The following is a 66,820-nucleotide window of genomic DNA, read 5'->3' as shown; positions in this document are numbered from 1 at the left end:
TCACCATAAAAAAACTGAGCAGCTCATTGCAATTGTATCTTCTTGTTCACAGCCTGCCTTGCCAGCACGAAGGAAATGAGGTGTACTCACACTGAAAAGAAACAGGCCCCTTCTGCACAGCCAGGGTCCTTGGGCTTCTGCTGGTGAAGCTGCTGGTACTCATGGCTTGGGCTCTGGAGGAAAACCATCAGGACCTTCTTGCCTTACCTCCCTCCTGTGCAAGCACAGCTTCCTCCTCTCTGGGTGGTCTTTCCAGTGATGGAGGTCTTGTCCTTCTGCTCCTGGTGTGACCCAGGAGTGAACTAAGCTCATTAAATGTACTTGCCTTTCCTTTGAAAAAAAGAAAAAGGGTGGAAATTGGTAGATTCAGGTTATGATACTACATTTCTACTAAAAAAAAAAAAAAAAAGATGGTGTACTTGTTTGTAGAAATCAACAGCATTTCACCCATGTGATGCATTTTTCTTGAGAGACCAGAGCAACTGTCAGATCAAGCATTTCAAGACACGTCATTTCCAGAAAAGAGGAGTTAGACACACTCTTGATCGTGTGCTTCTGTTTATTCTGCGTAAGGGATCTAGGACACCTGTGTTAGTTTTAAAGCTACTACATGTACAGCACTTGACTGCTATATTTTGGCAAGTCCCAGCTGTTATTTCACATGTGTGAACTAAGAAAATACCCAAGGTAAACACAGACTTAGAAGAAGTACCAAAAACATTTACAATAAAGTGCAAGTATGGCCCAGTACGTTAACCTGCTAATATATACAGTGTGCTGGCCCTGGTCTATTTTCCTTTAGAGAGGCCAAAGGAAAGAGATGTAACAAAGCCTGTGTGAAACACCATGACCAGTTACCAGTTATTTCTCCTAAAGGAGCAGCACCAATATGAATTGATCTTCTAATACTTTTCTTTACTTACAGTTGGTACCAGCCAAGCTTACCCAAATGCGGGCAACATAGAACAGAAACATTTTTTTCTGTTGGTTTTGTGCATCTGACAGCATTTAATCTAAAAATCAGTTTAAAACCAGATTACTTACATGTGTGCACACGCTCACACTCCCCCTCTACACACACAATGTTAAAAGGACATTACTGATGATCATTTATTTTTCTCTGCTCTTGCTGCATTTCATAATATCCCTTTTCTCTTGAAATGCTGCCAGAGAAGATTGTCTTTAATACACTTCAGTGGTGTCAAAAGAACCTCAGGAAATGAGGACTGAGGTGAACCTAAGGTCCACTGTATGCCACCAGTACTCTGATTATACATCCTGCTTTGTACAGGAGGTAAAGATCTGCACTCCTGATGTCCTGCCTTCAAAAACCAATATTCTGTCCACTTTCTGTCTCCTTTAATTAAAGCCAATTACTTTGACCTGCTTGGTTTCTCCTCCAGAAGCGATGTTCTATTATAACCTACTCTTGCCCACAATCAGGTTTGAGTTATGCCTCAGAAACTCTTAGATTTCACTAGAAATAAGTTTTACTAGAAAAACAGAGTTTCTTTATCTCCATTATTTCCTGTATATAGGTCACATCCTTTTAAGTATGATCATCAGCTCTGTAAATACTACCCTTAGAGGTAAGCTTTCCAGCTGCCGCCTGACGTATCCTGACGTAACCACCCTGTAGTCTGTGAGCCGTATGTTCTACTGGGCAAAGAAATAAAAAACCTGACTTATCGATTCAAATTCAAGGGGCCAAATAAGTTATTTCTAGGCAGCAACCTGAGCGCAGAGTAATGTTTCCTGAGGTAGTTCAGAGAGGAGCCTAGCAGGTATGAGAAGCTGTAGGAAAAAAGGGTCACTTCTTGCTTAGTGACAAGACCAAAACTTTGTAATGGGATGGCAGGACTTTGTGTGACCAGGGTCAGCTCGAGCTCTGAAGAAACATTTCCCAATGTTTTAGTTCTCACTTGCCAAATTCAGCACACGCCATTTTGCGATTAACTAATTTCTCACTCAAAAGCTTTCAGTACTTAAAGACAAATATTGTATTTGTCCTATGTTTGACATGGCAATGTTCAGTTGAAGTATCATGTCCCTCTAATTACAGGCGCTTCAAACTCAGTAATGTTTTGCTTACATCAGTCACTGATCATTCACTACTCCCATTCATCATAATCCTGGATTGCTCTAGTTCACTCAGCAGTAATTCTAGCTGGCTTTCATCATTCCCACGGAAAACATATACCAACAATTAAATCTCTCAGCAGAAGGAATCAACCTCATTTGGAGGTTTATAAAAGCACTGAGGAAAAAAAAAATTATGCGAGCAATAGCAATGAATAAGTATGTAAATCTCTGATAAAAATATATCTCATTTTGTCAATGGTGAAACGTTAATTTGATGGATTCGGGCATTTTACCTTTCTGATGCCAGACAATGCAATGCATTTTAGAGTGACAGGTCTAAAGATTCTTGAGAGCTTCCTGGATAACTTGGAAAAGAAGAAGGGGGGGGGAGACAAAGAAAAGGCACATGCAGTTATCTACAGAAGTTCATAGAAAGCCACTGATGCAGTGCAATCTAGGAAACATTCCTTTACTATAGTGATATAACTACGAGATAGTTAAATGTAATCATTAGAAACAGTAAAGTACATCCCATTACTTTAAGGCCCAAGGCAGAGAAAATTTTGCCTCACTCGTTTCTTACCTTCACAGTTTGTGCATACTGAACTCTGGCCACTCTCTCCACTGTCCATCCAGCTCCACTGCCTCTGACAAATTGTTTGAAGTCCTGCAGAAAATCTGGGTGAGGGCTAGAAATGAAGCAAGCTCTTCTGACTTCTTGTTCCATGCTGTAATCATGAGACCACCCTCCTGCATAAGAGCCTGAAGGTATCACAATATCAGATGAAAGGCACTTCTATAGCTTTCCATATATTTCAGCCAAAATCGCTTTGCAATATTAGAGGATAAGCAGTGAGCATAATGGCTTGAGGGCTGATGTCTCTGTAAAAGAAATACATCAGGTTGATACTGGCTTAATATGGTCTTTACTAGCTCCCATTGTGATGATTTATATGCCCTTCCAAGTCTTGAACGAAAGAAATGAGGCTTAGCATTAGCTTTCTAAAGACTACAATTGTGTTTCTATAAAGAAAGAGCTGTCTATGTGTAGATAATGTTAGTAATGAAGAATTGTAAGTGGTGCTCATTTTGTGTATGCGTACACAATATGCAGTAAAAGGAGCAAGAGAAAAGAGGAGATGAGAACCTGCAGAAACAAATTGTTTTGGTTGCAAGACTTAAAAAACCACTCTGCAATAGGGAGCACGCATGATAAAATAGCAAAATAGGATTTGATGAAGCTAGTGCCCAGGCCACCATCCTATAGGCTGCTAAACAAAACCAATCCCTCATGTAGAATGTTTGTAACTTGGAAATTTTATAACTCACCAGTATTGCAAAATACACTACAGCATAAGAAGATCATACTTACAATCACAGAATTATTTAGTTGGGAAGGGACCTTCAGAGGCAGGGCTAATGTTAGGTCAGATTTAGTGTTCATGCCTGAAGTTCCTAAAACCAAGAAAGACAGGTTTTTTTAATTCTACCCTTAGGTTATCTGTCAGTGTTTTAGCTACAGCATAAACCTAGCCTGACCCAGACACATCTCATTTATTCTTGTAGGCTTGGTTTACACCTGCTGCATCCAAACCAGAGATGGTTTCAGAGATCAGTTTCTCTACTGACCTGACTTCAGTGCCTTCAAAAAAATCTCTTTTCTTCCAGCTTAATGGAGACCCGTACCTCAAAGAAACATCCCAAACCTCCACCAACTACCTATTACTTCCATCATGGACCAAAAGCACTGATTTGCTTTTGCCTTCCTAGCAAATGCAATGGTGCTGGAGAGAGCAACCCCTATTCTAAAGATCTTATGTGTGGACTTTTAGCAGGACCTTCTCCCAGAACTAGCTTTGGTAGCAGGAAGAGTTGTTTCCATCCACGTTTTCTGATGTTATGTCTGGTTTATATTTATTCTGTGTACTGCACTTCATTTCAAATGCAAACTTGCCTCTGTCCCAGTGCCTACAAAACAACTGAAAATGGATAAACAGCTTGGCCTTCTCTGGGCTTCCAGTGGTCCTTCTGTTGACTTCAAGGATTGTGTATCATTTGCTCCTTCTAACACTACAATGTTAATGCAGTTAATAATATATCATGCACGCCTTGGTCCTCCTAGCTCATGGATGTAATGGCTGAGAGTGCTAAGAAGAGAAACTGACTTTAATTTTTTGCTTTGCATGACATGATGAAAAAGATTTTTCCAAGAGCAAGTAGGTACTAAGAGAAAGCTGGTTTGGAGCTACAAAGCCTTATAAGGACCTTTTCAAGGAGTCAGACCCATGCAGAACTATCAGTGCTATGAGAGATTAGTACTATGAGTTAGGAAAAGAAAATGACTGCAGCATCTTAAAAGAAACAATCTATCTTTATTGCCTTTTAAACCAACTAGGGATCAGACCACCAGCATTTCTACATCCTGCTTTTGCTCATGGTACTCATGGATTATAAAAATGTTGACATTTCATTTCAACTTGATAAGAAAATTAAAAGAAGAAATGGATGTATTATTTTCTAGATGCATTATGTTTTATAAGTAGTGTTGTAGCTATGATGGTCTAAGGATATAACCAAGGTGAGGTGTGTAGAGAGAGGTATTGTCTTTTATTAGACTAAAATAGCTGCAAAAATAGACAAGATTTAGAGCATGCAATCACTCTTCAGGTAAAAAGAATAAAAAGTCCTTAATTGCATCAGGCTAAACTGTGGAAAGAGCTGAAGTACAAGGTTACAATCACTGACCTCCTTGTACAGGCTTACTGGGAGAAAGGGGCATGAAACCTGTCTGTCATCTGCACCATTCAAAAGGGCTCCCCATTTACAATTCCTGATTCTGAAGAAGTTTGGGGATTGCTGTCCCCAGAGACTGAAGGGGACAGGACTTTTTTTTCTCTTTTCTGAGTGTCATGTGTGACAGGCTGCTTTTGATAGGATTTTTATGCCAGCAGTGGGAAGTTAGGAGGCAGGCAGACATCTTGCTGGTCAATACATGTCTGTATGGCAAATTGCGTCCGTCTAATGCGTCTGTTGGCAAAGGATGGCAAACAGGGTCTTTTCACTGCAACTCCACTGCTTACCTCTTTGACTAGTAGGTAGCCCTGTTTAAGTCAATGGGACCAAACTCAAAGTGTAACCTTTAGGATGGATTTAAGTCTTTGAAGAAAGGAGACCTGAAAGAACAAAATCACTGTCTTTAGAAAGCCTGCAGATGGCATTGCTCAAGCAAGCATGTTTGAATTCTTCATGAAAAGAAAAACATATCTGAATAAAAACTATCCAAGCAAAAAAAGCTCCTAACAGTTGGCGCCTTCTACTTTCTAGTATATTTTTCCTTGGATTCAGCTGCATTTAGTAACTGTATATAAAACAAAGCTTTGGGTCCTGAAGCCTAACTTTGTATCCTTGCTCTGTAAAAGTAAATAAATAAATAGGAACACTAATGAAATGTTGTTAGAATTTAGATGAGGGGGCAGAGATTTAATAAATGCTATTAAGGTACAGTCTTCTAAAAATAAATGTACACCATTTGGAGACTATTCTGTTCCCATTGTAATGTAATTAATAGAGATGTGTTCTCAAGTATTTCACAAGGAATTCTTGCACACTAATCCAACCAGGCAATAGAAATAGTGCTCTCAGCAGGCCAACAATGAGTGAAAAAGAGGTAATAGCAAATGCTGTGCATTAGAAATCAATGCACAAATAGAAAGTTCTGCAAAATGACATTCCAACCGTGATCAGTCTGGAAATATGTGGACAAAAAGGGGCTAAAACTACAGATAAATTAATCATTTCAAATTTTCCTCATGAATTAATACAGTGCTAATTTTCTGGAATGCCTAAGTTCAGAAGAGATGGCATTTTACAGATGATGAAAATATTGATTATATTATGGCAGTAACTTTTAACGGTTTTTACTATTTGTCCCTTGATAGACTAGCATGTAGGCAGACAGTTGCAGAGTATCCAGCTTCAGGATGGGAGATGAGAACAGACACTCCCCTCTGGTTCTGGGACCCATCCCATGAGGGGCAGCCAGCCTCATCGATATGACAATATATGCTTGTGGTTTTTCCATATGATGGATGAGGAACACTGAACAGCCTTTGGGAGCTCTGGTAGGCTATTTATCAGATTTGTTTCACATACTGGCAAATGTCTTAATTCTCCTTTGGCTCATTGGATAGCTGCTCAGCAACAATTCAGCTGGTTAAAAAGTTCTTGAGAACTTTTTTACACACCATATCATCTCCACAAAGAAATGGACATCTACATTTGCTCCAGAGTGATGAAGAAGGCTCAGAAACAACAAACAACAAATTTTCTCAAGGATTACACTTAGGAAATTAAATTCTTTTTTTCTTTTTTTTTAAACATTTCTATATAGATATTAGCAAGATTCTTCTGTTTGTCTTCCTGTAAAATATATACACACACATCTATAGTGTGCATGTATGTGCGTATCCATATAGATATGAATATAACTTATAGAGATATAAGTAAAATTATAATACAATAATTATAATGTTTAATAATTATTATATTATAATATAATACTATTATAATACAATTTATAATACAATTTGTATGAAGATAATTTACACGGGATCTTTCCCTATACATCTAAAAATCCATCAAGAAATTATGGAATTGTATAAGTTATATCTACATACATGTTTGTCATATGCCATTGAAATTAGACCAGTATTTTTGGTGAGGCATCCTAAACAAACGAAGCTTCTGGGATGAGCTATCTGTCTGGTCGGACCTCCTTCTTCCCTCTATCCCATTAACCTCCAGGCCAATTTCAATCCAATTCAATATTTCACAGACTAGGGTGTTCCTATTAGTTTTATGAAATGCAGAGGATAGAAACCTAAGGCAGCAATGTGACGTGGTCTGCTTCACAGCTCATCAGTTGGCATGCCACTGCTGCACACCCAGTCAGCGTGGGCGTCCTTCAGACCTGCCACTTCACACCTCTCTCTTGCCCTGCTGGAGGTATCAGATGAGAGCCTCTAGGAACTTGGTAGTTCAATTCCTTGCTGAATAAGCCATGAAGCTTCACAGTATCTCAGAAGTTATTTTGATCATTAAGATGATTCAATCCTAGGTGTCTGTCAAAACCTCCCCGGTAAGCCCTCAGCATAACAAACTGCAGTTTACAAACCACATTTTAAATTCCACTATCATCCCAGGAAAAACATTGTGCAATAGCAGTGCTGATGGACACCTACCTGCAGAGAAAGGGATGGCATCTTTCCAAGCCACTTATGTTCCCATATCCTGTTTAGAGCCGCAGAAACACGGTGTACAGTTATATTATGTTAAATTATATCCAGCAATTACTTTTCATCTAAGAGAGAAAAAAAATGGACAAACAGCCAACATCAGACCTGTTGCTGTTGGTGGTACCTTGAGACCAATTTTGCTATTCCTGTAGCTGACGCCCCTTCCAGAAGCCAGCGGGAGACTCACACTGAGCCCACCAGGGCCTCCGGTACCCGCTGCGAAAGCACGTCTTCTGCCCCCCTCACTTCTCTGCAGCAGGGGCCCGCGGCCTCGCACGAAACCAGACAGCCCTGAAACGGGATGTGGAGCAACACAGTGTGTGATGGAGACAAGCTTTGGTCCTCACTGACTGCTATCTTTTCTATAGCATCCTTTTCCCTGGCTCATTTAGGTTAGCTTTACGTGAGGTACTATAATGCCAGTGTGTATAAATCACTACGGGATAAACCACAACTCTTTGGCATCCTGAACATAAGGACCAGGTTTAAACTCCACCCACCCACATGCCTGAAATTAATGTGGGCCTTTGCATTGCCCACAATGCAAGTTTTGTCTTCTCTGGGAGTTGCAAGAAACCCTTGCAGTGAAAATACAACTGCAAGCTAGGTCACGGTGTTGTTTTGGGGGAAAAGGAGAATCTGAAAACACAAATATCTTTTGCAAGCTAAGAATGATTCCATTGATCTATAAAATTATTTTGTTATTACTGCTGATTTGTCTTAGTGTGAGCTGTTTGTGTGTATATGGACACGATACGTTGGCATAATATTTACTGAGTCCAAGCAGCACATTTTTATCATGTGCTTAGCTGCTGAAGCAATATATCTGCTAGATGCCATGGAGTCGTTGACAGGTTAATGCTGGTGGTGGCCAAAAAAGGACTCATGATGTGCTCTCCTAATTGCCTCCTTCCTAAAACCTTCTCAAGTGTGGAGAAGTCACAGGAGTGCAAGGAGAAAGGTAAGCTTATATCCAGTGAGGCAAGGAACCTATGTCCACCCCCAGGGCAAAATTGTGCACATTCATCCTGTATCACGTGAGGCTGGTAGGGAATGCTGCCAGGCCCTTGAGTCATTCTGCAGTACAACAGGCAGATTACTCTAACACAAAAAATGTAAACCACGATAAATGGGAGCAGATTTTAGTTATGATAGCCCATGTAGCCTTCAATGCATGAATTAATTCTTTGATGGAAGCCTGAGCTATTTTCATTGTTGTCAGATGCATTTCTGTTCATATGGATGGTTTTATAAAAATTAGTGATATAAATAAAAAAGTATAGCTTAACTAGATTGTCTTTATTCTCTGATTCAGATTCCCCTAAATGAAACATTTTGACAGGTCAAAATATTGCGTTCTGCTTAAAAAACACTGCAATGTCCAGTTCCAGCTGAAAAAAGTAGCTCAGGTCTGAGATGTTTAAAATATCTGAGTTTTATTCTATTTACTTATTCTTTAAAGAGATATAAAGCAAAAGAAAACTCAAGTACCCTAAGTCAGAAAATCCCCAAAAGCTAGCCAAAAGAAATGTCCACTTTTTAGTGAATTAATGCATTGTCCAAAGAGCATGTGCTTTGTCCATACATAGATCTTTCTTGTGGTTGTTCCAGCTGTGCAGTGTAGGACCACCTGGAATAACAATGGAGCCACTAGAATTACTTTTTATGCATATACAGCAGCCAGGATTGGGTCCTATCTACATACAAGAAAGCTTTTGCTTTTGAAGATGTTCCCAGCCAGCAACACCTTTATGAATAGCACAAGTTGCAATTTAAATACTTGAGTTGTGTCTCACGTCTGTTCAGCGCAAGCGTACTGTAATTGACTGGTTCTCTTGATTAAATCTACTGCGTGACAGGGAAACCCTATAAAAGAAAGTCTGTCTTTAACATTCCAGCTAGATGGTAGAATTTTATACGTATTCCTTACTGTAGCCTCCAGTAGAAATCACATTCTTTGAGTTATGGATAGGTCCCAAGGCTGAAGGGAGCCAAATTTCTGTCTTCCATTACCCAATAGGAAATGGGAAAAAATAAATGTACGCTGAGTGGTGCAGTTAGCCAACATCACATCTGAACCCTTCCCAGTAATTCAACAGAAAGATTTAGGGAAGGCAATGGATACAGAAACAGTATGATACAAAGCATTTTGCAAGTGTTTTGCAAGAGCATAGTTCACTAAATGAGGAAAAGAAACTTGATTGGTAGCTGGCAGCAATATTAAGTGCATCTATTTAAATACCTATATACTTCTAAAAGATTCCCAACCCCTCTCCCGCTTTTTTTTTTCTTACACTCCTTATAGTAACAAAGCCACCTTTTTATAAAAAAAGCCCTTAAAATGTCCGTTTCATGCCTTCCAGAGTCAGGGTTTTTTTTTCTACTTTTTAATATGATTAATAACTCTAACAGGTATTCTCCAAGCCAAACAGCTGGGTTATTGCTCAAGAAACAGCTGTTTCATTGCTAAATATATCCTTATTTCACCAGCCATCAGCTTGCTGAAGCTTTGCTGGTTACTTGCCTTTAAACATTTGCTGATAGTGAGAAAGTCCTGGTACTTAATCATAGCTGGTGCTACAAAAGCCGGAGCTACTTTGAAAAAATAATACACAGAGAAAAATATTGGCAGAAGGCTTTTTTCTTTGAGGGTGGGGAGATTTTTTTTTGTTTCAATGCCACACATTAGGTTGCAACCAGATGTTCACATTATAGATCCTGCCTGGATTAAAAAAAAACAACAAAAAAACCCCTTTTTATTCAAAAATGTCAATATCGTTTAACAGCAAATGTAATATAATTACAGTATTCAATAAACATTTAACAAGACACAGACATTTTCTGCAGGAAAATATTACCAGAGTGAGCCTTTTAGCAGTTTAGCAGTTAAATTAGTAATTTCTTTTATAACATCTGGTGAGCAGTCTCTAATTTCTAAAGTTTTGGAACAAAAAGACATCGGGCAGATTTTGAGTTATGAATAATTTGCCAGTTGTTTACCTTTATGCCAATCTAATTCTCCCCTGCATAGATGCAATCGAATACATTACAAATGTGTTTTCCATAAAAATCCCTCAAATGCGGGAGGGGGAAGGTAGAGAATGAGTTCAAGCAACTCTGGCCCTTCACAGGCATTGCCATGCCTGTCACCGTCCCCTCACCTCTCCTGACACCTGATGGAGGCTCAGGACCCCACTCTGAACTCCCGGAATTCAAGAGTGCCTCCGTGCAGTGACTCAAACCAAAGCAGTTGACTGAGCAGGAATCTTTCCATAAACCGTGTGGATTTGGGATCAAGTCCAACGAGAAGCCCTCGTGGCAAGAGGAGTCTCGCTGGAAGTGGGAGAGCAGCGAGGGACCATCTGGGTGGAGGAGGACAGCCCCAGCCACCTGCTAACGCGCCTCTGGCCAGCCTGGGGACACGACCCTTGGGGTGGGGAGGCTCCTTCCACAGGGAGAGGTTGCCAAAACGCTAACCCCTTTCCCGCGCTGAGAGCTCTCCCCGGGTATGGTTGCTCCGTAAAATATCCCAATACTTCTTGCTCCGTGTTTTTCCTAACTTGGCTGAAGGTCCGTTTGCAGCGACCACCCTCCCCTTTGCAGTTCGACCTCTTGCCTGCACTGCAGGCAGGGCTGCAGCGGTTGTGATGACGGTCAGTCCGCCACATCCACTGTATCCACTCCTACCTGCTGCAGGGGTTAGATCCGTCCTGCATTACAGCCGCTGTAATCCTGCGTGTTGGGTGAAGACCGCCAGCAAGTAAGTGATGTACAACCAGTGCTCCACAAACCACAGGTTGGAAACGGAGGGATAAATCTTTCTATAACTTGTTGATTTCTGGAACATAGTGCATTTATTGCCCCTTGTCTTGAGTGGGTGATAACATTAAAGTTAATAAAAATCTCTGTTTGTCATCATGTCATCCATCGATATACAAGAGATACAAGATTCTTGTATCTTTTAGGTGAAAGGTTTAATTATTAACCTATTTCTACATGCCATAAGGTTTATTCTTTAATCTCCAACATTAAACTTGCAAGATTTTTTAACATATTCCTAACAGTATATGTTCCATACATGCTCATAAAACTTCTGCAAAAATTTTCTTCACTGTCCAAGAAAATGGGCTTTCAAAATATCCCTCCTGGTTTTTAAAGTATCAGTGTTGAAAGCCCTTTTTAATACCCAGTAAGGAATACTTGTTTAAAAATCATCATGGGCTCACTGCACAGAAGATGTCTTCTGTGGCTGCTTTTGTTGCACGCTATGGCAAAGCATGGCTGGATCTCATCCACCGTGTGTTCTCCATTCAAGGAAATTAGCCGAGACTGGTGCAAGTACAGGCCAGAATGTTAGCACAATGGGGCTGATGTAAAGCACAATAGTGAATTTTTAACACATCAGATCCTTCCCTTTCTTTGGCTGCCTTTTTTTTTTTCTCCCCCAAAAGTTCAAAGGAGACACAAATAAAACACACAGATATTTGGGAGGGGGGGTTGTGCCTTGCTAGATCAGCTAGTGCACTTCCAGTTCCCCTGCAGCTCATGCAAACATAAACAGTTCTGAAAGAGGAAAGAGAGAGAAAAGAAGAAACAGAAGCTTAAGCTAAGCTTTGTTTTGCTCTCAGTACCTCACTTCCACCTGTGGGAAGTAAGTTGGATAATTTCTTCTATAGCATGCAACTCCAGTACCAGTTACATAGCAGAATGAAATAACATGTTGGCAAACGCCAAGCAGCATCAGCAATCAGAGCCAGTATGAACCATTTTGTCTTCAGGGAACTCAAGCGCTTTGGATCAGTAGGGAAGGGCACCCAGAACCCAAAACGTACAAAGGCACACTGGGACTGAAGGGCATGCCACGCCTTGCGACGGTAAAGGATCAGTTGTTTGCCAATGATAAAAGTGCACAGTCTGTCCGACTTCTGTGCTGCCGTCACTGCTGATGTTTCTTGCTCTAATGACGGCGGACAGCCCTTTTGCACACTGCAGCTAGTAGGACTCAGCCTTCTCTCGCCTATAGGAATGTACCTCATTGCTACTTGCTAGACCAAGAAAAAGGGACGTAAATGGAAGGAGATAATGTTTAGGATAAGTAATTCAGTACAATGGGAGACGTTTTAACAGAGGAGGTGGGTTTTTTGTTTGGTGGTTTGAGGGGAGGGGTTGTGTGTGTGGTTTTGGTTTTGTTTTTTTCATTATTTGGCGTTTCTCTGCTGCCTCTTAAAGCAGAGCATATCTGGGATGTGACGCTCTGTGGTAAGTGCTCTATCCAGCTGCAATATAAACAGAGCTTTTCGCTGCACATTCTAAAGCTGTAACATTAAGGAGAATAATGGACGATGCCTTTTGATATCTTTGTGTAAACGAAGAATTTTATTACAGTGAATTACCATGTTAATTTATGAAAAGTAAACAAAACGAAGTGCAAAACTGATTCAACGTATAACCTAACTTTCCTGGTGCCTAATGAGGTGACAGTGATGGAATCAAAACAAATATCTTTATGTTTCATAAATGGAGGGAAAAATACTTCTGTGTTTAATCACTGCCTGAGTCACTGACAATGCTGGCACACCAACACCACAGGTTTTAAAGTAAATAAAAGTCACTTTGTCTAGTGGACGAGCATACAGGCAAACTCACTGTGGACCACCATGGGTTGTAGGTTAACAAGGATGCAGGGAAACAGCAGATAAGTCTCAGAAGCCTTCACACCAGTCTACACTTAAGTAATATACCTTCCGCTGTCATTATTCCCCCATTCATCTATAAACTGTTACAGAAACAAAACCGTGCAAAACACTTCATACTGAGTGTCTGTCTCGGGCCAAAAATTTCCTTTGGCTTCCAAGGGGGTTTATCTGGAAGAAGACATTGAAACCTGGGCCCATGGATGACAGAGTGCTATCACCACCCCAAACACATTATCCCTTTCAAGTTGGCAAGTTTCCTCCCATGATGGTATGAACTAGGTACACATCCCCTGATATGTAAGTCCTCCAGAAAACTATGTGATCACAGGAAAACTTCTAAGCCAGGGTGAATTTTTAATAAGAACATTGTCCAGACCTCTCTGGGACGATGTGGATGGATGTGTTGCTCTGTACATGTATTCTCCCAGACGCTCAAGAGGTGTATGCATATTCGCTCTTTACACAGATTCGGGGTTTAAGTGTCTGCGACAGGGTGATCAACAGGTTATCGCGTGGTGGCGTCTCCCCTCGTAAGAGGGCCAGAGGAGGAGCCTCCACCAGAGCTGCACGCTGCAGAGTGGCTCTGTGCACAGGCAGGAGCTGGCAAACTTGGCTCGCCACAGCCAGCTCCGGTCCAAGTCACACTGACCAACAGTCATGCAGCACAGTACCATACCAACTGGTAGACGACAGCTGGCTAAATTTATTTTGGGTCTGATTGACGTGACATGAAACTGGTTTAGTTTTTGTGCCTGTGGATTGGACCTTTAAGTTCTTAAAAACTGTCTAGAGAGCAGCCATTTTTGTCCCCTGCCTCTTATGAGCTCTTCCTGGGAAAAAGGAGAGAAGGCACAGCCTCCCTAGAAACTCACTCTTTTTTCCTCTCTTATTTCGCAATAGAAACATTTGCAGTGGAAGTATCTTTTTTTTATATGGAAACCTAACAGAGAAATTTGGGGATCCCTGGCAGGGTTGGGTATGGCAATTCCAATAGCCCTCTACATGCCCAAAGATAACTGACGTACCAAAACCTGTCAGTTGGCAGCTGTGAGCAATGACGAAAATAAAGCTGGGAGAGAGTCCACTTGTCACTGTCCATACGTTTCTTAAACTGATTAGGAATCCAGGGTGTTGGCTAGAAGCTAACTAACAGTCAGGGCCTTGGACTCAGCCTCTTCTGGTGCTGCCAAGACATAATCACTCTAACATCCTGGACAGCCTAACCCTGCCTCCTTTTTAATAAGCTCCCATTTAGGAAACCATTTATAGATAAAATAAAGGAAAATTATTGTGCTCACTTTATATTCCTGAAGAAGGAAAAAGCAAAGTAAATTAAGTCCAATTTGCATGGACTTTTGAACACGCACAGATTTGGATATCAGCTATGGAGCAGACATAGAATGTTGTAGCCTTTATAGTCAATATTTTATTAAATTTTTCCTTGTAAATTTTGCTGTGTCTTTATTGCATTCATTCAATAATAGGAGAGCTTTCCTGTAGCTAATTCTATGCCTTGAAATTTCCCTTCTTGTTAACCTGTGACTGCAGTCTAATGGATAGAGTGTCTGCCATACAATGCAATAAGGGTAGATTCAGGTACCAAGGTGACCATATTTTTTATTAAAATACCTTTTTATATGCTCAGTTTCAAACTGATGACTGCATTTGCAACACCTAATTGCCACCAGTATCCACAAATACTTTGCATTTAATGAAAATATCAAACCAAGTTCCTTATTTCAGTTGAAGCAGCAGGTTGTATTACTCGGTGTAAAATCCTATTTTATGAAATTTCATAGAAATACAGATATAACTTTGCACTCTCTGTTCTTGTTTGAACTTTATACTCTTTATATTGCAGGGCTTTATTAATTTTTTTCATTGTAAGTCTCAAAATATTTCTGTTGCATCAGGGAACTAGGCAGCCCCATTGTGGCTAATTTAACACCTGTAAATTGCCATGGCTACCAACCAAACACTTTCTAGCTTTATAAGGTAAGTATCTATTTCATGTTTTAAAATAGTGGTGGATTCAGTTCCAGTGGTTGTATCTTTTATTAAAAATTCTATTAACTTTATTCATCAACACCATCAGGGATCACTAGGAGCACACAACTTCTCACACTTTTTAAGGCCAGGAGGGAATCACCTCAGTCAGCCAAGGCTGACCTTCTTCATACTGTACCGCATAGATCCTCACCTAATAATGTCTGAATTGGATTTTTTTTAAAGATCCAAAACACTTTTCCTGCTTACAAGAGCGAACAAGAAAAAACAGTTGCGCTATTTGAAGACTTGGTTAAAAGAAAGAGCAGAGCGAACCATGTCTTCTTTGGTTCTGTCCTTCACTCCACGTTCCTCAGAGCACAGCTTCATCAGACATAATTTTTGGTAAAACCTAACAAGAACCTGAAGGTTATCTTACTTATGTGCAGCCACATCCTCTACTACTCAACTATACTGCTAATGTAGCTTTAGACTTGCTTAAGGTAAAGAGCCTTGTATGCATCAGGTATGAAATGGCATGGTGTTTACAGCCTACAGCCTAACGAAAGACACAGCTCATGGATTTTAGCTTACCGTATAAAGCCAAATCGAATCATAGCAGTACAAATCAAAGATTATAATTCTTCAAACTCAAAGGACAAGCAGACGCCACAAAACCAGAATTTTTAGTGCCCAAAGGTATCTTTTACATCTGTGCAATGTGAGTGTGATGTCCCATAAGTGATGTCCGAGATAAGAGCCTACCCACTTTACAGGGACAAAGCTGGAACCCACCAGCTGGGAGACCTGGCAGAGGTGAACCCAAAGGGTCTCAGCTTCATCCTTGTTCAGTACAGACTATACCACAAGAAGACAACGAAGCTCCATAACTTGCAGGAACTGAGAGTCTGCCTCCATCTCTTAAGCAACAACAACAACAACAAAAAAGTACAGCTGCCAATAAACAAGCTTTTCTAATTTAGTCATTGAAATAGTTTTGGGGAAAATTCTGGATTACATCTAGATAACACTACCGGTTCAGTTCATTACTGCAGAGGCAGTTGGTGTAAAGAGAACTGGTAAGAAGGCATGAAGAACGACTGAAAGGGCAGAACTGCATCAAAACACCCTAATTTCTGCTTGGTGTTTTGGCTGCTTTTCTTCGATAGTTCTACACCTCTGTGGGTACATATACACAGTCCTGCTTCTCCCCCTCTCAAAGGCTGGTAGCCTCACTCTAGAGTCAACTACATCGCTGTAACTGGTGGTGGTACTTGCAGGGTGTGTACAAAGCCTCCTAGAGCACCTTGGCCACGGAGTGGGAGAGCACACAAGAAGTGGGTAGCATTCCATACGGTAACATGTGCCAAATGCTTTAAGCTTTCCAATGGCATCAGCCAGAGGGTAGAAACCTAACTTGAGCTTACATGGGCTGAGAAAGTGTGGTTCTGGCTCAGAGTCTGCAGCTTGAAGCCATCACTGCTTTGCTTTAATGGCTTCTCTGTCAGACAGGCAACTGTGGCAGCATGGAAACTCAGTGCAGAAATCAAGTAACTTTGGTGCTGCGGTTCGAACACAATTAGAAGTTTCATATGAAAAATGCAGAGGTTTTGCAAATGGCCCACTAGGAGAAGGTTGTAACATAGCCAGATACATTCACTTCACCCTCCTGATCTAGTGGGAATTGGTCAGAAAGGTCTCATGAAAAATATACAACACTTTCAGACTGAAAAAAAAAGGAAAAGAGCTTGGAATACATTGAAAGGCGAATTAAGAATGTGGGAATACAACTGCACTGAACTCTTTGATCATGGATCCAGTAGGAATGTTACTTATCTTTATATTTGCGACAAGATTATGGGATTTCCTTTTCAGCAAGTCCCTTCAAAACTAGAGGGAGACTGCAACATAACAAACTGGCACTGCTAATTCAGATGAGGAAGGCTTCCTTACTACATGTACTGTATGTACCTTGGCAATCCTGAATGGAAATCGAAAAAAGAATGGGGAGATGCTTTTTGCAGGACACATAACATGCTGCTGTTGTGCTCACCAATGCAAATCCACAGTTATTCCACTGGCTTCAGTTTAGTTCTACAGATTTTCTGTATTAGAAAGAAAACTAAACAAAAGACCTAACTGTCCTTTCATTTATACACACATCATGTAAGTTATATGGCAAATCCACTGAAACTAGTGTACGCGAGACTAAAACCAAGCATTATACACATAAGTGTTCAGGTCCTGGGTACCAAAGCAGGACTGGGTCTGCAAGCACTTGTATGGTATCAGCACTATGTAACACCCAGGGTAATTCCATTCATTCCTGACTTAGGCAAAAAAAGACAGAATCAGATCCTTTCTTTAGGATTGCTCAGAATACACCCATAGAACAAGACTTAGTATCAAGGTGCATTAATCATCTCACTTCTTTCTACATTTCCTCTGGTTTTTTTTTTTTTTTATTTCTTCTTCCTTGCTTTAACTGTTGCTCTGCCTCCTTCTTTTCTGGGCACCAAGTGTCCTTCTGATTGAGGGAACTTGCGGTGGTTTGGATTTCTCAAAAATCAGTTTCTTTCTTTTGAAAAATTTCCACCGACAGGATTTCCTTTGTGTTCTTACAGAAACCAAACCCAATGCCTGTCGAAAACCTGAAAAGCTTTTGTTTTGGCGAGTCAATAAGGTTAGGTGCGCTGAAGAGCAACGAATGTCCGTTTTTGCTATGTTTTTGAAGAAAACCTGAAAGAAGGTGATGATAGAGTTTATGTAATAGGAAATCTAAAAAGCAGACGTGTAATTAGACTGCTACCTCCTCTGCGACACAGTTTAGAGACACTAATTTCTTTTAGATATTTTTTCCTTCGCGTATCTCAAAACTATTTGCAAAAAATTCTTAGCGCGTTAAAAAGCAAAACCCAAACAAACCCCAGCTCCTTCCACCAGGACAACAAAAACCTGCGCAAGGATTCAAAGTCGTCTGCCCCAGACCTAGGGCTGCTCAGGGTGAGGAGGAGGGAGAGAGAGAGAAAGCGGGCGGCGGGCCGCACCGCCGCTGCCCCGAGCGCCGCCACGGCGGGAGCGGGAGCGGGGGCAGAGGCCCGGGGCCGCGGCCCGGCGGCCGCCAGGGGTCAGGCGAGACCCGCCCGCCCGCCCGCCGCCGCTGCCGCCGGCCGGCCTCCGCGGCCGGCCTGCCTGTCTGCCTCCGCGGCCGGCCTGCCTCCCTCCGCGGCCGGCCTGCCTGCCTGCGCGGGCTGCCTGCCTCCCTCCGCGGCCGGCCTGCCTCCGCGGCCGGCCTGCCTCCCTCCGCGGCCTAAACCCGGTCCAGGTTTCTGGCGGGCGTTCCTCAGGCTGCGGCACGCAGGGAGGCACCGGGACGACCCACGCACGCATCCCTTTTATGCCCTTCTGCGTTTATGCAGCAATTAAGGAGCGGAGCGGATCCGCTCAGGAGGGCTTCAGGGCTTCGCCTGACCCAGCGAGCCCCGCGAGTTTCGCTTTTTGCCTTCAGACTCCCACGAGAGATTCGTCGCAGGCTGTTTCTTCGGGCTGAGCGGGGGCCCGAGCGAGCCCACCAGCCAGCAAATTTATTGCGTGGGGAAGGCGCCTCTCGGTCCAAAAATTTATCCAGAAATTACGGATACAGTGGTACCAGGCGACAAATCTTGAGCTTCTTTTAATTCAGTTCACATATAGCTCGCTTTATTTCAGATCAAATGCTTCACCGAACTAAAACTTAAAAAGAAACACAGCTAGCCAAACAGCCCGCGATCACAACCCTACAATAACAACCAGGACACGCTCACACAATAGAAAAGAAAAGCCTCTGCAGCAGCAAGGAAACAGACTTCAGCCTCAAGCTTCCAGGGGGGTTAAAACAATAGTGAGTAAAACGTGCAACTTTGCATAATAGGAAAATATCTGGGTCTTATATTCCCTGAGAAGTTGTAGAATCGGACTACAGAAACTGTGTATTGTAACTGAACCTGCGGTACGAACCTTGGGTTTCCTTGCATGTGGAGACAAGATTTTTTCCAACGGTAATTCAAGGAGAGGATCTGAAATTGGGAAGAATGCTTATGCACACACACTAGAACCCAGGAAAGTCCCCGAGACTGAAAAAACCAAACCCGCATGTATTTAAACACTTTCCTGAACCAGGGCCAGTGTTTGTGGTAATAATTAGAGCATTTTAATAATCAGGATATTTTAATTAATATTCAGCTGGTTTTCTTTTTCATGTAAAGAAAATACATGCTTATAAACATACCCCCATATATATTTTTTATGCCTTACATAAATAATTTTTCTGAGGAGGGATTTCTTTCCTAACAATTTTTTATCAGAAGAACAAATAAAATAACACAGTTAATACTTGTGATAGTCTAGCAAATTGAAAAAATAAATCAAATGCAACGAAAAAGAAGATTTTTCTAATTTTATGACCAGCTCTAGAATTGCTTGTGCTTGGAAAAAACAATTTACTTGCACGTTTTACTGTAATTTAGAACATTTATATATTCCCTCCTGCCATGATACAAACTGTTCTTATTATTAAAGACAACAGCACTGTAAATATATATGACATTTGCAATATAATGAACTTTTCCACATTCATCCTTTTTTCCTGCTCTCAGTTACAGCTGCTTGCTCCGAATGTAACATTGCTCGCCACACAGCTTGTTTGTACAGGATGAAGCAATATCATATCTATCTAAAACACAGTTATAGCGTTATTCTGTCTCAACTAGAAAACCAGTCATATAATTGTTGTAAAACTGTTTACTTCAGTGTTGGAGATAACAAAAGATGACCTCTGGATTATGAAGTTCTGTCTTTGTGAGCGCTCGTAAAATGGCTGTGATTCAGCAACATTTCTGCCTCTTCCCCAGGAGTGATGGTTGTGATCTAAGCTTGAGTCAGCCCATGCTATATCCAGAATTTCTCAACATGCAGAATATTGGAGAAAATTCACAGCCATAATTCCATCAATGTAACAATTGCCAACATAAATACAGGGTTAGTTGGATCAGGCACTGACCAGCTGAAATTGGGCATAAATTCAAAGCTAACGACACTAAGTAGCTGAAAGAGTGGGGCAACATCACTTGTAAAAGTTACATCCAGATCACTGTAATATCTGCATATTCAAACTTCCTCAACAGCCGTTCCCCAGTTGACATGTCTGTATATGTACGTGTGTGGATATTTATGTACTACATAGCTATAGAAGTAAAGGCAGTGAATACCTTCTTCTGAATTTCCAGAAGAACATGACCTTTAGGTTTCTTGACCCCCACAGAAAATATGGGCGTCTCATGCTCTAGCAGGCAAGACTTTGAAACACTGCTCCATTTCTCGAATATCCTTGGAGCACTGCTATAAATCTTTGATTCTAGGAGCAATGGTGAGGAACCAAGTTCTCGGCTGTATTTTCCTAGAAGAGGCTACGCCAGTTCAGAGGAGTTGTGCCGATTAATACTAGCACATGGGTTGGCTCAAATATGTTCCCAATCAGACTGGTATTTTTTTATACAGCCATAGTCTTTTTCCATCAAAGGCAAGGGACATGACCAGAATACTTTTAGAAGGATGTGTTTCATAGAAAGTTTCAAAACTTTATTGGGAATCATTGTTTGCATAAGAAATTGCTCAAAATTGAGGAACGTTTCAAATAAAATTAAGCAGACTTTGTATTTTGGAGGACTGGAGCCGGAGTAGAAACTTGTGTCAGAGCAAGATTTCAACAAGGCTGCTGCACACGGGGTTTGTAGCAGGGCTCAGAGGCGGCTGAACGGTTGAAGAAGAAAGTTTGTTTTTCTTATTTTAACTGCTTGGTCACAGGAGTCCTGCAAGGGTAGAGCACGTCCTATCTGCTGCCTGCCATGTGCTTCTATTTCCAAACACGGTACAAGACACGTCAGTCGTTACTGGCAAAAATGATGAGATTTTTCTTCTAGTGAAGAACTCTGTTGGCTCTTCTCCACACTGCTCTGCTTCCAACTCCCTTGCACCTTCCCTCTCAGACCTCAGCTCCCTTAACCCTTTCTTCCACACCCAGCACCGCTCCTGCTCTTTGTAATATTCCCCTCCCATTACAGCTTGTTGCAAACAGGAGGTGGTGAGGAAAGAGAAGCTGTGAATGCACCTCTGAAGCTTTCAAAGAAAAAAATCCAGTCAAGGTCTGAAGTGGAAAATTTCAGCTGATTCTACACTTTTTTGCTCAAGGCAACAGCACAGGTGACCCAAAGCCTTCTCAGGAGGCCAGAGAAGTGCAGTTAGCTGATAGCAATGCATACACACACAAATATAAATATACATACATATGTGTGTGTGTATTTTAAAAAAAGCTCCCGGCTTACTTCCCTCTCTTCCTTTGCTGCCATCAGTGCTCGTAGCTGCATTCCTCGGACAAGCCCTGTTCCGGGTTGACCTCTGCTTCCCAGCATCCCAACAAAGAGACTGTCCCTCTGTGGCTGCCCAGGGCTGGGGTAAGGAGCTGCGCCCTTATCCAGGCAATCCGGACTTTAGGAAAGGAAGGTGGCACTAGTGTTTGAAGAGCCCATCGGTAGGGCTGAGGCATGAGTCCCTACCAAAGAGGACACTACAGCATGGATGTGGTGACTGCTGGCGTGTTTCTTGCATTACAACTGCTGCCCAGGAATCCCAACGAGAGATCTGTGCTTCTACAGAGAACTAGAAAATGACCAAGAGCTAAGCTGTGAGGATCAAAGGCAAACAGCATCCATGTGAATGTGGTTGCTCAGACAGACCAAAAATAGCAAAGCCATGCTGCTACTGGAGCATGAAGCAACTCCAAGGGACTTAACAGCTGTCAGTGCAACAGGCTGGGAAGTTCTGCCAGGCAGCCAGATGTTGTTGTTGGGGGAACATATCCAGTACAGCTCGGCATCTGGGACCCAAGATTACCACTGAAATGGAGGAAAGTGCTGGGATATGGTGGACAAAAGGCTTTTGGGGCTGTACCCCACCCTTCTTTTCAATTAATTGAAAAACATTCTTGGAAAGCTGGGGTGCTAGAAAGGGCAAGTTTTAAAACACAACTGAAGAATAACTTAAGCATGTTATTTATATATTTACAAAAACATGTGTCTCTTATTAAGACTTTTTATTCTTATTTCTTACAAGACCGTTGTTTGAGAGCTGGGAAGTATATACTGAAATTAAACCACTCACTAATATTTCTATTTTATTTATAGTATGATGTATACGTGTGTGTGGGAATTTTCCTATAGGTGATAAGTCTGGGCCTGAGCCTGCTCCTGGTTAAATCCAGGCAAAACTCCCATTAACATTAATAGGAGGAGAACCTGACCTGGTAAGGGTCAGTAAGACTTCCCCTGAGCTCAGCAGGCCCTGAATCAAGTCCAAAGGATGACTGGGCTCATGGAGGCTCATTCAAATCCACTTTGCCTGAATATGGTGATAAATCACTTGCTATCCTAAGTCAGCTTCAAGGAAACTTGTATCCTCTCACGCTTGCTTGTGCCTGGCTGAAATCAGAGATGCTGTGTTGGTACATTAGGAGTGGAGTTTGCTAGATTTCTTTTTTTTCCAGTTTCTGTTTTATACATTAAAGGCAGAAGCTTTCAGAAATGCCAGCTCTTTTTTGCTGTTTTCTGGGAAAGATCTGATTTTTGAAAGCATTCTGCATTTGCTGTTCCTATTGAATGTTCCTGCAAGGAAGAGTGGTCAGCAGCTCTAAAAGGCTCTCAGGCTCAAACTGAACAGACAGAGTAGGAGGCACTTACGTGCTCCTTTTATTAAAAATTAAAAAAAAAAAAAAGGTACATAGAAAACGACAACCTGATTCAACAAAGTCCATAACCACACCTAAAATCTTAATAATCCTTCCTTGTTCATCCAAGTGCTTCAGCACATGCTGAAGGGCTTTGGTGGGAATTGGATGTGTCTAATGCTAAGTACATCTTACAGTGCTCTGGTGGTGGATGCTCAAGCTGAGCTCCTGGAAGGCGCAGCCTACCTCTCCAAGGTGGGCATGGTACCATGTCTAGCTTCCCAGCCTCAGTCCCTGAACGATGTTGCAAAGACCACTGAACTAGCAAAAGGACTTACTGGTTTTTCACCCTGAATTTATAAGGAACCATATGAACCCGTACAAACTTAAACCATACCAAAGTGCCCTCTTTTCCTCTGATTTGCACTTTGAATAGCTATCTGTGACAGTGCTAAATAGATGAAAAGCATTATTAACAGCAACAGGAGTGAATTCTGCTGTGCTGGCATTTCCAGTGCTTTCGTACATGTGGGACATTATGGCACAGCGTGCAACAGTTCTTATCAACAGTGACAACCACAAATTTGCTGGGGAGAAAGGAAGGGGCAGGAGGAAAGAGCCTCTGCCCTGTTCAGGTGGAGCCAGCCAGAGTAAAGTTCACACCGTATGATGCAGTTGCCTGCCCAGCCCCTGTTACGATGGGAAACCAGAGCTTGCAAGTGCCACTGCGAGGAGTTCTGCAGCACAAGAATGGGGGAGCAAGTTGTCTGCCCTGCAACAGTTTTATTTTTGTATTAACTTCCACAAAACAGGGTTCTATGTTAAATTAAATAAATAAATAAATAAAGACTATGTGAGGGTAGAAGAAAGTCAGGTTTTTATTTTAATTTTACCCAAGACAGTTTGTATTAATTCAAATATCCTGCATCTTTATCATTTGAGAGCTGAAATGAAACTGGGCATAAGCCCTGAGCATCATTTCAGAGGGTTAGTATCTTAAACAGGAAACAGGAAAATAGCACTAAAATATTGACTAAGATATTTGCCATGAATATCTAGACAGTCACCAGCTCATAGACCATGGACAGGTAGAAATTCTTGCTGGTAGAAACAGAGAACACTTAGACCTGCCATCCTTGAAATTTTGTGTTATACTCCCTGAACTGCTAGGTTTTTATGAAGCACCATGTGTTCTAAGAGGTACGTTAGCATAAAACATTGGTGTTAAGTGAAGAGATCCCTTTAATGCTAAGGTTAGACTAGAGACTACCACACAGGATGCATATTTCATCTGTACGGCCCTGAACGTGATTGAGATCTTGAATGCATCCTCCTTTGTAACTGCAACTAGAGAGGCATCCACTCTAATCATAATTATAAATAATAATAATTAAAAACCAAGAATAGATTCCATTCATTATTTCAACATTTTTCTCAAACTGGCACATTGAAAATTCTCTGTCTCATATCTTACTTAAGCTAGCAGCATGCTTTATGTGGCCATTCTTCCAGATCTTATGATTACATTTCCAGACTCTCCAAAATTACTCTTCTGGCACATATGAGTTTCAAGGAAAGCTTGAGTGGCAAGAAGAAGGAATTTAAAATAGTGCCCTTTGGAGACATTAAAATATTTTAGAATTATAAAAAAAGGGCAGTGAGTTTTTCCAAGTTGTGCCTCTAGACCTTGATACATTTTGGCCCCTCAGATGGTTTTTTACACAGTGTTTATCAAGGTTGCAAATTATTAGAATCTGAATTGAGAGCAACTTTAAAGTATGGTGTGTAATAGGCTCTATAAAGTAGGTTAGCTTTTTTTTAACCCAAAACTGTTTTGGCCTCCATAATTTGTGCTTGGAAAACATTTTGGGCAAGATGCAGTTGGCTCACTCCATAGCCACGTATCACATACAAGCAGACATCACACTCACAAGCCAGCCACGTATAACCAGAACTCATAATAGTGTTCAGCTTTCAAAACACTAACCTTGACCCAGGGAGCGAAAGGAGCGGCCCTGCTTGCATGGAGGGAACCTAACATAAACACTCAGGAGTAGTTTTGATACTTTCCAGTTTATGGACACTGACAGCACAGATTTAAAAAATGCATGGAACCTCTATTCACGATGGACTCCTGATTTTGGGATCCTTATTGATGAGGATAGAAGGTAGTATATGTACTTTTGCTTTACTTTTTTGGGGAAAGGACAATCCACACCGAAGTCTGATTCTGTTAAATGGGGGAATAGCACTCCTGCTATTCAGGAGTGACACTCACACTATAACCACATGTTATTTGAATTCCAACAGAGACTTATTTTTCGACCCACACTCATTCAGAGGAAACTCTGAGTATACATATTATCAATTGCGCAGCTGGCTTTGGTGGCCACCTATGCCCTCCATTGACTGGGGATATGTTTGAGGAAAACCCAAAGAAATATTGGTCTTGTTCCTATTTTCAAACACTTGCAAGAGGTCCAAATACACAACAACAGGACCATACAGGCACCAGGATGAATGCATGAGGGGATGGACTATAACAAACCATAAAATCAGGCAATGCTTTCAGGAAAAGCTTTGTTCACATGGGCAATCGTAATTATTCCAGAGGTTCTGTTTAAAAAACAACATAAGCAAAGCAATGGAGTTGGTACAGCACTTTCTGTTTTGAAGTATCACAGAACATCCCACAACATAAGCAGCCCTTAGACTGCTGACAGGCAACTCAACAGAGTATGACAGCCAGTTCTGACCAAAGGCAGAAAGGTTAGACCTATTACAGAAAACAGCTACTGCTTTAAGATCAGTCCATCAGAAACCCTCTCTGTTGACCTAATTCTGCTTCCACTGAAGCTGATGGGAGTCTTTGGTGGACTTCAGAGTCACCAGAATAAAGCTAAACATTATTTTACCCTCTGAAAATCCCCTTCATTGTGACCACATTTCACAAAAAGGATTTTGCTCTTTATGCCGAGGCATCTGCACAGAGCTTAGGGAATCCAATACTGGACAAGCTGAAACACATTTATTTTATTTATATTACATCTACTACATAACATCTGGGCTTAATGTAAAAGTACATCATAGCAGACTAAAACACTACAATCACAAAATGGCCTCTAATCTAACCTAGCACCTTCCCTACACATAAATAAATTTGCCATTTACAAAAAGGCCAGGTTAGAGAAATGAGTGCAAATGCCCTAGGTTGCATTTGTCAAGCTGAAACTTCTCAAGGCTTTGAAAATTTGTGGCCAGAAGGCAACACAATGATCAGCCACAGTGCCTTCCTGCAAAACACCAACTCTAGGATTTCACTCCACAGCTTTTGTAGGAAATGTAATAACTTGTGGTAGATATAGAGAGTTTAAGACATTGCAGTGAGTAATTGTGCTGTTAAAAAGACATTTGTTTGCCTTGAAATGAAGCTACAAAGCAAAGAACCTTTTGCATTACTGATTGCAAAGAGCCTTAATCATCTTTCTTTTCTCTTCTTTTTTCAACATATCACCTTTATGACATTTAGTATTGACCAGATCAAAAAGTAAATTGACAAAGAACACACCTACTGTGCCAGATAACATGGTAAGACCTTTTTGAAACATGTACAAACTGTTTCTACCTGCTCTTCTTTAATGTTCATATTGGAAAGGAAAAGACAAAATGAGAAATAGTTTGCCATTTTACTTCTCTTTTCAAAATTGCTCTCTCTCCAAGATATTTTGGAGAGAAATTGATTTTCCTGCACATTTTCTCTGACAGAAGAATAAAATCTTTCTGATTCATATATTCCACAGATGTTAAACTGTGATTGCTAATATTGTTCATTGTAAAATTACAAGCTGCTTTTAATTCTTAATGTGATTTAGCAGTCTTGACCTAAGCATGTCCCTTTATGTGAGACATTAGCATTGAACTGATTTAGAATAAAAAAAAAAAAAATCTTGTTGTGCTTTTTTGAACTGATGTGTTTGAGTTTTTTGAAACAAAAGTTAATAGAAATAAATAAATTTAAATGAACAAATAGAAGTAATAAAAACATAACTGAAATTTATACATTGATTCAGGTCAGGCAGGTTTGTCTCGGGGTAACTGGATTCCCATGATTTCAAGTGGATTTCAAGACTGAATTCTGTGGAATTGGAATCTTTGGTGAGAAGACCCAGACTTACACTTGCTTTTATTCCCTTATAATTGATTAAAGTATATTTCAAGCTTCCCAAATATTTCCATTAAGGGTTCTTTGTTTTCATGAAACATTCTTTATGGGAACGCCAAACCTCAAACTATACCCAAAATCAGCCGGATCGGGCAGCTTTTTAACATTTCTTTGGGCCCAGGTCTATAAACTCCTCAGCATTTATCTGCAACTCGCTGAAGCTTCATTAACCATATGTTTGGGGCACCAAAAGATTGAACAATCAAACCTATATTTCTGGTACAGCAGTGGTGTAGAAGGCAAGGTTTAAACCCCAAATGGTGAAAGCATGTTTCAGGAAGCTACAGGGCTATTTTGGGCAAAAGGATGAGGAAATTCTATAACACCAGCCTATTTTACAAAGTCCCATTAGATCACGCAACCTTTTTGGCGCCTAAGAACAAACCCGCAGAACAGAATCTCAATTACCTTCAGATGCACGAGTAACTCATTTGTTCTAATAAGTACCAAGCCTGTGCATGTGCTTTTAAGGGCACTATTTATGAAAATACTACCAGACTAAGATGCTGGCAGATTTATGTGCTGGGTGGAATTCTACCTTTTTGTAGAAGGTGAAGATGAGCATCTCCTATCTTGGAAACAGCAGCTATTCTGTAAGCACAGGAACAGCTTTTCTCAAGATGCGTTCTGGATAATAGGAGGAAACCTCAGATCTGCAACAATCCTGGCTTTCTTATATAAAACACGCATTCATTGCAACCTGTAAATCAATGGCATGACAGCTACGCTTTGCCTGAATGATGAGAGAAGATTGATATTTCTAAATTACATGTTAATAGAGTGAAATTGCTATAGGCTTTTTTGAGGTTTTAATATTATTTCTGAACTGAGAACTTAGAGACACTGGCAATTCTGGGGGGGGCGGGGAGAAAAGGAAAAAAAAAAAAAAGAGAGAGAGAGACACTTTAAAATACTTTGAATATTTTATAACTCCAGCTCAGGAGACATTAAATTTGACTCTTTGTTATTACTTAAATATTTGAAAAATATTAGTAAAATATTTAATATTAAATGAAACATTGCAAGAACTTAATAATGAACCTCTGACAAAAATTACACTGCATGGTTGAAAAGAAAGAGAGGTTAAGTGTTGTTTTACATTAACTGTGGTTCATTTTCCCCCAGATTTATACAAAGGTCTGCTGGCATGACACAGAGGGATTTTAAAAGTCTAAAGAAATCAGATAAGAAAAAAAAAAAGTAGCAATTGCTACAGTAAAACTTTAAAATGGGAAGAACTTATTTGTGCTGGATTCTAAGGCTATGTCAAGACTGCTAAATAAATCAGGTCCAGGGAGTATTCCTGGCCTGAAGGCCAGTCTGACTACATCTACAGTACTTGGCCTTGGTCCTTCCCCCCACCCCACCTTTATCCTTTACATTGTGCAATGGTAGCCCTAAGACACAGTTACAGTTTTGGTGTGTTTTTTTCAGTTCAGTATGCCTGAAATAATGTGTGGGTCCACCAGAATGGTATTTTCATCATATGAGGCTGATAGATGTGTTGCATGAGGACACAGAGACGTTGGAAGGTGCAAAGCCTGCTGGACCTCAGAGGTCTGTCCTGGCAAGGGACATCTAAACTTGGTTCAGTCTTATCTGTATTCCCTGTCAGAAATGGTTTCTGCTCTCTGCTTTCCCTGTGTCATGCCTAGGCATTGCCTTAGGGAGCAGCACTTGGCAAAGGCTAAAACAACCAGGGAAGGTACTCAAAATTAAGCAGCACAGATGCTCCTCAGTCAGTGCCCAAGCACACTCCCTGGACCAATTTTATTTAGCAACAGAGACACAGCCCAAATGATTAAAGGAGCTTTACCACACCCACAAGAACTGTGGCTTGTGATAAAGGTCAAAATACCATTTACAGAATGCAAACTTAGCTTTCTCTGCAATTTTGTTACTGTTACGGCCCACCTCCAAGGAAGACACAACCAGCTGTATGTGAAGGAGGCCATGCGCTCCAGGATGAGGGGAAGGAAAGGGACCACCCAGCCAGGACACATTGCTGGCTTTGCCCCTGCCCTGCTCTGTGACTACCTGACACAGCTTCTGCCACAACTTCTCCACCTGTAAATGCAGGTGATGATCCTTTCTAAAGAGATTGGAAAAGGGGTTGGCTCTGTTTCATGATGTAAAGAATAACATGATAAAAAAGGAAGCTCTAGCAGTTTTAACATTAAAATGGTATTGGTTATCAGGGGTAGAATTAAAACATATGGTAATTTGCTTTCCACAAGTGCTGTAATTAGGAGTCTCTTGGCTTTTGCATTCATGTATAGAGCAGCCTTTCATTTCTTGAGGAAGGGAGAGAAAAGGTGCACTTCCCATTGATCCTAGTTTTTATATGTATATACCTATCTTGTAACATTCAAACCTTATTTCTTTTCTGAACACCTGGTGAGCCAGCATTGCCTCACCGAAAAAGCCATTCTTTGCTTTCTGTTATACCTCTTTAGTGTAAAAATGCCTGCTTAGTCACCAGTTAGTGTTTAAACATTAAGAGGAAAGTTTGAGACCACAGGTAAGAGACACCAATAGGAGAAAATGACCCAAGGCTACCCTCAGGTTTGATTCTGACTCTGCGACTTAGAGCACATCACAATGGTTAACAGTTTTGAAAGGTATTTAAACTCATAGGTCAAATCAAAAGCAGTAGCTTTAAAATAAATTCCTTCAAAAATTAGGACTTTCACCCAACTAAACTTAGATCCCAAATCCAGATCTGAGTTCTAAAATAAGTCTCGATTTTTTTTTTCCACATTAACTGAGGTTAGTACGAGTTATGCCACTGTAAACAAAGGAAGAATTTCACATAAAATTTCTGTATGTTGTGGTTAAATGCACAGTTATTCTCTAAAACTAAGAGTAATTCCTCACAATGATTAACACCTATAAGGAAACAGAAAGGCAGAAGCTTCTTAAAAGAAGAATTATACTTAGTGCTGCCAAAGTATAATGTTAGGAGTGCTTTATTCCATTCATAATATCGCTTTTCAGCTTAAAAATGAATAATGAAAAAGAGAAGAACTGCTATATTGAAAAAAAATATCCCCTAAACCAGATGTGATATGATTTCACTATGGTCAGAAAATGGTCTGCAAATAAAGTGGTTAAAAGTACATCTTTGGCTACTATTATGTCTTTTCATTTAGAAATATCTTTTAGTCCAGTTGCTTATAAAAGTTTGGCCTGTCTTTTTTTCCGAGGAGCACTGGAAAAGACTGAGGTATGGTTCAGCAGTTTTATCACACCTGAACTGAAGGAAGCTGAAGAGACATCATCATTTTCTCCTGAATGTGGACTGGGTAGCACCTCCACCCTACCTTCATCCTTGTCTTGTCTGGAGTGGTTTGACCTTCAAATTTTCTGGTACTCCAAATACTGGACTTCCTGAGCTTCTCCCATGGAAGTAAGGTCCATGGAGGCACCATAAATATTGCAAAACACACCTTCTGGGAATTTCCACCACAAGACAGCCTGTTAGGGGCATACAGACACACCTCTCCACTTCTGATCTCCAAGTGGGCAGAAAGAAGACCTGAAGACTTGTGGAGTCAGAACAAGCTGCTACAGGCAGAGCTGTTCCCTCTTTCTACCTCGATGATCTGTAGTTTTCTAGGAGAAACTTTCTGACCACCCCACGAGCTGGAGCATGAGCCAGACCAGCCTCTTCGGGCAGTCTCAGTGCTGTGTTTGGTAAGGGTTTCTGGGACCACAAACCTGCCTGCCCTTGGGTTGCCCCTTGGCACGGTTTGGGCATACCCTGCCATGTTACAAGCTGGTGGGGCCATACATACACGCGACAAGAGATGGGATATGCCATGCTTTAGCCCGTTTCCCCTCCCAGGCTGCCCCAGCTGATGAGGGGCTGTTGAGGTGAGCCTCACATGTCACCTTCTTCCAAGCTACCTAGTGGTGGAACAGCTACTCCCTCCAGCAGGTTTATCCATAATGATCGGGGGCTTTCTTCAAAGAAGTTGTTGCCAAAGCCCTTTTCCACCATCCAAGCAGCTCAACAGATACTGCCTGACTCATAACTTACCCAACCCATTTATTTTGCTTTTAAGTGGTGTGACCAGCTCTAAGGGTATTATAACCGATCTGTCTCATAATTCAGTGGTAAATTTATTAGGGCTGTATTTTCAAAATGTAACTTTTGTATTTTATTTAAAAGAACAACAGAAAGTCTTCTAGCAGTTCAAACTTCTTGCCTTTCAAGCCTGTGAATTGTTCTCTAATCCCTCTAAATGACCAAACAGGAGCACTAGATTTAATTTCTTTCTACCTTGTGTTATTTTATATACCTTTAACTGCTCCTTTTTTTAAACTTGAGAGATAATCTTTTCAGTATCCCTCCTCATGTGGAAGATAAGCCAGGTCTCAGAACATTTTGGCAGGATCAGGGGTTGCCCACATACAGAAGTCCTGCAGGAAGGATGTGGCAGAACATGTTCTGACAATACAGTGGGAAATTTTTGAAACTGTGTTGAGATAAACCAGAAAAAACCAAAACAACAATCTCATTTCATAACTGTGTGTCACAGGACAGTTGTTCCAAAATCTGTTGCCCTTTAACATCCTATTTTATTCTGGGATAACATCTATATTTGATTAACTCCTATTTCTCATTTGCATCTTCATAGTCTTAAGATACACAGTACATCACAAAATATTCCTTTGTTGACAGGCACCTTACTTATGGCATTATGATACTGACAGTGTCCCTTTTGTGGCACATTTTTTTAATCCTTAGACAAAAGGTAATATTTAAAACATATATTATGCTATTATTAAATCTTCCCAGTGGGGTAGATTGAAAATTAACAGAGAATTCATGTTTATGAGTCTGTCTTTCTATAACCATATTTGAAACAACAATGTTGGTTCCATTAATTTCTGTATAAATTTCTGAATGTTTCTCTGTGTAACTAAAATTCTGATCAAGAGAACCAAACTTTTAATATGGCCATTCACTTGCATTCATTAGTAGCCAAGGCCATTATTTTAGGCACTTTTAAAAATTATATATTTCAGGGAATGGTGAAGAATTACATGCAGAAGAACATGCTGCTTTTCATGTTTCCTTAATTTCAGAGTTTTACTGGGGTTCCTGGTTCTGCGTGTTACTAAATTTACAATAGTGATAATAATAATAAAATCTTTTAAAACTCCCTAGATACATCTCACTCAGAGAAAACTTTTTTTAAACTGGTAAACATCTGAGTATAAGCTGGTTTTTTAAGAGAGCACTTCAAAAGAACAAAAACATATGTTGTGGCTGGCCTTTGTTATCCAGTTAATGAAGAAACTAATTCATTGTTTGGACAGGCTATTGAGTAAAAAGTAGCTGAATTTTTGGGGGGGGAGATCAAGTACTTAATACAACACATGATTTGTATCAGCTTTGATTTGTAGGAAACATACAGTGAATCCAAAATAATTTCAAAGTAAATATATTAGAAAGCTCATGGAGATTGTCAAAAGAGATTTTTGTAAAAAGACTACGTAGCTACTGTTGCTCCCAAACATCACATGAAATATTTTGTTAGTTCAAACACACCAAACGTTGAAAGTAAAAATGTTCTTTATGGAAGAAAGCATAATAAATTCTGTAAAGGCCTAGAGACTGTGCCACTTGGGGAGAAATTGAGTACAGAGGTTGTAGTTTTATTGTTGGTTTGCACAGAACTGTATTTTACTTAAGACAAAGTTCAACTGCGTAGCGAGGCAGGAATAAACAAAAGCAATCCATTTAATATGTACACTAATGGCTTTCATATAAGAGAAAAGACGGAAGGCTAGGTTCAGCAAAGAGCGCTAGTGCCGGGCAGCGAGATGCACGGCACTTGGGGAGACCGTACCGTACCTGGGGAAGAGTTGTGCACCTCTGCCAGCTTTTGCTTCACAGAGCTGGCTAGGACTGGCCCCTGCTGAGAGTCAGCGACCCTCAAATGCCCCCTCAGAAACCTCCCCTTGCCCTGGCTGGGGTGGGGGGACATACCTCCCGTACTCTTTGGGTTTGCCTTCCCCTCCTGGGGAAGAGGTGATGTGGTGGTGCCTCCATTTCTCAGCCCAGGGTTAGGCGGAGGTCCCAGCCGTGCCTCTGGGCTAAAAATGGCATTTTTACGTCCTCTTGGGCCTAAGCTATTCTGGGTGGAGGCTCAGCACCCTCAGAGAGTCCTCAGCCCCCCAGAACTCATGGGGACAGAGACATAAAAATGTAACCTGGCTTGGCAGGCTAGTGACCAAGGTAGCAGCAGTGAGGGCAGAGGGGAAACCCTGAGGTCCTTTCAAACTGAGAGGAGCCATGGTGAAGTATTATTTGAAAAAAATAATAATAATAATTTAAAAATCCAAATTAAAAAACCCTACAGAAATAAAATCAGGTCGCCATTTTGAGGAATGGATTTTGTCCCAGCACGTTTAAAAAGTCTCAGCAAAAAACGTGCAGAAAGCAATGATCAGTAAGTTCTTTACAAGTGGTGTAACACGCTATGACACTGTATTTTTGGAACATAAGAAGCATTGCTAAGTTATAAAAGCAGCATAAGCAGAAGACAGGAGATTAATGCACACTCAGAATCTTTAGTTTTGGATAGCAGGGTATCGGGAGCCAGACATGACAGAAAACAATTTAAACTCTAAATAATAATTTCTTTTCAGAAATAATATCTTTTGGTGGCCATAACCAGTTATCCTCCAAAGCAACAGTGTTGCTTATAATTTCCAAAGCAAAGAAACTACTTGCAAACCAACAGCACATCAGTAATCAATTGTTCCAAGATAGATATCAAACACAGTTCCCAAAAATGAGACTTATACCATGAAACCAACTAATTGATGAGTTCAAAGCCACATTCTGTATCCACATACAGGAAGTCACTGAGAAAGTGAAAGATGTGCACAACCTTTATTCCCCCATCAGAATTTGGGAAGGCTGGTGGAACCAGGGCTGATGCTTCGTAATTTGAAGAGAATTGTTCCCAAACAACAGTATCCACCAGAGAGCGTGGAATTCCCCGGACAGGGTCGCTACCAGCTAGATTAGCCTACCTGTGCTGTAGAGGGAAATTTGAATCAGCTTTCCAGGACATCTAAGTTTATAGAGGAACTGGGAAATTACTCTAATTGACTTGTGGCAAAATTGAAACTCAAACTTAAAAAAAATACCAACCAGCCCAAGAAACACTGAGGAAACTAACAGCAAAAAGCTAGTGCACAAAGCATAAAAGCAGTAATTTCAAATAGAGAAGACTAACAAATCTGAGTCAGTACAGTTAGATTCACCACCAGTAGTCAGTATTGATGTGTCATGGCTCTTTCCACATGACAGCATTGTGTATTTGGCTAAAACTATAATTGTTCTCAGATGAGGAGACCTAAAGTGAGAATGAATGAGACTATGAAATCTGCAGAATGCTTTCAAGAGATGCCAAACAGATCAATGTCATGAAAAGGGATTGATTTAGACAACAAGATTAACACCCAGAACCATGAAGCGCTATATCTCATATCCAAATAAAGAAATGGAAGATTTGGTAAAACAAATAACTGGAGAAATGAGCACTTACTGACCAAGTTAATGTATACAAGCAAAGATAATTGATATGAGCAAAGTTTTATATCAAGATTCAATTTGCCAATTAAAGAAATGCAGCACAGACCCCATTGTCCAACTAGGACGCCTTCTCTCATTGCTCTTGTTTGGCTTTGCCATCAATGTCACTATAAAGACAAAGTGCAGATGAATGCAATGCAAATATCATGTGATTTGATGATATTACACTAGGAGACTCACAGAAATAGTGAGTGTAATAATATGTAGCTCATGTGCTTGACAACTTGGTGTACATGCAATTACAGACAAAGATGTTGGCCATGGTTGCAAAAAAGAATCAAACATATTTTCAGAAAAAGAAATGATCTTCTATAATCTCCACACACCCCGCCCCAAAAGAAGAATCTAACAACAACCTTGGCAGGTCCCAACTCCAGGTTATGTAAGAAGTCTGAGTGGGTGAATCTTGAAATATGGAAGGTATCTTGAAATACGTAAGGAATTCTAATGTCACAAAATGTAAAAACTGCATTTACCAGAGTAAACTAGATTTTTTTTTTTTCATCAAAAGTCTGTATCTTAACAACTAAACTACAGATTTTCAACTTGATTATTATTTCCGTGTTGATATATGGATGTGAAGGCTGGGAATGCATTGGAGATAAAAATAGGTGTCCAAATGCTTCTGAAAGCAAATAGTTAGGCATTTAATGGAACAAACCTCTGGCAAGTGTCAGGGTGAATCCGATGGCTTCACAACCAAAAGTCATCCAGAAAAGTAGGAGGACATTTCTAGGACACATATTAAGAATGAAGAGAGAGCATCTGCTGGGAGAGCGGCCAAAACCCACTACTCAGCACAGGAAAAATGCATGGGGCTTCATAACACAGAGGTCAAGCAGAGAGCAGGTAGAAACAGATGGGAACGGCAGGGGTCTTAGGAATGGTTCACCTGTGATGTAGGCTGAGCTAAACTCTGACTGGACTGACCTCTAGTAATTCACAACTCCTCTGCTGCCACATTTGCTCCTAAATGGAAGGAGAGAGTAAAAGGGAGACGGTGAGGCTGTGGCTGTAATTGTGGCCCTTATGACTCTACTGACCAGTGTTGCTAATTCCTTCCTCTATGTTAACTCATAACCAGGAGTAACTCTGCGTACCGACACCTCCGCTCACCAAGAACGGCAGCTCTCGCCTTTGCCCAGCCCTTTATCTGCAGCCCTTGCCCTTGCCGTCTCCACCTGGGCCACACATTCTCAAACCTGGGAGTGGGCAGTGGGAAAGCTCATCTTTGCTCCCTTCCTCAGAGGGAATGGGAAGGCATGTGAATGAGTAATTAGCCAAACAACTGTACCGCTCATTAACCATACCGTTTGTTAGCAATAGCCCCTCCCAGTGCACCAGCTTACTTGCATGCAAGTCATCACTGGTTAACGAGAGGACATTTCCAAGCAAAAATGATTAATGCAATCTGACCAGCCTTGGCACCTATTCTTGCAGGACTTTTATTGTGAAGCAGGAAGGAAGGCGGCGTTTGTTTGCAATCCCCTTTGGAAAAGCAGCTCCAGCTCTACTTCCTCATAGCGTAATGGAAGGAGCAAACTCTCACTGCCTCGTGGAAAACGTTCCCAGGCTGTGCTTCTTTGTGCACTGACCACTGCTGCCCAGGAGCGTCCTACGTTTATGACTCTTGACCTCAGCTTCATTCTAACCATCTATCATAATACGGCGGTGTGACTACATAAAACATATCCTGCAGTTCCCCAGGGCAACACAAATGACAAACCTGCTCTATTCTACTAATTTGGAAGAGTGTGATTGCATCAGATGAAGCAATTAGATGTTCTAGCTAATCTCCTAAATTATGCCTAGAGATTGGATTTTTCTTTGAGTGACTACTCCCTCATTTACATGAAAATTCAAGACAACTAAAAGCAAATGGGATTATAAAACATACTAACAGTTTAGCTCATCGCTATGAGAGAAACTTGCCAATATAATTGCAAACGAATAACCTGCCATAATTTGTCTGTCAAGGATCTACACCCCTGTTATGATCTGAAAACTAAGACAACCAAGACAAAACTAAGGCATGGGTTGCCCGTCGGTATGAAAGGATACCCCCCCTCAACTTAACAGAGAAAAAGTCTCTCTCCGTGGGCACTTTGTAGATTCCTGCCCATGTTCTTCACATGCTGAACTGGGATTACCACTTCCACACTTATATGTTGAGGGACCAAGTAAATCCCTCCACTATCTTATTTTTACTGGGACTGACCTCTAAACAGAACAGGAAATCTCTTTGTAAGCAAATTCCCATAACCAGTCCCCTTGCTGTTTAGTCTGCATTGGATTAAGCAGTGACTTGCTTGCTTCTTTGATTGGCAACTATAGTACTATAAAAACAAATGTACAGAGCGAGTCTCACCAGAAAAGCCTCCCAATCTGCAGACCCTTTCAGCTTTATTTGGACTGAAACCTGATGATAGCTCCACTAGACAGGAAACACTCACCCCTCCTTTCTAATATGGCACTACCAGGAGGACACATTTTCTCACAAATTGAGTAGCAGAGCGGGGAGGCAGGCAGAGAGCAGGAACACCAGAGACCTTCTATCATACGTATCTCAATTTCAAACTGTTGTAAGAGGCAGAAGCTGACAACACTATTTATTTATCCTAAAGTTAATTCTTTGATTGATAAAAAACATGATTTATACCATGCTTGAAATTGGGTAAGATATGGAAAAAGCAAAGCATCCCAGATGTTTTAAGCCCACCATACTGTAGAAGCTGGAGGGACTAGACACTTGAGCAGACAAGCATTTTGCTTGTTTTCCCACTGGATATAACACACTGCTTGTTAACAACCCTTTGCAATACTGTAGCACCAGGAAGCCCCCCAGGTGGTTAGGGCTCTGCCTTTGCAGGTGCTGTAGGAATTCACAGATATGTAGAAGGGGTTGCACAGCATCCACCACTGACAGAAAATCTTAAAGTAAGTGTACATGAGACAGAAAAGGAGCCAGGTACATTATCCTGCTATTCAGTCCCACTTCTATTAAGACATGTGATATTTATGTGAGGGGATCGCAGACTGAAAAGTCATAAAAATGAAATATTTCTTTTTGAGGCTAAATCAGAAATGTCATGTAGCTAAGCTGGCATTAAACAAAGGAGCCGCCAGCAGGTGTGAGCTGCAAGTCCTGCCTTCCTTACACTTGCATCCTATGCATTTGGCACTGCTGCCTAATTTAAACCTCATCAGCCGCTCTAGCTGATTGCGACAGTTGCTTGCCTGAACCAGAGGTTGATCACCTCTGCTACGTACTTGATATTGGCCTATCTGTTGGAAAGAAGTGGATTCACCTCCTACTGCTGCCAGTGCAACTATGGCCAAGGAATACATCCAAGAACTAGAAACTATACAGGCAGGTACACGTATATGCACAATTAATCCAAGTCTGGATGGCCACAGACAATATTTCTCCCGCTGTTTTGTCACTGAGATAAAAGATGGATCAGTAACAGATTTGAAACTCTGTGGCCACCTATCTGCACACAGCAGCATGCTTCCAAAGAGTCCCGGCACTTTGGGAAAGGTAAATCTCAACTCCATGTCTGAGTCAGCAAGGCATTTGTGCTCCATCTGGGTGTGCTAAATGCTGGTGCCCAGCTACACCTGACCAGGCTAGACAAGGTACAGACTGAGGTCTCCTACCTAAAAGCCCAACAGGAAGGACACAAACAAAACTTCTGTGAGATCCTCTGGCTTTTATCACTAGAGAAGTTGAGGTGGCCCCCTTCCTGCAAAGCAGTAGGGTGTTAAATCCAGGAAACAACTGGAGGGCCACGGGCTCTTCCTTCCTTCTCCCTCCCAGCCCTAACCATGCTCTGACTCTTTATCTCACCTCCCTTCTGCTGGGTCTCCTACCTGCTACATTTGGCATTCACCGTCTTGTTGACCTCCAAGGTTTCCTTCGACAGAGTGAAAAGCAAGAAAGGGGAAATGCCTCCATCGCTTTCATGTGACTCATATTACTCTGCAGCACAGTTGCCACACCTGCTTTCATACAAGCCACCTGAAGGCAGTTAAAAAGATACTAGAAAAAGTATCTTGCTAGCAACAAAGTAGCTGTCTCAAGTTGACTTGCACTTTCCTGTGGTGTGGGGTACCTGTGTTAGCCCCTTCTCGTGAACATAAACTCCTGTACAGGGTGGCCACGGGCTGATTTTGCAGATCAGCTACTGAACTGCTTCTGTGAAAAAGAAAGAAGAAAAAGTTAGATTTCTTAGTAAGTTTTCTAGGATATCTGAAGAAAGCCTTTGCTGGAACTGGCCACAGCTGATCACCGCCAGCGGGGCTGCTCCTGCTGCTGTCTCCCAGCCAGCTCTGGAAGTGGCCGGGTCCCTTCACAGGACGGCACAGCTCGCTAAACCTGCAGAAAGCTACGCCTGCCAAGAGGGGGGTGGGGGGAGAAGCCTTTCTGGCATTTTAGGAAGTTGAATTGCCTCAGCAGAGGCCAGCAGTGGCGGAACTGCCACAAGAGAGCCCAGGGCTCGCGACCGCGGGGCGAGGGACCAGGCCCCCACCCTTTTTGGCAGCGGGGAGGGACGGTGCCGGTTCGGCTGCCCCTGGAAGCGCAGCCCGAGCCTCCTGCCGAACGCTCGGATCACCGGGCTGCTGGAGCTGGCACTGAGCCTGGCACCCCACGGTGTCCCCCGGGGTGGGCAAACGGCAGGGGCAGCAGGGCATGGGGACACCCACCAGCTGGGGCAGAGCTCCAGGGATGTCCCCTCGCCCAGCTAAGGGAGGCAGGTCTACACCCTGCAACAGAGCACCAGCCTCGGCTGGGCAGCTCTCATCGTGCCCTAGACTGGATAACCATCCTTGCCTTCTGCTTGGAGAATCCCAACGAGGAGGGATGTCCCCTCTCTGGCAGAGGGAGGACCTGAAGTCGGGTGTCCTGCCACCATGGAGGGGTTCGACTGAGGTGAAACCACTATTTCCACCAGGTGCAGTACTTTTTTTTGTGGTCGGGGGACAACTGGGGCTTCTCAAAGGATGTCTGTCAGACCTCTCATTCATGGATGCCATCAGGGGTTAAACATAAGCTGGGTGTCTACTTACTGAACTCAGGAAGGGAAGGGGGAAAAAAAAAAGAAGAAAGAAAAACCAGAGGCAGTCTCAGGCATGCCCAGGAGCAGACCTTTGGGCACCTCAGGAATTTTACTGGCAGGAACGTAGGCACTTGCAGACTTCAGACGCCTCCAGGGTTAGGCAGTAGCTGAACAGGGGTTTTGAGGATCTAAATATTGGCCGCAAATGCCTATGAGGCAGTTAGGCAGAGCTTGCATGCCTAAACCTTTTTTGTGGCTCTAGCCCTAAACTAATATTATGGAAAATACCAGCAATTATTAGGGACTTCTTATCAGATTGGATACATATTCCCTTTGCATAACTTTACCATGGCCTCATTCATGTGGTGCTTAGAGAGGATGAATACCTGTTCTGCATGAGTAATTATGCCAAAGGCTCATGTGAGGGAGGTAGTTTATGACCGCTGAATAAGGCCAGCTATGTTTACCTATACAGCTTCATCACTTAAACTAAAAATTGGTCTTACCGCTAAATCTCCCTTGCCGCTTCGTTTGCCTGATTGCAAACAGATCCCAGAATATGCAGTTGCACTAAGATGATTGATGCCAAGATGCTGCACTGAAAAGGAAATATTCTTTTAAGTGTTATCACGTCCACGAGCATAAGCAAAGCCATGTCACGTGACAAAATGTAAATAGAGCATTTCTTAGAAAAGCCATTTATTTGCCTTCATGATTTATTATTCAGTGACATGTAGGCTATTTTTTCTTTGTTATTGGCACTCATGTTCATAATAACAAGGTACTTGACTTGAAGGTATTTGGCCAACCTTTCCAAAGTGCTATGTAAGCAGTAATCAGAGAGAGCTAGGTTCGTGAGTCAACAAATTGCTCTCCCATGCTGATCAAACAGTCTTGGCATCTCTATAAAAAAATACAAAAACAGATTTTGGACTAGCCTACCCAGTTCTCTCTCTAAAATTATTTATTGTATTTGCATTTGGCAGAGTCCAGGCTTAAAATAACCAAAGGTGCCAGTTGTTTTATTAATAATATTTTACATGTGATTTTCATTTACGTTTAGAAGGATAAATGAGATAGCCAGTTAGCCTCCAAAGGTTTTGTTGCCATAAATTGGGTTTCATTTGCTCAGCCTAGGGACAAATGCTTCTCTCATTTTACACCATACCTCCACAGCCTGCAGTAGAAAGCAATCTAATACTTGGGTCAAAACTGGTCAGGTCAGTAGAGCTGAAGTTTATTGTGGAAAGCTTTCATTCCAACCCAAACCGGGTTGTTACTATTAAGGCAAGTAACAATCAGATACACTGCACAAGCTGCAGGCTTTACCAGGAGGAGGAATTCAAATCTAAGTGGGATTTGTACTCAGTTTCTATCATCTATGCCCATCATATGTGCTCAGAAATCCAGGCCCTGAAACATATATTCCTATGCTTAGTCTTGCTACTTCAGTGTGTAAATGAATGCCTTAAAATGAACTATATGTAGTTGTGTATCATCTCACTGCTACTGTGTGCCAAGTGAGTAGGGCTGCATGAATAATTGCATTTATTTTCAGCGTGACTGCTGAACTGGAAATATTTTGGAAGCTTGGATTAAACTGATGCAACTCCCCTCTTCCCCCCTGCCTTTTTTTACATGAAATGAAAAAAGAGAAAACCTCATTTTGCATTGAAAAGCTCCTTCTGACCCCCAAAATGAAACACTTCATTTTTGGACACGTGTAGTAAAAGCAAAGGAAATGAAAAGGCCAGGTTTCACAAAGCAAGAATTGGTGTTCTCCCCCTTTTTATTCAGTAGCCAGGATGCAAGAGAGAAATCCTTTGGCTTCCTGAGGCGTTTGAAGCCGCTATCTCCCCTCCCTGGGGATGCCACTCACCATCCCTTAGGTTAAGACAAGTCACAACGAGACTGTGACTTTCCATGCAGCCTGCCAGCTGTGCAGCTTTCCTCCCTGCTGCCTATTTTGTGCTGTCCCAAACATGGAAGCGACGTGCGGGAAAATGAGGTGAGGTGAGGTGCCAGAGCCTGAACCAGCTGCCTCCAAAGTAGCAAGTTACCCTGCCGCAGGCGAGTTGCTCCCCCAAGGTAGAGTACTGGGGGTGGAAGTGCTTCCAAGCGCCCTCCTTTTGGTCCTATTTGGTTTTTTTCTGTGTAATTAGATGTTCCCTGAACCCAGGGGTTGCTTATTCTCAGGGAGGGAGTCCTTCCCATGAAGCTACACAGTTATGCTGCTTTTTAACCAAAGGGTTACTTCAGCATTTGGTTTCTACCAAAGTGCTGTTAAAATAGTTTCACTTATTGCAGGACCACAAACATCTGTTAATTATGGGTCCGGGTTTTATTTATTTATTTATTTTAATAGCTAGGTCTTATTGACCTTCACTTAAGCACTTTTGAATATTTTACCCCATATAAAGACTGCTGTGTTGAAGAGTGCTAACAATTGCCATCATGGGAGTCTTGGATTCAAAGACAGTTTGCAGACCTCATTAAGCCAACGAGCTTGCCAAATCCACTCTTTTCAGTTCAGTGGAAGCAATGCTTAAGTCCCTTCATATAGCAAACCTGCTGCTAGTAATGGAGGCTGCCTGACATGGGCAGCGAGAGCTAAGCTCACCCAGGGAGACTTGTCTGTTTTGGTACCAGAAGATAGTGGCTCACACTGGAAACAAAGGGAGCTGTGAGAAGAACCCTAAAAAGCAGCAGGATGACTGGGCTTTTTCGACACAGGGCTGATCAGTGAAGCAGAGTCAAGATCTCCGAGCTAGAAAGAAGTCTCCTGATCGTCTTGTGTCCCAGGAAACATGACTTCTGTATAGTCTCTGTCAAGAAGCATAGTTACAGTGACAAATCTTGACCAATGCAAAGCAAGACTGGCAAGGTCTTCCAAGCCCAGCTAGTGATGGGCTAGCATGCTAGAAGGTCTGCATTATGCCATTGAGAACTCTTGTCTTGTGTGCAGGAGAAAAGCAGACTTTTGAGAAGTTTCAAGAAAGTAAGATAAGCAGAACCAATTCTTCAGAGTGGTAAGATGCTCCAGGCATTCAACGATCCAAAAGCCAGACTACGTATTTGCATACTAAATATGGAGGTAGGAAGAAGCTTCGGGTTAGACAACAGTGTTTCTGTGTATATAATGTTTTTCAGCTGTTTGCCTGAAGGATACACTACAGGCACCCAGCTATATCAGTTCAAGTGGAGCAGATCAATCCTACATTATCACAGTAATGTGCACAGAGCAAGACTAGTTTAGAAGCTTCCAGTCATAAAAAGTGAAACATATAGACCATAATAGTGGCATTGGTATTGTATCAGAGAACTCAAAAATAAGGCAGCAACACGTAGACTCACAAAAGAGTTGACGCTACTGAATTCAGCATTATTTAGGCACTTTTTATCTGTGAGGGAAAGGAAAAGCTGTGAAAATTCATGACAGGTATCCTGATTCCCAAGCCAGCGCTGTCCACAAAGTCCATCCTTCCCCTCGGTTGTATTATCCTCAGTGCAGGATGTTTTCAAATTAGTTTTTTCAAAGGGCAAGTCCCCTTTCCACTCTATTTGCAGTGACGTTACAAAGGTGACGCCTCACGTTAAGTCAGCACATTCCCTCGGGATTTGTTTCGCCAAAACCACTCTTTTAGATTTAGGATTCTCCCTACATTTGTATTCAACCATACATCCTTGCAAGCACTAATCAAGTGCAAAAACCAGAAGCTGCCCAAACACAATTCCCAAGAAGTGCGATATAAGTGAATACCTCACTGTGGCATAGCTATGAACAAGTGTTATAGAAAAAAGAAAATAAACCAAGATTTGCTGTGGAACACAAATGCATGATAAAATCCCCAAGTGAACATTTTTGAGACATTGTTTTTACATTTAATTTACAGTTTCCAAGTGTTTATCTGTTCAGGTGGGATTTTACATATTGACCATAGGTAGAACACACCCCATTTTATAATTCCCTTATCTTACTTAAATAGGAGACAGATAGTGACTTCTATACGTGCTCACACCTTGCTAATAGAAAACAGTGATGTATTGAAAATTTCCTTATCGCCTTCAGTTCCCACACAGGTGTTCTTGGTGATAAACTACTGAATGACATAAACAGTGATTTCAGGTTAAAAGTAACAACTCGTCAATAGGAAAGGAAAAAAACCGACACATTAAACCACATTTCCTGGGTAGGATTTGGAACTGAAAAAACTCAAATACAGAAGCATACCTGTGAATTTTGTCACTGTGACTGAGAAGCACAGACTCTCTAGGACTTCTCTTTAGTAATGCTTGCTCTCACCTCTCACAACCCGCAGGCATCTTCTCTCGCATTTTGAGATCTTGATGGGTGACTCACAGATATGATAAGGAACTGTATGATATTCCCTCTGTTTTAGCCAATGACATAAAAATTGAAAGAAAATATCCATCTGTCCACTGATGGGTTTATCTCCAGGGGGTGTTATCGCAGACCAGCTGTTCTGCAACTATTCCTGAACAGTAGTGGCAGGAGAGTAATTCTGGAAGAAGAAACATTTGTTCTGAGTTAGCTCTATCCATTTCCAGCTAAACTGTTAGTTTTCCTGTGATTGTTCTTTAAGATGTAATAGAGAGCATCTAAATGTATTTTAACCAGCTTACAGTCTTACCTATGTTGCTGTCATTGTGCAATGAGTATATTGAATCACCTCAGATAGATACACAGAAAATTGTAAGAATTTATGCTCTACGTTGCCTTTGAGTTTTTTCATTTGTATTCTCTAACCTTTACCAATTTCTTCCAAACAGACCACTAGAGGTCTAAAAAAAAGCAAATGCACGCCTGCTATTGTAAAAGTGCATGGCCAAGTCTTTGCTCCTGCGAAGGCCACAGCTTTCTGGCCAGTGTCATTAGGGACAAAACCGGAAACCGCAGCATGTGATGATGTTTTTGAAAAAAACCCAGCCTCTGGCAAGTTTCCACCATCTGCATTTATTATCCAATAATGGGATCAACTAAGATTAGTAATACATAAAAACTTTCATGAAATGTAGGGGAACAGAGTATCATTTTAACAGAAGCAGGAATTCAAACATACATTTAATTTCACAAGAAACATTCCAAGATCATCTCTAGGGCTTTCTCCAGAGTAACATGGCCTCATGCTCCCTGCCAGGACAGGGGTCTGGCTTTGCATTTATCCATGTGGCACTAACAGGCTTCGGTGGCTGCACTCAGCCAGGCAGGCATCACCACTGCTGGCCAAGAGTACCAGACAGCATTGCCATTCTCTTATCAATTCCCTCTAAAGTTTCTGCCAACTTGTCAGGAATAAAAGGCACTCCCCAAAAGTGGTCATTTTGCTTGGGGGAAAAAAGGAAAGTTTTTTTCTCAGTGGCTGATAGATTATTTCTCTAGGACTATCTGGTAATTGAGTCCTATTGAGTGGGGAAGTCTTTCTTTTTTAGATTTTGGAGGTATCTTTTTGTATTTAAAAACATTAACAACATCAGACCTATCAAATTTTTCTCTTATTTCTGCCTCACATGCTTTCTGTAATTATTTTATGCTCCAATCTGCCTCCACATGGAAAATGTCTTGGCAGGCCTTTCCATAATCACCTGTCTTCCACGTCTAGGTGTGTACCCAACTTCTAAAAACTAGAGTTAGACATCTAGTTAATAAGTTGGTTTTGCTAGTGAGAGGATAGCTAAAGGAAGAGATTCTTTGCCTTCCTTTTATCAATGCCACTGCTTTTAGCTAACAGTTTAAAAAAGTAATCTTGAATATTTTCCATAAGGTCAAGTGTTGTCTGAATAGGTTTCTTTTGGCATCTGCAAGAGTAACCAAGTTAAAGACAAAGGTTCCAAACCCACAGTGTGTGATTTTTTTACTAATGGCAGGTTTCAGTGGATCTCAGCTTCCCAATGCTTCCAGTTTCTCTATATGATATTCAGAGTACCAGTACATAGGTGCAGCATGCCACTATACAACTGAATGGTAGTGTCCTTACAATATCTACTTAGCAAGTATTGCTTTCTCAAGCCCTCTCACAGAGGGTTCTTCACTCAAGATGGATGGGAGTAGGAGTTTAGATCAACAGCACCACTGGCAAAACTGCTATTCCAACATCGACTGTACAGAGTACCAAATATCCCTTGATTATTCCTAAGCACTCTTGATAAGCATCAGATATGCTTAACGCTTCTCAAGAAATCTCTTCATAGGATCAGGACCCCATGGGTATCATTTAATATGCATTAACCAAAATGGAATAAAGCTCTTGACATGTCTTTGCATTCTTGAGACCTATTGCATTATTTTTATCTGGAGTAGGCACAAGCAATCACATACGTATTTTTTATTCTTGCTGCAGTTCCTGTAACATGACTGTTGGCTGTGGATCACCCTCCAGCACCACCAGTGCTGTCTCATGTAGTTGACTCTTCCTTACTTTGCTCGGTCAGGGTCCAGTTGGATGCCACCATCTGTCAGAGACCACAAGGAGGCACGGAGTCTGAGAGTGGATTCTCATGAGAAAGACGGCAATGTGAACAGGAAATGTCCCACCAGGAATCCCTTCTTAGGACAGGCTCCTGTGGAAAAGAACAAACCCTTATTGTCACTATTGCAGTTTTAACTTTATATTCTTGTGCTCATCCTTTGATTCATTCTCTCTCCCCCCACTCTATTCCCATCCGACGGGTGGGAAACAGGATATTTTGTGAAATTCTTTCCTTCCTGTGTGGGTCTACATGACATCTTTAATTAGCAACTCTCTGCAATGGAAGTGAAGAAATAAAAAGCACAACTGTCCTGCTGAGGAGATCATAATAAAGTTGCTTTTTGAACAGGTATTTAAGGCATCACTTTCTGTCATTTACAAAGATCATTGATGTTAATATTTAAAAATATCACACACACACAAAAATATTAAAACACACTTCCCTGCGGAACAAGTGGTCAGGAAGAGCTTTACAAACATTGTCCCTCTTTGTGTCCCACTGGAGAAGCTGGGATGCAAAAGAGGGATGGGAGGGAGACCTCTGCCTGCTTCCCCAGGCAGAGCTCCAGCCAGCTAGCACCCGCCATTTCACCTGGAATGAGTAGGGACACTTGTTTCATTAATAACTTTAACCTGGGAGCTGATCAGAGCCGGGTGGCCTTCTACAGACAACCACTGTGGTTGCAAGGACTTTTCTGAGGGTGAGATTTGACGCTATGAGGCACAGCCAGCAGTGCTGCCTTGAAAGGAGATCAAAGTAGAGATAAGCCTGGCCAACACAGAGGACCTAGACCTGATTCTTCCCTGCCTTGCTCTCTAGGATGTTAGGTATAAAAGTGCTATTAAGCCTCATCTGGCAGGACTGTCCTTAAACACCAGCAGTCCAAGTGATGGCCAACTTCTGGATGTCCTATAGGTTTGGCCTATTCCTCTCTCCCAGACCCATTTTGCTGAAATTTCCTTTTCCTGCTGGTACAACTGTACAGCCCCAGGGGACATTAAGATGATCCTGGTTTCTGATTTTCTTTCTTTTTTTTCTTTCTTTCTTTCTTTTTTTTTTTTTTATTAGTGTGATCCTCTGATGTTTTACCTGGCACCTGGAAAAATTCATTTACACCACTACAGAGCAGCATGCGCTCATTTTGTGAAAACAAACAGTAACCACACAAGAAGCTAGATCAGGGAAAAACCAGGCTCTGTGTGCCAGTATGGCATTCCTTCAGCGCCAAAAGCGTGGGGGTATGAACCTAGAAAACTGCAGAACAAAGTACAGGGTTGTGCTATTGGAAGAGTGTGTGTCATACCCAAAATGCATCCGAAGGTCAGTGTGCAAAACCGTGGAGGATCTCGCCAGGCTGTATGTCACATCTGCAAAGAGTCCCACAGAAAGAAATTAGAGGACACTTTCTTCACGCTGAACTTGTGCGCCAAATCTCTCGACTGCTATCTTGCATTGTCACAGCAGCAGGTTTGTCCACAGCTACTTCGTAATATAAAGCGACTAGAGGCACTGCCTCCTGATTTTCATACGGATCTAATCATGAAACAAGAATGTGCTTGGTCATATTCATACTGAGACTGCATGTCCAAAGTGAAGTTTGCATACCCTGATAAATCCGGCTTGCAGCAGAAAATAGGAACTGCTACTGGTAATGACTGAACCTATAACTCTGAGCAAAGACTACCAGTGCGTGAATATTGCTAATGGCATTAAGCGTCTTTATCACATCTTGTAAAGTGTTATCAATCAAACTACAGGTATTAAGCAGGCAAAAGCTGTAGCTTGAGGCAATAGATAAGAACTTTTCCCATGGATCTTAAGCACTGTTCCCTACTAGAGCTTTCCTTAGAGAAAGTGTCGGAATATCAAAGGGAAAAAAAGAAAGATTTTATTTAGGCCTTGGGGCAGAAGAGGGAGAGGATTTTGTAGACAGTCTTAGGAGAAGCACTATAAACCTCTCAGAATGACTTCCAATACCAATCTCCTCCTCAATCACAACCAAATGTTGCTTATATTTACAAAAGAATCTGCTTTTTCTTTAAAAAAAGAGTTTGCTGGTATTATTAATAGCTATGGCTTGTGAACTTGTAAAATATATATGGAAAGAGGGACAAGCATATTTGAGCCATGGGAGCTTACCATATACCATAGGCACCCAAAATAAATGGGTGGCAACATTACACTGAGACTTGTTTTCTTTACCGGGATCTAACGCACATCGTTTGGCTTGTTCCAGTCCTGTACCGCAGCAAGTGTTATGCATATTTAATACACAGAAGGTAAAGAAATCAATTTCAAGGCTATAATTGAAAGCCACTATAAAATTCCACTATTACTGCTATGCTGTAAATTACATATGTTATTGATTCCTCCAACCTCTTTTACAAGTGAGGTGACTCGGTGGGTTGGGGCCTCAGCCTTTTATCTGCATTCAGACCCCGCCTGAGGAATCTGGTGGCCTTACCCTAAGCCTCCATTCGGGTACGTTATAAACCCACCAGCGTGCTGAGGGCTCCTGCAACAGCAGGCTCTGCAGAAAGGGCCGAGGTACCTCCACAGAGCGGCACAAAGAAACTCTCAGAGCTGGGCCCGCATTCTCTTTTAAAATGCATATAGTCCTCTCTGCAAGGGCAGAAACAGCTGCAGGCATAGCAAGGAAAAAGAAGATACCTATGCCTGGCTCTAGTTTGAACCACAAGTTTGTATTTCTGAGAGCTGAAAATCTGTAGTTCAGAGCGACCAAATTTTTTTTCTGAAACAAACGATTTTTTCTGAAACAACTTTCTTTATACTTTCTTCTTACTCCAAGAAAGAGAGGGAATTACCAAAAGGAAAGATTGGCCTAAGAGGTACAGGTCCTAAACAGCTTAAAAACAGGGGGAGAAGTAAAAGCCCTTTTCAATTCTGTAGTCAGTCAAAAGCTTCAGCTCATTTTTAAGACAGACAAATGCTTTGACAGTCATTTTACATTCTTGGAAGAGAGGCAGGGATGTACCCAGGGACCTGACTTGAGGCAGGCACCAGAAAGCAGAGACAAGAAACTTGGCCCCAGATTTCCACTCCTGAGTTCCAGCTGCCCAGCCTGAACTCTAAACCATGGGAACTGCAAGTCAAAACCAATCTTGAAAAGGGGAAAAAAAAAAAAAATCTCTGCTAAGAAAAAGCTCTGCAAAATTCTGTACATATAAACCAATATCAGAAATATCATCTACCTCCTAATACAAACTATTGCAGATGAAACAAAGCCAACCTCCTCATACACAGGTGCATTTTTAAATGAGCTGATTTTGTCAGGATTTCAGCCAGCACTTGAGTGTACTGTAAGTTCAGTTAAAACATTTTAAATAACTATCTCATATTGCAGGGAACATCTCTTATGGCCTCTCAGCTATCACAGAATGTTACGGTATTTTTTTATCTAATGGTATAACACTATTCACAAAGGCAATGCCCCTGGAAAGATGAGAATTTTTTTATGCCCAAACTGACGGTGGGTCAAAACTCAAACCCTGACTCTGAGCCCTTTGGATGCTGAAGACAACACCCCTGGACTTGTGAGCTGGGGTTATAGCTGTGCCATGGTGTCATCCAGCTATGGAGGAGCTAGTTTTCCAGATGCCTAGCCACAGCATTAAGAAATACATGCCAGTTAATTTACCCCATTTACTACCCTAATCTAATAGTAGTAGATCAGCTCCTGATCTGAATAGCCCAATCTCAGCTACCAAGATTGACTGATTGGAGTAATTGAGGCGATCTTACTTAACATTTCCCTTAAATGATCTGGCAGTCTGATTCAGATAAGATTTCAAACAGTCTCTATGCTTTTGATCTCAAATTAGCTTCAGGATTAACTCAAGCTTGGTTCAGACACAGTAAAAAAATCCCTGAAGTATATCCTGCACCGTAACCATGCTCAAGCCCTCTTCCCAATTCCACCAGGTTAATTAAATCTCATCTCAGCCTGGTACGTCTCTATTGCAAAGTTGTGCTAGGGATGGTCTGCACTGTAGGACAGTGCTGGGAAGCTGAGGGGAGCCGCAAGACAGCACTTTCAGAAACTCCTGTGGCTGAAAAGTAGATGCAGGAAGGAGAGAGACCTCTCTGCCTCTTTCTTTTAAATGCTGTGATTTGATGGATGCTTTCTTATCTCTCTGGTATACAAAGAAACGTTCCTGTGAACAATAAGATCAAGAGCCAACATGTCCTTTCAGCACAAGTGACACTAAATTAATTTATACAAGACACCAGTCAAAAAACATTTCTACGAGTGAAAGCTCAAAGCGAGCCCGAGCCTTTAAGGAGCTTTCCTTCTGCCTTCTGTTCACTTCACAGGACTGCTTCAGACAGAAAAGCTTCCAACATTTTGAAGGCACACTACACAAGACATACCCTTTCTTTTAACATAAAAAGCCCTGTTTTTTATAAGTAGTTGCTTTTAACAGCTCTGTTCCTTTGTGCATTCCTTTCCCAGGTACAGTCCAGGTGCTTCAGGGCAACTCTAAAGACAATTTTCAACAGTGACTTAGGAGCCTAACTACCAAGCGTGGAGTGCTTAGTACCTCGGTTTTCTAAACAACGTGCCAGCTAAACAGACAGACAGATGCCTGTTAGGATATTTCAAGTTACTTCTGTAACTAACCTCATACAATAAACTCTCCCAGGCAGCTTATTTACAACCTTAGGTAACAAGATACCTTTGAAAATTGTTTTCTAAAGGTATTCTGGCTCACATTGCTCTGTTCACATTTAGGCTTTGTGGTGTTAATTCCCATTTTTAAAAGTGAGGGAGGTATCTAAGCTTAGGTTTTTAAAAGTACATAGGTGCAAATAGCTGCAGATGCATGCCTGGGTACCTCAGGCTTCCCAAAATCCATACCTATAGTTTGAAGGTCTCTTGTTATCATTTACCATTTGCTACTGTTGAAAGGAGCAATGCATAAACACTTCGAAAAAGCTGGTACTAAGTTGCAAAATTACTTTAGAAGGTGAGTTTGACGTTCTTAATTCCCTTAGAAATGCTCCACTTTTTTTACCTCAGGTCTACAGAAGTGTTTGTATATCACCTAAAACCACAAAGCCTGATTTTGATTAGGCTGTGGGTACCACTGCTAGGTTATTATTCTAAGATAGCATCATGGAAAAACTTCAGTTATAACTTAATTAATATAAACACTATCATTACTTCTGAATGGAAGCATTTTATCCAAGCAAAGGATCACCTTTGAATGACTATGTTTGTACTGCGGAATAACTACAGCTCTAGGGTTCAGCTAAGGTCTGCAGTCAAAGTTATTGCATTAACACTTATGTTATACTGCTGCCTACAGGTCCATATTTAAAATTAGGGTGTTATGCTGACTTATGTTTAGACAAGGCTCCTGTCCCAAAGCTTAGAAAACAAGCAAGATATGAAAGGTATGGGAGAAGCTGAATGCATTTTAACTTTTCATGGTTATGTTTGTGTATGTAATTGAATGCATTTCTTCCACTGCCCTGAAGCCACTACAGAGGGGCTGGTTTCACAGTAGAGCTGCATATGGGAAAGTAATTTAAAAGGAAGAAAGGGATAATGGCGGTGCCTTTATTAGGGGTGCTGTGGAGGAGAGCACAGCAATACCTTGAATAGCAGACCTCCACACAACAGGCAGGTAGGTATCTGTTGATCTTTGCTGTGGTGTTTGTCGCAAACTGTGATTTCCATTTGTGGGCAACTGCAAATTTTCTAAAGCAAACTAAGATATATTCTGAAATTCCCATATGTGTAGGTTATGCACAGAATATATGGACTGTCTTTTCCTAATCAGTAGTGTACAGATCCCCTACAAGTAGCCTATGAATACCAAGGGCTTCTCACGTTGCATATCACTATTATATTGAAACAGTACAAACAGTAGCACATGCCACACATTTCATCAAAATAGAAACACCATTCTTGCAGAGGCTGGAGTGGAGAGGGGTAGTTTTCCTCTCCAGTTCACGTACGTAGTTTTTCTTTGGGTAACTAACTCTAATTGCTACAAACGTATTTTGGGTTTTAAAATATTTTCTGAATATGAGAAGAGATTTAAACTTAATGCCTGTAGAGGAGCCAGGCACCACGGCAGGCACTTCCTCTCCTCCTTACAGAACTGATTGATTTTGGCAATCCAGGATGCTGCTGATATCAGCTTAAGCTAACAGCAGCTGAAATGGTGTTCCTCCATGTGCCACAAACCAGTCTTTTTTGCAAAAGGAGATTCCTTTATTTGAACAATTAGCAAACTGCCATCCCCTAAGATCATGTGAATTAATAGAAATGTTAGCATTGAGCACTCAACATCCTCTGCACCCTGGAGGCTGGATAAGGTATTAGTCAATTCTAATTAAAGTTGTCTGATGCTAGGCAGTCCCCAGTAACTGCCACAATACAGTTTCCTATGTAATCACTGGTCAATTTGTTGCAATATATCATCAGGATTACTGAATTATTAGTTATAATTACAACTGCAGAGTCAATAGCAGTGTCACAGCAAGGGTAAATAAACACTACAAAATTATGAGGGATGGGAATACCTTTATAACAGCTACATGATATTAATAGTACAGAGACCACCCACCGTAACAGCTAGGCACAATGATAAATTCCTACTTTGAGAAGGTGGAGTTGGATATATTCCCCTTAATGGACTGCAGTCATCTTGGTGACAACCCCCGTAAGCTCCTCTCTGGTTTCTGCCCACCAGCTGTGGAGCATGCGTGTTAGGTGGTTTAAATTAGGTAAAAACCATGCAACCTGCCAGACTCAATTTTACAGCCACCACTTGCAAACCATTTGCACAGACCATCCCTAAGGAGGCACCTTCCAAAGGTCTACAAAAGGAATCTCCCAAAGGTCTGCAGCCCATTTTCCTACAGCGCTTCAGTCACCCCAAGCCCCATTTTCAGAAGTGGTCTGAGGGATCAGGACCCCACCTCCCACAGCCTGTCAGACATTAATGTTTCATTCTCCGAGGGCCACCGCCTCAAGCAGTATTTAGACATTTGATTCCTGATATGTTTGTCAGGTTATGAGCTCTTGGAGAATTCACCCCTTATGTATTTCTGAGAATGGCAACGCAAGGTCCTCTATGGAAGAAAACTTTGATACAAGTGCCTACTGCTTTTCATTGTTCTTTTCAAAGAAGAACACAGTATTTGCTGTTAATATTTTGACTAGCAGGAGAGTCACTTTTCAAAACTATTCGCAATTTCAAAGAATGCCTTAATTTTGGAAAAAGAAAATTTAAAAAGTATTTTTCTCCAGATCAAGTTTCAGACTTCCAGGGAATCCCAAGTAAAAACATTTCTGATAAGATATTTCAGGTTTTGCTCTAAGTTCAAGGTGTGTTGGGAAATGGCCTGAGAGTTCAGTGAGTGGAAACATGACCAATAAAGTTCAGCATATACTGCAAGAGCCAAAGTCTAATTAGGGGAATTGGTCAGGCTTTTAGCTTATCTACCTAATCTCCAACCACAGCCTCAAAGGTTGAAAATGTGACTCCATCTCTTTAAACCAAGAAACAGGTCATTAAAATTCAGGCTGTACAACTAACATTGCACTCATTTAACAAAACAAGAGTTCAAAACAAAAAGCGTTTAACTCCACATCAGAGACATTTCTAGAAACCGCAGACTTAACGACCTATCTTGCCTCCATAGGTTTCAAATGAAACAGTCACAGAGGCTTTCTTTGGCACAGCCTAACCCTGTTCAGCCGGCTGCGGGTTTCAATTAAGTCACCCTTGTGCAGGAATTTGAAATCAAACATTTATAAACTTTTTGGGTTGGTTTTTTTTGTTTGTTTGTATTTTAAAAAACCCGGCCACAGCGGTCACGCTGCTGAAACCAGCAAGGATGGCTGCAACAGCAACCCAGAGCCAACGAGCCGAGTCACAGCTCCGGCTGCGCGCGTGCTTGTGGTCTGCTCTGACAGCCCATAGCTTGCCTTAGTGGAAAACAAAAAGTGTGCTGAAGCTCAAGCTACAGTGAAAGTGACAGGTGACTTCTGAGGAAAAAAACTATGGCTGGAGTCCTACACCCTTTTCTGGAAATCTGGCACAGTCATTCGTGGGAGAGGAGGTCTTGATCAGAGCTGGCTGAGTGACAGTGGAGTAAGTCCATTCCAAAACTGTGCAGGTTTTCCCATTTTTTCGTATGGTCTTGAAATGAAAACAAAAACTTTTCAAATGGAAGGGTGTGGAATTGTGTTGAAACATCTATTTCTGAGTTAGACAGATCAAGTTTTCAGTCAGGCTTTCAGATCAGACGTAACCAGAGACCTCATCCTGGGATACAGAAAACATCCCATTCATCAACACCAGCACCTCTGCGAAATGTTTTGGCATCCAAGAAGCAGCATATTTTAGTTAAAATATATTTCATCAAACATGTTCTGACCAATTCCAATCTAGAGATGACATTGTGTCACCAGTTTGTGGAAAGATCAGTATTTAAAAAAAACCTCATAAAAATAGAGGATTGGAAAAGAAGCTGAGGAACAGTCAGTCACTCAAAAGACATTTGTCAGCAAAATTAAATATAAGTTCAGGCATATTCTGTTTCATTACATACTGTTCCTTTTAGGGGTGAGGCACTTACAGTCATTTCTCTATTTTGGAATAAGACTGGAAGACAAACAGTTTATCTTCAGCTTGGCAAAAGAAAGCTACATTAATGTCCATCAAGATAAAAGTGGTGCGAAACAGAATATTTTACAATTTAAATAGTGACTCTGTTCTTCAGCTGTGTGTAAACTATTTTTCTCACAGGATGCAATCAAATGTCGGTGTCTTGATACAAGAGTTCCCAGTAATCTGGAAAACAGAAACCCATGTACCTTATATATATACACATACACACTCACACATATATTTAGTATATAGTACCTATATATATATATATATGTTTGCATGTACACACACACACATACACAAACCACATCTGGAGTTCCATTAAAATATTTCTCCTGCCTCCTCAATAACCACAGTTACAGTAATCAGTTTCCCTAGAAGGAACAGAGCGGGGCTAAGGTCAGCAGTCTCTGATCACCCGTGTTTGTACAAAGTGATTTTATGTTTCATTTGCACTAGAGATGAATATCCAGTTAGATTTTTCTTCATAAGAATTTTTACAGAAGAAAAAATGTTTGGAACGTTGAAAGATTTTCCCAAAGGAAGGTTCAGGGAATAAATGGGACCTTATTTATCTTTTTCAAGATTTTTGCAAGTTGGAAAATACGAAGAAAATTATTAACCTCACTCCTCGCACCATTGTGCTACCAGGTACACAAGAGAGTCCATATTATATTCTTTCTGCTGAAGTTAAAATAATAAAAGAGAATCAGAGAAAGCATAGTGTGTAAAAGCCAATCGACTTTTCAGTGAAAACATTACAATTTCTCATTTTAAGATCCTTACCGTCTTTTCATCAGGAAGATGAATTGAAACGTGACGTACAGTTTCCACCAACTTTGAAACAGTATTTTAAAACCACCTTGCTTTCCATAAGAGTTCATAGTTTGTTTTTTTGTTTATTTTTTTGCAAAAATGTTTTTATTGAAACAAATTTCAGCCTATTCTAGTTTGCATTTTGGATTCTCTCAAAGTTCAAATTCATAACTTCAAAGCAAGCCATCTTCACAACCATTACTTTTGTAGGATTTTGATCAAAGCCATGGAAATTCCTGGTTCCACCCCAGAATAATGAACCGGTCCAGGTTTCATCTGAAATCCAGCTCTGAGGAGCTGACTTACCTATCTGGTTTGCAAGAATCCCGCTGTCTTCACCTGACCCGAGAGCATCCCCTCATAGCAAAGCTCTCCTCCAACTGGAACGCGTCCATGCAACACAGTCCCCATCCCCTCTATGTGGGGGGCACCAACGTTTCGCTGTCAACCTCCAGTTTACCAACCTTCTCCAAGTTCAGAAAGCTCCTTCTTTCTGTGTCTTGAAGATCAAGGTTTTTTAGCAATTCACTAGCGAGCTGTGTTTGCCTAAAGAGACCCTCCCACTGCTCTTTTATCCTCTGAAGGCAGGCCAATTTTCAGCTACAGCCTGATGGTTGCCTGGGTTAACCTCTGCCTTGTTTCATGAGGCTTAGAAACCCCAATACACCTTTCAAATAGCATGTCTGATCACACTCCTCTGGCAGATAAGCAGAAAATTAGAATGAGCTTCTCCAGGTAAGTGCCAGCATGAAGCTACTGTCATCTTCCAGGGGGGAATGCCCGGCAGGCAGGCAGGCGGGCGGGCAGGCAGGTTAGGAGATCAGTTACAACGGGGACACAGAAAAAGCAGCTCTGTAATAGCACAGTAACGACGCTGTTTCAACATATCTGCAAGGCAAGGCTGTGGCGTTGCATAAATGCAGCGTTTCCTCCTACAGAGACTTTGAGACAAGCATCTTGACGGCACTTTTTAGCCCTCAAATATTCTATGTAAGACATATTGTATGCAAGACATTTAGGTGGCTGTTCGAAATGAAGACACCCCTGCCTTGTTCTACATAGCTTATATTCAACTATTCAAGATCTGAATCTTCATGTTTCAATCCAAGGCCTTTTGTCCTGTAGGTTGTCCTATTATTTGTAGGATCTTCTTCCATCATGCTGGTAGCCTCTTCTTCCTCTCTCACCAACAGAGACCACATGCTGAAGCCCTGTGTAATAACACGGGCAACAAAACATTATTTACTTCAACTTGGTTTTTAGTTTCCATCCTTCGTGTTTGTCCAGGTCCAGAAGCAAACTTCACTGCACAGGAAAATTCAGGTCTCGTGGTTGGTCCAGACTGCAGTCAACAGCTAAATTGTCTTTTGAGTGAGGGGTGGTAATCCAGAGCAGCCCTCTGGGCTCCTCTAACTGACTCCAAGGATCTAACCAATCCTCTGGACACCCGGCATTCCTGGGGCACGAGTTATCCTTCCTAAACCTGGATGTGTCCAAAATGAGTGGAATTTAAAAAATCCCAAAACTTTTACCTCAGTGTTTTAAGTGATTTCTTTTTTTAATTGGAAAAACACAGCAGTTCAGAATTCGCCACCAAATCCCCACTCATTAGGACTCCATTCTCTCCTGTGCCTTTCCCCACTTTGCCCCAAATCCTAAACGTAGATTTAACCATCTCCTGCTGAGGTCAGTGGCATTTAGGCAGATTCACACCCCTGCAGCATGCGGAAACCCAGCTCCTCTGCACTGACAGCACCTCAGCTGCTCAGATTCATTCCACAGCGTGGCCTGCGAAAGAAATTGTTTCAAGGTGTGCAAAGCATTTGCTGCCTGCTGCTGTCGGCAGAGCAAAACCACCAAGGAGCTGTTGCCAGGGGAAAGAAAAAATAAAATCCCCTCGGGGGAAAAAGGAACACACAGGAAGAGAAGGGGGAGCGAGACTGGAGGCAAGGGGTCCCTCCTCTGACCTAGCCCTCATTTCCAAATAAACTGAGCTTGCTGCGGGCACAGGGTTTGGCCGAGCTCGCCTATCCCCCCCGTGTCCATCCCAGCACGGGGATGGCTTTCACGTGCTGAGGGTGTTCCTTGCCGGTTTGAGCCTTTGGCGTGAGACCTCACGAAGGTCTTTTAAAAGCGGCAGCTCTTACTCCCTGATGGCATGTCAAGCGAGGGCACCCAAACCCCCTCGCTGTTCGGAAGCGCAGGTGCCTGCGCAGAAGCGCAGCCCTCCTGCACACACGCACACACACGGGGCTGGGGGAAGAGGCAGAGGTGTGCCCCTCATCCCCAACTTGAAACACACTGGAGTGCTTTCTCACCCACATCGATCTGTTGATAACCATTTATCGTGCAAGAATTTGGACTACAGACCTTGAGGCAACGATGTCAAAATCTATAACCTCCTCTCCGTGCAGCCAAATATGCATGGAGTGCGCTGCAAGAGATTTGAAAGGGAGGGAAGCCAGGCAGGGGCGGCGAGTCATGACATGGAGAGTAAAAGCCACGGGAAAGGCCTGGCGCCCGATAGTCCTGCCCGCGATCCCAAGTCTCAATTTTTCTGTTGTACATACCGCTTCCCCAGAACGGTTTTCTCTAGTTAATGCAGCAGGTATACCCATGCTCTCACATTACAGTAACAGGAATCAAACCAGAATCCAAATTTAAGAGCTTTAAAAGCTAAAGCAATAAAATTGCTAGATACATAATCCTGTTTTTCTTCATTCATTTTGGGGTCATGCATATATGAAACTTCCTCTTCTATAACTTTCATGGACTCCAACAGAGACCTCCTCCAGATAACCTCAGCGGTAACAAAACAACGTTGTCCTTGCTGAATGACAGCACCAATTTTTGTCACTCCTTGGAGCGGGTGCATAAAACAGGCACTTTGTCTTTTAATTAATCTTTTTTTCCATCACTCTCTGAAAATACATTGCACCTTCCAAAGAATGGGACTGAGTATCAAGAAGGGATATTCCTTAACGGGAGATTTTGCAATTCACTTCGGTATTCTATGGAATGATAGTCCTTCTTATCCATCTTATTTCACAGACTTTCTCAAACTATTTCAATGGAGGTTTTGCCCCAGAAAAACTGTTAGATCCAAACCTCAGTTTTATGCAACAAAGCTCACTAGAAGACAGAAAAAATGACTTTAAGGTTACAGCTGGTTTACAAACTAGGCATATTTTCCAACTAAGTTCTATTTCACCCAATAATGCAATGCATTTTGTTTCAAAGCAAGTTCTGCTACTACTACTACTCAAAAAAGTTCTCCAATGTCACAGAGAGAGTATGTTTTTCAAATATTAATTCATAGCATTTCTTTTAAGGGCATGTTTATAGAGATTGGAAGGAAGTTCAGATAAAGTTCCTGCATTGTGGCAATATATGAAATGAATTGTTTTAATAGGGAAGAAGTTTAAGATAATCTCTCAGCTCTGTTTCCTTTACTGGTGAAACCCCTTTGGTCACATCTGTGAGAGCAACACTGGCCACTTTTGTTTATTTTTCTTTAAATGAAGTTTTTTAACCCTGAAAGTAAAGTTGAAGAAGCTAGTCCAAGGGGCATCATGCTATGCCAGCATGTGTCCTTCTCCAATTGCAGATGCCTCAGTAAGTAAGTGAAGTGATGATTTTTGCTTTTCTCCCTGAATTTCTGTGTTCCATTTGCTGTAGCCACCGCCTGCAAAGAGCAGCTTGGCATTGCCACGTGCCAACTTCAGATATGCTAGGCAGCTGCATAAAAAGAGGATCTAACTGTAGCTAACTGGAAAAATTGTAAAGCTGGTGGAAACAGGACAGGGTCTGACAAGCAGAGGGGAACTCCTCAGAGGTGTCCTATTGTCAGGCAGAAAAGCAGGCGTGAAGAAATTATACAGCACAAATACAATACTACCTTCATAAACTGTAACATAAAGCTTAGGATTTTGGTGGTGAAGTCTAAGTGGAGATCTGATATTCAGAGGCTGCTCTCAACCAACATTTCTGTGGTCCTGTGGTCTTACGCAGATAAGAAGAGATTTCCCATTCCTGGCTGACTGCCAAAGTTGTCCTTCTCCTCTGGTTTCTTTTTTTCCAGCAGAGAGGGCTAGACAATTAGATATATAGCTACTTATGATTTTTTTCAAATACTTGAAGTTGAAAATATGAGGGGGACCAGCCAGACAAAACTAAGTCTCTGCTGCTCCCTTATCTAACAGACCAGACACCAGGGACTTTTTCCAGCAATGTTGGGTATGTTTGTCTAGATCTTACCTCTCTCAGGTCCCGGACGGAGGCCTGGATCAAAGGTCCCCATGTCCCGCACAAGTGCTCTACAAAGCAGGGCTGATGAGTCTGAGAGCAAGGCTTGCTCTGCAGCCGCACTGCCCCTGGGGTCTGAGGTAGTGCTGCTTCTTTGCTTTGCCAGGTAGCTATGTCAGCAGGCTTGGAGCTCACCCAGGTGCCACTAGGTCAATGCTTGGTGCGGACATGTCACCAATATGCCCTACATCCACCTCTGCAGAAAGGCTCTGGCAGCACGCGCACATCTGTCCTACCAGGTCCAGGTCCTGGCTCGGCAGGTCCAAGGGGTCACCCTCCGATTCGTGAGAGATCCCTGCCCAGCCTACGGGCTTCCATGAGGCACTTAGACCATGTATGGGCCAAAACCTTTCCTCAGAGACTGCTTCTTATCTCAGACACACCAAAACGTTATTAGCTCAGCTGCAGGTAGCCAAACCTGACGGGAAGGCTTTCTGCCAGTTTGCCTGTACCCAGCAGCCTCTGCCAGACCACTCATAATGACACCCATCAATCACAAAACGTAAAAGTCGTGACGCGCTTGAGCATATCAGAGGCGTTACGACATGGATTTAGTTATGTCCATCAGACTCTCAAGGATCCCTTGCAGACTTCAATAGTCTCTTAAAGATTTACAGTAATACTAAGCAACAAACAAAAAAACCACGGTGCCATTTCCCAACATCAAAGGGAGGACTGCGCCAAGAGCACAGGAGCAAGCCACGTTGTGAGGAAACAAGCTCACTTCTGCCTTGCCTGTAAATCAGGTGACTTTTACTGAGGTGCCTAACTTTGATCATTCATGAATGAAAACGTTCGCTGGTAGCTTCTTTATATGCTGCTTCTGGAAATCCTGCACATTTGAAAATGTGGTGAGCTGGCCTGGCTAATACATTTATGAATGTTGACATTTAGTTCACAGTTACCGCTGAGATATAATGCAAGCTATTTTTTGCAAGACTGCAGTCATGTCCAGTTCTGCAATTTAATTTATTTTAATGTAAATAAAAAATATTTTGGTGTTAAGATAGGACAGACAATTAGATGTACTCCTTTGATGAACAAAAGGCCAGTTTATGTCCCCAATACTAAGAGTGGTTGTTCTGTGGTGCCCGTCCTCAAAAATACCTAAGTGCAAAAAGAAGACACCTCAGTTGTGCTAGCCTGCACAAAAAGGCAGCTGTCAGGGACGAACAATATCTATGCTACATGAGTTCATTCCTTAGCACCTCTCTAGTTCATTTCCGAGAGCACTACAGAAACAAAGCGAGGCAGACAGACCTTCCATGCCAGTGGACACTTTTGCAAAAATACAACTTCTACAACTTGTTTAAATTATCTGAGCGGTAGGCGGGTGGAGCACCTTAATAATTTGCTTTTCTCTTTTATTATTGAAATAAAATATCGAAAATATCTGAGGGTGTTGGAAGAGAGGTTGCTCTTATTGCATTCCTTTGCAGGCGGCATTGCTTTTGCAGGGACACCTGTCTGCATGAAACTCTGTAAACGCTTTTTAACAGGTCCCCAGGTAGCAGAAAGAACACAGCTGCTAAAGAGCGTTAATGGCAGGACAGCTGCTTGGCTGACAGAATTGGAACCAGCATGGTGCATGTGCTGGGACTGTAAACAGGAATGAATTTTCCTAAAAGCTTTATAAGTAAAAATGTTTATTTTTGGAATATTAGCAAAATAAAAGGAGTTACAATGTTCCTTTAATTTTAAGTCAAAACATAACGACATGCAGCTTTTAAGAAGGTTTATTTTATAGCAAAATCTCAAATTGAAACAAGGTGGCTTAGAAACAACTTCAGAAATACCAGGGATTTCTTCTAGATGTATATATAAAACACACTTGGGCATTTTCTTGCCCTTAATGTGTAGTAAAATTGGTCATGAAATCCTTCGTTCCATAAACCACACATCAGGTACTGGGGAACACTTTTCTGGCTGCCAAGCCTGCCATTGATGGCAAATGCTTGGTGTGTGGTGCGTGAAGGTATTACAAGGTAGGCGGAACAGGTTATTCACATGCTAAAAGGATGAAATAGAGGTCTTATGTTTCAAGGACTGGCACCGAAATGAAGACACCTGATTCCTAGCCTTCACTCAGCCACAGCCTTCCTCTCTGAGTCAGAGTCATTCAGTGCCAAGAAAGTGCGGTCTTCTGGTGGACACAACCCCGGCACAGGCTCAGAACGGGAATTTTGAACCCAGCTGAACACCAGCACCAGACTGGTTGCAAACAACTGGCATCCTTTTGGGACTGTTGGTAAGGAACCGTATTCTCTTTGGAAAGTTCACGTCAGGATAGCAGAACGCAAACCCCTTGCTGCTTCCCTCGCAGCACTTGGAGTGCAGCGCTCCAGCCTGGATGATGTGAGCGGTACTTGCCTTGTCCTCTTGAAATGCCATCGCTACCTTTTTAGGATCAACAGAGACCTTTTAAAATCTGTCTAGACTTCATCGTGTTTCTCAAAGTCTCTCAGAGGCATTTCCACCATCCCTACTACACCACCGTGAAACAACCGGTGCGCCGCATCAAGGGATGAAAACAGTGGGCCTATTATCTGTACATAGCTCTTCACAGCTTCTCATCCTGAGCCTGAAGCTGGGCTCGGTTTAAAGTTATTAATTGCCTTTTTCACAGCTGGCACCAGCAGCCTCGCATGTTGACTCAAAGTGTGATGTGATAATTAGGCAGGGAGAGGAATCTTTGTTAAGTTTTGCTCTTTGGCAGTATTTAGCCTTTGATCTTCTCCACTTTCCTTTTCAGGAGAGTTACAGCGTTCCAGCAGGAGCTGAGGGTGGGCCTTTCATCAACCTGGGGGGAAAGCTTCATCCTGTGCCCCACGGCACTTCACTCTCAGTCTTAAACTTCCCATTTGGATGACTGCTATGCGCTAGCTGGAGCGCCTGTGAGTTGCCTATAGTCAGAAAAACACGTATAGTGCATCTTCCACCAAAACACAGATCAAATCAACACATTAAAAGAGAAGCGGGAACAAAGTTCAGTTAACAAAATAAACAAATAAGAAGGCTTTTAGTAATGCCTTTTCTACATTAACTTGATTGAAACCTCGTATTTTGTTCTGCAGGTTAGGAAGGCTGGTGGCACAATAAACGTAATATCCTGCAGAAACTTAGGGCCGTTCCTCACTTGGGCTCCAAAGCTGCCCATATTCCACAGTCATGCAGGCGGTTAACTTACTCATTCTGCTGATTTTTATTGGCAAATTACAAACCACTTAACAGATGGTGTAGAAAGAGTTATATAAACTAAGGACTAAGTCCTAGAGCATTTATACTTTTATGAATGAATCGTTTTCCCAAAATTTTCATTCTTGGGCTTTTGTCACTTACCACTTCTTCCAGATCTGGCCTTTCTATTTGTCACACCCTACCCCTCTCCAGGTGTGGGCCAGCATGAAATGCAGAGAGACAGCGGGCAGGTCTGAATCTCGTGAATCACGCCCCTGCCATGTTGTTCACTACACTGGGCTTTTAGCAACATGGCAATGCAAATTGAAGAAAAATATCTGCCCCAGGAGGCCTAATTGGTGGGAGTTTTGCAATATGCAGAGAGTAAATGAATGAGAGAAGACTTTGTTTAGCAATTCACTTTTTCCACCCCGGGAGGGAAACAGAGCTTTATGTTGATTGGGAAATAAAGTATAAAGATATGATTGCCTGTTACACTGTGATGTGAGTTGAACTAAGTCCCAGAGCTGTTTTGGTACTTGAAAATAGGCATGGATAAGATACCTGCAAGACAGGTATGTAACTATGCATATGACAATGAAGTTAATGTCAGAGTGTATGTATGTGAAGAAATGAACAACTGTATGATGTGTCATACATAAAGAGTAACTCTTTAAAGCTGCTTTCCCCAAGCCATTATCCTCACCATCTCTTGTCCTTCCCAACCAGGGAGACTGTGAATATGACAGCCTGTTAGCAGGTTTTGCTTGCTGCCATGGCTGTTTTAACTGTGGTAATCAACAGAACTTGTGCACATCATTTTCAGTTTCTTCTGGGCAAATGTGCAAAAATTCCAGTAGGAGATTTCACGTGACTGCTTGGAGGCTGACGCGGTGCGGGACCAGATATCTGTCTTATCTGATGGCTAGCGTGTTGCTGCTCTTACCCCAGAGGTAGTTCAAAAGAGTAATCCCCTTTAGGGGTATTAGACCTCCCTTTCACACACAACGGGCTGAGCTGTGGTACTTTTTGCCCTCTCATACCGGTCTGCCTGCCCCTACTTCCCACCTCCACACTGCCCTCCTGGCTGCAGCTGGCCAAGGCTGAAATTCAGAAGGGATGCAAAGCAGCAGCTCACAGGTTGTTGTGAAACAGCCACAGCAACAGAATTACACAGGTGGGAAAGTGGCAAAGAAAATCCCTTTGTTCTCCTCAGTGCCCAAGGATTATGCAGGATACACAATCTACGGGTTGATTTTTTTGTGGATTGGATCAAAGAGGTAGCCCAGTTCCAAGACGCAAAGAAGGCAACACAGTGCTGTGTCACATAAATACTGGTCTGTCTGTGGACTGTAACAAGTCAGTCCTTCCTGTTCTTTCATGGGTTAAGCTCCTGCAGAAATTTTTAAAATTGACAGACACATCTAAGGATGCTTCTCACAGAGTGTCCCCCAGAACAGGCAGGAAGCAGTCATGGGAGTGAGACAGGCAATAAATTGGGCTAGGTAAGACCCACCTCCACTCTATGATGATCACATACACAGTCTCCCAATGAAGTTAAATACATTATTCTAAAGTGTGCCTCAGTCGTAACTGAAATACTATACATCCTAGCTAACTGCACAGCTTCCTGGCTCACCACTGGGAGCTTTTTTTATGATATCTCCAAATTACTTCTACTCCAGAGGTACCATCAATGGTTGGACTGATTTCCATGCCTTCAGCAAGTGGCACTTAAATCATTCCTTTTGCTACTGGGGCTCTTGTCTTTATGCTTTGAGTTTTCCAGGAGGGTCTGTTTAGGCTTCTGTCAAACTCCTGTTATGGGCAGCCAGATGGAACCAGACACAGAATAAAGGGCTCATCACTTCCATGTCCTATTTTAAGCACCTAATGTTCATTGGACTTCGAGTGCTATACATACAAAAGAGATAAGACAAATTTGCTGGTGGGAAAATGGCACACCCAGAAGCTCCACTGGAGCTGAACCTCTCTGAGATTATGCTGAACTGGAAAAAGTATAAAAACTTGCTTGAGTCTGAGAGGAAAAAAAAGGTATCCAGAATATTTTCTTGTTTCTGACAATAGTGGGTTCTGAAGCAGTTGGTAGATTTTTACAGTTTTTAATTAATCCAGAGAGAATGAAGAAAAAGTGAAATCACATTACAAAAATATGAAGCCTACTATACTCCAGGGGAAAAAATGAAATGTGAGAGACAGCAGTTCTTGAACAGAGAGTACAAATAGAAGAAAAACAAAAAAAATAATGCCTGTCTGCAACTGAACCCAGGCTGCAGAGCCTTACAGTGTTTGGGAAGGGAAAAACTGGATGCTGTGCAAGAGACTCATTCACGCCTGCAGCAAAGAGCTCCAAGGCAGAACACTGGAGGACATAAACAGACCCTGACAATGGACTCAGATTTACCTAAATAAGGGAACCCAGTGGACCTACCTGAGAAAATCAAGAGACGACAAAACACTGCGGGTAAAAGGCAGTAAGGCATTATAAGTCGCAACCCAGCAAGAGATGGCCCCTGTAACTATGCCATCATGCCAGCTAATGCTTACCATGATCATGCCTAACAAGTCTGGGCAGATGCAGCACTTCGTATGACAGTATTTCCTCAAACTGCATTTGCGTTAATTTCAGGACACAAGAGTTACATCAGAGCATGCAAGGGTTTAGACTGCCTAGATCTACAATAGACATTAAGTTCAACCGAGGTGGCATTTTCTGACTATGGGAAAACCAGTGGAAGAACATGCTTAGAGCCTTGGGGAAACTTTGAAAAAACCACAGAGGTGCTGTGCTACAGCTAGATTGACAATAACAAGAAAAAGTCTGTGTAAGGGGGGAAAAGCATCTATGGAGAAAAAAGGCAACACAGCAAGGGATGCTTCAGTTGAGTTCTGCCCCTGACAGACAAAGGAGACATAAAAATATTGCTCAGAATAACAAAATACAAATCAGGAAATTTGTGGCTCATTGGTCTAATGGAGCAGGGACAGTGTAAAAAGTTGGAATACTGGAGGAATTAAAGGTGTCCCAGAACTCCTTATCTATCAGAAAGCATAAAATTTAAATCATCCGAGGAAGTTATTAGTTCAGGTTCTGACAGCAAAATACAGTCACAACTGACAACTGATGGCTTGAGACATCAGGAGCTCTAGCAGTGAGAGAGGACAGATGCAATTTTAAGCCATGGATTGAAAAGGTTTGATATCTTTACTCATAGGAGTCTGTACTAACTTCAAATTGATTGCAAACTCTTTACTGTCTTTCCCAGAAGGGCCCGGCAAACATTTTGAAAAAAGTGCGATTATTTTTTCCCAGCTACCAAATATATGATCTGCAAGGCAAATTTAAGTGAGGCTGATGGTGCAGGCATACGCATTTCAGCCTTCAAGGAAAGTCTAGGGTAACAAACTAAATTTGGTAGGAGCCACTCTGATTTTAAAAACCTTCTCTAGATGAAATATGGACCATGAAATATGTTCTTGCTGGAACAACTGCTCAGGATGTGACCCCACAGAGAGAGTGTAACAGTCTGTAATCTGTGTTACAGCTATTAGGTTGCTGGTTTTTTAAGTGCCATTTCTCCATTGAAAAGGAATTATGGTACTGAGAACTGTGCCTTAAAGGCTTAAGCTACTCAGACAGAGACTCT

At 41.8% G+C, this 66,820-nt stretch overlaps 1 long non-coding RNA gene across 1 annotated transcript; it reads right to left on the bottom strand.

The window, feature by feature from the left end:
* Positions 1-7,509: 7,509 nt before the first annotated feature.
* Positions 7,510-46,295, bottom strand: LOC115353177. Its single transcript, XR_003927475.1, has 3 exons — positions 46,152-46,295; positions 43,946-44,237; positions 7,510-7,667 (listed from the first exon to the last, which is right to left on the bottom strand). It is a non-coding gene; the product is annotated as an uncharacterized LOC115353177 (long non-coding RNA).
* Between the last annotated feature and the right edge of the window lie 20,525 nt (positions 46,296-66,820).

This window comes from Aquila chrysaetos, chromosome 18 (genome assembly GCF_900496995.4).
Source record: "Aquila chrysaetos chrysaetos chromosome 18, bAquChr1.4, whole genome shotgun sequence".
NCBI lineage: Eukaryota > Metazoa > Chordata > Aves > Accipitriformes > Accipitridae > Aquila > Aquila chrysaetos.
The sequence above is the reverse complement of the archived record's forward strand: the minus strand, read 5'-3'. Positions and strand labels throughout refer to the sequence as shown.